Source organism: Salvelinus alpinus, chromosome 7 (genome assembly GCF_045679555.1).
Source record: "Salvelinus alpinus chromosome 7, SLU_Salpinus.1, whole genome shotgun sequence".
Classification (NCBI taxonomy): Eukaryota; Metazoa; Chordata; class Actinopteri; order Salmoniformes; family Salmonidae; genus Salvelinus; species Salvelinus alpinus.
In genome coordinates, this window is record NC_092092.1 from 34,197,244 (window position 1) to 34,269,332 (window position 72,089).

The window sequence follows — 72,089 nt, forward strand, 5'->3', positions numbered from 1 at the left end:
CAAATTAAACGGCCTCGTACTATGTTCTAGATCATACGATATGCATATTATTATTACTATTGGATAGAAAACACTCTGGAGTTTCTAAAACTGTTTGAATTATATCTGTGAGTAAAACAGAACTCATTTGGCAGCAAACTTCCAAACAGGAAGTGAAAATTCTGAAAATGGGTCTCTGTGTAAGGCCTTGCCTATTCAATTGCCTTTTATTTATGGATCTGTATGCACTTCGTACGCCTTCCACTAGATGTCAACAGGCAGTAGAATGTTGAATGGGGTGTCTAGCTTGATGTGAGAGCGAATGAGAGCTTTTGGAGTGACAGGTCTGCCATATTGGCAGTATTTTGCTGCGCACCAGAGAGCACCATATTGTTTTCTGCAATGCGTTAGGTAGACACGACGAAATGCTCCGTCTTGGACGTTATTGGATACATACGAGAAAAACATACTACAGATGGATTCTCAACTGAGTTTGACCAGTTTATTTGACTTTTATTATCAGTTTTTGAATTTTTCGTTCCATGCGCCAAACATTGATGGACACTTGAGCGCCACCATGCTAGCCAAAGTTGCTAATTCGACAGAAGAAATGGACATTCTAAAACAAAACAACGATTTATTGTGGAACTAGGACTCCTTGCACTGCATTCTGATGGAAGATCATCAAAGGTAAGAGAATATTTATGATGTTATTTCGTATTTTTGTGGAATATGTTGGCTCCAACATGGCGGAGAATGGCTGGGCGCTGTCTCAGATTATTGCATGCTGTACTTTGTACTAAAGTTATTTTTTTTAAATCTAACACAGCGGTTGCATTAAGAACCAGTGTATCTTTCATTTGCTGTACAACATGTATTTTTAGCAAAGTTTATGATGAGGTTTTTGGTTAGATAACGTGACTGTCCAAAATTCCTCCGGACAATTTGGTGCATTTTGGCGCCATATTCACAATGTAAAACCAGGATTTGTAGCTATAAATATGCACATTTTCGAACAAAACATAAATGTATTGTATAACATGATGTTATAAGCCTGTCATCTGATGAAGTTGTTCAAAGGTTAGTGATTAATTTTATCTCTATTTGTGGGTTTTGTGAAAGCTACCTTTGCGGTGGAAAAATGGCGGTGTGTTTTTGGATATTGTGGTGAGCTAACATAAATATACAGTGGGGAGAACAAGTATTTGATACACTGCCGATTTTGCAGGTTTTCCTACTTACAAAGCATGTAGAGGTCTGTAATTTTTATCATAGGTACACTTCAACTGTGAGAGACGGAATCTAAAACAAAAATCCAGAAAATCACATTGTATGATTTTTAAGTAATTCATTTGCATTTTATTGCATGACATAAGTATTTGATCACCTACCAACCAGTAAGAATTCCGGCTCTCACAGACCTGTTAGTTTTTCTTTAAGAAGCCCTCCTGTTCTCCACTCATTACCTGTATTAACTGCACCTGTTTGAACTCGTTACCTGTATAAAAGAAACCTGTCCACACACTCAATCAAACAGACTCCAACCTCTCCACAATGGCCAAGACCAGAGAGCTGTGTAAGGACATCAGGGATAAAATTGTAGACCTGCACAAGGCTGGGATGGGCTACAGGACAATAGGCAAGCAGCTTGGTGAGAAGGCAACAACTGTTGGCGCAATTATTAGAAAATAGAAGAAAATAGAAGAAGTTCAAGATGATGGTCAATCACCCTCGGTCTGGGGCTCCATGCAAGATCTCACCTCGTGGGGCATCAATGATCATGAGGAAGGTGAGGGATCAGCCCAGAACTACACGGCAGGACCTGGTCAATGACCTGAAGAGAGCTGGGACCACAGTCTCAAAGAAAACCATTAGTAACACACTACGCCGTCATGGATTAAAATCCTGCAGCGCACACAAGGTCCCCCTGCTCAAGCAGGCGCATGTCCAGGCCCGTCTGAAGTTTGCCAATGACCATCTGGATGATCCAGAGGAGGAATGGGAGAAGGTCATGTGGTCTGATGATTCAAAAATAGAGCTTTTTGGTCTAAACTCCACTCGCCGTGTTTGGAGGAAGAAGAAGGATGAGTACAACCCCAAGAACACCATCCCAACCGTGAAGCATGGAGGTGGAAACATCATTCTTTGGGGATGCTTTTCTGCAAAGGGGACAGGACGACTGCACCGTATTGAGGGGAGGATGGATGGGGCCATGTATTGCGAGATCTTAGCCAACAACCTCCTTCCCTCAGTAAGAGCATTGAAGATGGGTCGTGGCTGGGTCTTCCAGCATGACAACGACCCGAAACACACAGCCAGGGCAACTAAGGAGTGGCTCCGTAAGAAGCATCTCAAGGTCCTGGAGTGGCCTAGCCAGTCTCCAGACCTGAACCCAAAAGAAAATCTTTGGAGGGAGCTGAAAGTCCGTATTGTCCAGCGACAGCCCCGAAACCTGAAGGATCTGGAGAAGGTCTGTATGGAGGAGTGGGCCAAAATCCCTGCTGCAGTGTGTGCAAACCTGGTCAAGAACTATAGGAAACGTATGATCTCTGTAATTGCAAACAAAGGTTTCTGTACCAAATATTAAGTTCTGCTATTCTGATGTATCAAATACTTATGTCATGCAATAAAATGCAAATTAATTACTTAAAAATCATACAATGTGATTTTCTGGATTTTTGTTTTAGATTCCGTCTCTCACAGTTGAAGTGTACCTATGATAAAAATTACAGACCTCTACATGCTTTGTAAGTAGGAAAACCTGCAAAATTGGCAGTGTATCAAATACTTGTTCTCCCCACTGTATGTTGTGTTTTCGCTGTAAAACACTTAAAGAATCGGAAATATTGGCTGGATTCACAAGATGTTTATCTTTCATTTGCTGTACAAAATGTATTTTTCATAAATGTTTTATGATGAGTATTTATGTATTTCACGTTGCTCTCTGTAATTATTCTGGCTGTTTTGGTGCTATTTATGATCATGGCACCAATGTAAAACCAGGATTTGTAGCTATAAATATGCACATTTTCGAACAAAACATAAATGTATTGTATAACATGATGTTATAAGACTGTCATCTAATGAAGTTGTTCAAAGTTTAGTGATTGATTTTATCTCTATTTGTGGGTTTTGTGAAAGCTATGTGTCACACCCTGGCCTTAGTTATCTTTGTTTTCATTATTATTTTAGTTAGGTCAGGGTGTGACATGGTGTAGTATGTGTTTTTGTATTGTCTAGGGTGTTGTATGGTTTAGGGGGTTAAGTAGAGTAGATGGTTTAGTGTTCAGTGTAGGTGTCTAGGAAAGTCTATGGTTGCCTGAATTGGTTCTCAATTAGAGACAGCTGGTTATTGTTGTCTCTGATTGGGAGCCATATTTAAGGCAGCCATAGGCTTTAGCTGGTTGTGGGTAATTGTCTATGTGTAGTGTTTGTGTCAGCACTATTTATATGTATAGCGTCACGGTCGTCAGTTTGTTATTTTGTTAGTTTGTGTATAGTTGTTCGTTTCTTGGTTTTTCTCTCTTCTTTAATAAAAGAGGATGTATTTTGCACACGCTGCGCCTTGGTCCAATCTCTCTCAAGAAGACGATCGTGACAGAATTACCCACCAATCTAGGACCAAGCGGCGTGTCAAGCGGCAACAGGACCCACCTACACAGGATTCATGGACATGGGAGGAGATACTGGATGGTAAGGGACCTTGGGCACAACCAGGAGAATATCGCCTCCCTCGTGAAGAGCTGGAGGCAGTTAAAGCCGAGAGGAGGCGATATGAGGAGGCAGCACGGAAGCAAGGCTGGAAGCCCGTGAGTACAACCCAAAAATGTCTTGGGGGGGGCCTTAAAGGGAGTGTGGCGAAGTCAGGTAGGAGACCTGCACCTACTCCCTGTACTTACCGTGGAGAGCGAAAGTACGGGCAGATACCGTGTTGCAGTAGAGCGCATGGTGTCTCCTGTACGCGTGCATAGCGCGGTTCGGTACATTCCAGCTCCACGTATCGGCCGGGCTAAATTGAGCGTTGAGCCGGATGTCATGAAGCCGGCCCAACGCATCTGGCCACCAGTGCGTCTCCTCGGGCCGGCTTACATAGCACCAGCCTTACGTATGGTGTCCCCGGTTCGCCTACATAGCCCGGTGCGGGTTATTCCACCTCCCCGCACTGGTCGGGCGACGGGGAGCATACAACCAGGTAAGGTTGGACAGGCTCAGTGCTCAAGGGAGCCAGTACGCCTGCACGGTCCGGTATTTCCAGCGCCACCTCCCCGCTCCAGCCCAGTACCACCAGTGCCTACACCACGCACCAGGCTTCCTGTGCGTCTTCAGAGCCCTGTGCCTCCTCCACGCAATAGCTCTATGGTGCGTGTCTCCAGCCCTTTATCACCAGTGCCAACACCACGCACCAAGCCTCCTGTGTGTCCCCAGAGTCCTGTGCGTCCTGTTGCTGCTCCCCGCACTAGCCCTGAGATGCGTGTCCTCAGCCCGGTACCACCAGTTACGGCACCACGCACTAGGCCTAATGTGCGTCCCCAGGGTCCAGCATGCCCTGTTCCTTCTCCCCGCACTAGCCTGAAGGTGCGTGTCCTTAGCCCGGTACCTCCAGTTCCGGCACCACGCACCAGGCCTACAGTGCGTCTCAGCCGGCCAGAGTCTGCCGTCTGCCCAACGGCGCCTGAACTGCCCGTCTGCCCAACGGCGCCTGAACTGCCCGTCTGCCCAACGGCGCCTGAACTGCCCGTCTGCCCAACGGCGCCTGAACTGCCCGTCTGCCCAACGGCGCCTGTACTGCCCGTCTGCCCAACGCCGTCTGAACTGTCCGTCTGCCATGAGTCTTCAAAGCCGCCCGTCTGTACTGAGCCTGCAAAGCCGCCCGTCTGCCATGAGCCTTCAGAGCCGTCTGCCAGACAGGAGCCGCTAGAGCCTACCGCCAGACAGGAGCAGCCAGAGCCTTCCGCCAGACAGGATCAGCCAGAGCCTTCCGCCAGACAGGATCAGCCAGAGCCTTCCGCCAGACAGGATCAGCCAGAGCCTTCCGCCAGACAGGATCAGCCAGAGCCTTCCGCCAGACAGGATCAGCCAGAGCCTTCCGCCAGCCAGGATCAGCCAGATCCGTCAGCCAGCCAGGATCAGCCAGATCCGTCAGCCAGCCATGAGCAGCCAGATCCGTCAGCCAGCCATGAGCAGCCAGATCCGTCAGCCAGCCATGAGCAGCCAGATCCGTCAGCCAGCCATGAGCAGCCAGATCCGTCAGCCAGCCATGAGCAGCCAGAGCCGTCAGCCAGCCATGAGCAGCCAGATCCGTCAGCCATCCATGAGCAGCCAGATCCGTCAGCCATCCATGAGCAGCCAGATCAGTCAGCCAGCCATGAGCAGCCAGATCCGTCAGCCAGCCATGAGCAGCCAGATCCGTCAGCCAGCCATGAGCAGCCAGATCCGTCAGCCAGCCATGAGCAGCCAGATCCGTCAGCCAGCCATGAGCCGTCCAGCCAGGATCCGCCAGAGCCGTCCAGCCAGGATCCGCCAGAGCCGTCCAGCCAGGATCCGCCAGAGCCAGCCAGCCAGGATCCGCCATTCAGTCCGGTGCTGCCCCTTAGTCCGGTGCTGCCCCTTATCCCGGTGCTGCCCCTTATCCCGGTGCTGCCCCTTATCCCGGTGCTGCCCCTTATCCCGGTGCTGCCCCTTATCCCGGTGCTGCCCCTTAGTCCGGTGCTGCCCCTTAGTCCGGTGCCGCCACTTAGTCCGGTGCTGCCCCTTAATCCAGTGGGGTTAAGTTGGAGGGTGGTCATTTGGAGGAGGCTACGAAAGCGGGTAGTGACTATGATGGGGGGGGACCACGACCAGTACCAGAGCCGCCACCGTGGACAGACGCCCACCCAGACCCTCCCCTAGACTTTATGCTGGTGCGTCCGGAGTTCGCACCTTAAGGGGGGGGTTATGTCACACCCTGGCCTTAGTTATCTTTGTTTTCATTATTATTTTAGTTAGGTCAGGGTGTGACATGGTGTAGTATGTGTTTTTGTATTGTCTAGGGTGTTGTATGGTTTAGGGGGTTAAGTAGAGTAGATGGTTTAGTGTTCAGTGAAGGTGTCTAGGAAAGTCTATGGTTGCCTGAATTGGTTCTCAATTAGAGACAGCTGGTTATTGTTGTCTCTGATTGGGAGCCATATTTAAGGCAGCCATAGGCTTTAGCTGGTTGTGGGTAATTGTCTATGTGTAGTGTTTGTGTCAGCACTATTTATATGTATAGCGTCACGGTCGTCAGTTTGTTATTTTGTTAGTTTGTGTATAGTTGTTCGTTTCTTGGTTTTTCTCTCTTCTTTAATAAAAGAGGATGTATTTTGCACACGCTGCGCCTTGGTCCAATCTCTCTCAAGAAGACGATCGTGACACTATGTTTGCGGTGAAAAAATGGCGTTGTGTGTTTGGCTATTGTGGTGAGCTAACATAAATATATATTGTGTTTTCGCTGTAAAACATTTTAAAAATCGGAAATGTTGGCTGGATTCACAAGATGTTTATCTTTCATTTGCTGTATTGGACTTGTGATTTCATGAAATTATATTATATGATATCCCTGTGGCGCTAGGCTAGGCTATGCTAGTCAGCTTTTTTGATGAGGATGATCCCGGATCCGGGAGGGGGGGTCGGTCGAGGCTAACTCATGAAGCTGGTTGAGAGAATACCAAGAGTGCAAAGCTGTCATCAAGGCAAACGGTGGCTACTTTGAAGAATCAAATATAAAATCTCTTTTGATTTGTTTAACTTTTTAGGGATAGGGGGCAGCATTTTCACTTTGGATGAATAGCGTGCCCAGAGTGAACTTTCTCCTACTCTGTCCCAGATGCTAATATATGCATATTATTATTACTATTGAATAGAAAACTCTCTGAAGTTTCTAAAACTGTTTGAATGATGTCTGTGAGTATAACAGAACTCATATGGCAGGCAAAAACCTGAGAAAAAATCCAAACAGGAAGTGGGAATTCTGAGGCTGGTCGATTTTCAACTCATCGCCTATTGAAATCCCAGTTGGATATGGATCTGTTTGCACTTCCTACGGCTTCCACTAGATGTCAACAGTCTGTGGAACGTTGAATGAAGCTTCTACTGTGATGTGGGGCTGAATGAGAGGGAATATGATATCGACTTGCGTTCCATTACTTCTATAGATTCCGGTTGGAATGTTATTGAATATTTATGATAACAACATCCTAAAGATTGATTCTATACTTAGTTTGACAAGTTTATTCGACCTGTAATATAACTTTTTGAAGTTTTCGTCCGAAGTTCGCCTGGACCTGCACGAGCGTTTGGATATGTGTACTAAACATGCTAACAAAAGTAGCTACTTGGACATAAATACTGGACATTATCGAACAAAACAACAATTTATTGTGGAACTAGGATTCCTGGGAGTGCATTCTGATGAAGATCATCAAAGGTAAGGGAATATTTATAATGTAATTTTGTATTTCTCTTGACTCCAACATGGCGGAGAAATGTTGTTTCTATCTGAGCGTCGTCTCAAATTATTGCATGGTTTGCTTTTTCCGTAAAGTATTTTTGAAATCTGACACAGCGGTTGCATTAAGAACAAGAGTATCTTTAATTCTATGTAAAACATGTATCTTTCATCAAAGTTTATGAAGAGTATTTCTGTTATTTGATGTGGCTCTCTAGATTTCTCCGGATATTTTGGAGGCATTTCTGAACATGGCGCCAATGTAAACTGAGATTTTTGTATATAAATATGCACATTATCGAACAAAACATACATGTATTGTGTAACATGATGTCCTATGAGTGTCATCTGATGAAGATCATCAAAGGTTAGTGATTAATTTTATCTCTATTTGTGCTTTTTGTGACTCCTATTTTTGGCTGGGAAAATGGCTGTGTGTTTTTTGGACTTGGCGGTGATCTAACATAATCATATGTTGTGTTTTCGCTGTAAAGCATTTTTTACATCGGACACGATGGGTAGATTAACAAGATGTTTATCTTTCATTTGCTGTATTGGACTTGTTAATGTGTGAAAGTTACATATTTCAAAAAAAAAAAATTGAATTTCCCGCGCTGCCTTTTCAGCGGAATGTTGTGTCCTAGAAAGGTTAAAACTTTTTTGGTTACTACATGATTCCATACAGTATGTGTTATGTGTTATTTCATAGTTTTGATGTCTTCACTATTATTATACAATGTAGAAAATAGAAAAATAAAGAAAAACCCTGGAATGAGTAGGTGTGTCCAAACTTTTGTATGGTACTGTCTATAAATAAGGTATTTCTGTTTTTTTATTTTTAATCCATTTTCCCCAAAAATTCCAAAACCTGTTTTTTGCATTGTCATTATGGGGTATTGTGTATAGATTGATGAGGAAATTGTTTTATTCAAACCATTTTAGAATAAGGCTGTAACGTAATAAAATGTGGGAAAAGTCAAGGGGTCTGAATACTTTCCGAAGGCACTGTGTCTCCCTACCTATCTCATTTCAACTGTTGATCACCGGGTGTCTGAGACTATGTCAGTATGTTGATAGAAACATACCAGTGAGAGACACATGAGACACATGAGACACATGACCAACACTCACATAGGCAATTTGATTTAAAGAAAATATTTATTCACATTGATAATAGTACATTTAAATTGTGTGGGTATACGTGCATTCTTATGTATTTGTGTGTGCATCTTTGTTAATTGTTAGCATGCGTACATAGGTGTGTGTATGTGTGCGTGTGCGTGTGCGTGTGTGTGTGCGTGTGTGTGTGTGTGTGTGTGTGTGTGTGTGTGTGTGTGTGTGTGTGTGTGTGTGCGCGCATGTTCGCGTGTTCGCGAGTGTGTGTTTACATGATCACTTTTACAATTTCTCTTAAATACTTTTTTGTACAATTCCCTATCAGTTAGGAGAGGCAAAACAACCAACAAGAAAGAAAAACAAAAACCATTCCAAACATTCTAATCATTCCAAAGATAAAGGATAGACCTGGCAGATCAATTAGAAGGGAGTCTCAGGGACATTGAGGATCTGAGCTGAGAGCCCGTTGTGCCAGTTCTTCAGCTTGCGGAAGCGAGGTCCTTTCACCTCCGATTCAAACTTATCCCTGGGAGAAAGACAGAGAGATTAAGACGGAGGGTAAAGTGTGTGTGTGTGTGTGTGTGTGTGTGTGTGTGTGTGTGTGTGTGTGTGTGTGTGTGTGTGTGTGTGTGTGTGTGTGTGCGCGTGCGCGCCTCACCTCGACCTCTGCAGGGCCTCCTCATCTGGGTCTTGCACTGAGGACAGAGAAGGGAGAGAAGAGAGGGAGAAGAGAGGTGAGGATACATAAAACATGAAGAGGAGAAATCTCTGAAGTACAGAGACAGAGAAGACATGAGATGAAGAGGGAAGGAGAGAGTAGAGAGAGAATAAGAGCTAGACAGAACAAGAGCGAGAGAAAGAGGTCGTTGACTAGAGGTGTACTGACTGTATTCGGTGCCGGTGAGGTGGGCCAGCATCTTGAAGCTCTTGGACTGCAAGTTGGCAGCCCGTCTGGCCCACTCGGCAATCTCCTCGTCTCTATCATGTGTCTGGATCACAGCCTGGTAGACTGGAGACGCACTGTCAACCACCGGGTCCTTCATAGGCAGGGAACCACTGCAGGCAGGGGACATGGTGTCAGTAACTAGTCCATAGATGCGGTAAAGAGGTCAACGGAATGCAGACCATAGGGGATAGAAGAAGGATACAGGCTCGGTGCACATTGCACAGGACCAAGTTTGTTAAACCCTGGAGTTAGTCGTTCTCAATTCTCTACACATCGTCCCCCAGCTGGTTCAGAGCTATCACACCCACCGGATTCAACTTGTTCCTTTACCCAAAAATAAAAACGATGGTATTTTTCTTTATAGGACCTTTAATAAAGGTTTCATAAAGAACCCTAAAAAAGGGTTCTATATAGCCCCGAAAAGGGTTGTAACCACAGCGGAACCCTTTTTTGGTGTTATATAGAATAATTTTGTAATGGTTATTTACAGAACCTTTATGTGGAATGGTTCTATAAAGAACCTTTCTCAATCTTAATAAAGGTTCTTTGTGGAACCAAACAGTTTTTTAAAATTCTGGTTTAATAGCCAAATAATATTGTTAAAATTCGATAGTTTGTATTATTGTGTCATGTATTACATTTAGAACCTGATGAGCATGGTTCTTTATAGAACCTTCAAAAAAAGGTTTCATATAGCACCAAAAAGGGTTCTGCTATGGTTACAAGCCAAAGAACCCTTATTTGTCACTATATCGAACCATTTGTTTTTAGTGTGTAGGGTTAGGAGCATCATCTAGTGTTTTGGGGGGTTAGAACAGGAGGGGGAGACCAGTGATACTCAGAAAATTCCCTTTTATGTCATCAGAACAGAGTTAACCCCTAAAAACATTCTGAAACAGCTTAGTTAACCCCTGAAACACAGCAGTTCACCTCTGGATGCAAGAAACTGGACACACGGACAATGAGACAGTTACACAGAGAGAAAAATAGCTAGACACATGGATAGAGCCATGTGAAAAATACAAGAACCATATGATATATGCAAATGTATCATGTGATGATATCATATGAGACAGATGTGAGTTTGATACTGTTTATTAGACTTACAGCGTATACGCCGAACATGAGCCCAATATTAGTTTATTACACGTTATTTACATATCATATATGAGAGGAGAGTGAGTAGGCGGTGAGTAAAGGGTGAGTCGAGGGTGATACTTACGCCAGGGGGGAGCCAGCAGGTACATCATCACTGAGGTCACATGATCAGAGGGGGGCGAGGTGGGGGTTTGGGGGTGGATGACACAACACAGGGTGGTTGATTGGTTGGTGGGTTGTAGAGGAAGGAAGGAAGGAAGGAAGGAAGGAAGGAAGGAAGGAAGGAAGGAAGGAAGGAAGGAAGGAAGGAAGGAAGGAAGGAAGGATTAAAAAAAAAGAAAGAAAGATGGGATTGACACAGACGATAACTGGGACCCAGACAGAGTACCCGCCTCTTAACACAAAATGTATTCTCTGCATTGTGTGTGTGCTCTCCTACCCCTCATGGCCCTTGGACTGTGACTGTCCGGCTATAGCGTCCATGATGGCGTCCTGTGAGTACATGGAGATGGGGGTGTTGTACTGAGCGTGAACGATGGTGGCCTTGCCTCCCGGGCCGCGCACCTCGATGGGCTTATGGGTAGACAGAGCCGAGTCCTTCAGAGCTATGGGGTTAAAGCTGGGCACATACTCCTGACTGGAGAGCAATATGGCCGGTGGGTACAGGGTCATTTTGGGAGGGTTGGTTGGGTTTTGTGCGATGAAGGGGGCAGGTGGCAATGGGGATCCATATTTGGGTTCACAGGTTGTAAGGGAGTCAGACGACCGGGCGGAGATAATATAAAGAGGGGAGAGAGGGAGAAAAGAAAGAGAGAAAAAAAGGTGCAGGGATGGTGAGAGGTGCAACAGGAGTAGGGTTAAGAGTTATCACTTACCTTCCTCAATCTGCGGGCTCACACACTGCACAGCACTACAAGGTAATGCACACATATGATAAACACTACTAATGATTTAGCTAACTCCCTGTGTCTCACTCTAGTACATTTACAGTACCACTGATTACATTGTACCTGTCTGTCTCTCCAGTACACTACCACTACCTGTCTGTCTCTCTTGTACACTATATCTGATTGTATAGTACCTGTTTGTTTCTCTCATCACTCTCACACTATCACTGCTTACTTTGTACCTAGTCTCTATCTACAGTGGGGAGAACAAGTATTTGATACACTGCCGATTTTGCAGGTTTTCCTACTTACAAAGCATGTAGAGGTCTGTAATTTTTATCATAGGTACACTTCAACTGTGAGAGACGGAATCTAAAACAAAAATCCAGAAAATCACATTGTATGATTTTTAAGTAATTAATTTGCATTTTATTGCATGACATAAGTATTTGATACATCAGAAAAGCAGAACTTAATATTTGGTACAGAAACCTTTGTTTGCAATTACAGAGATCATACATTTCCTGTAGTTCTTGACCAGGTTTGCACACACTGCAGCAGGGATTTTGGCCCACTCCTCCATACAGACCTTCTCCAGGTCCTTCAGGTTTCGGGGCTGTCGCTGGGCAATACGGACTTTCAGCTCCCTCCAAAGATTTTCTATTGGGTTCAGGTCTGGAGACTGGCTAGACCACTCCAGGACCTTGAGATGCTTCTTACAGAGCCACTCCTTAGTTGCCCTGGCTGTGTGTTTTGGGTCGTTGTCATGCTGGAAGACCCAGCCACGACCCATCTTCAATGCTCTTATTGAGGGAAGGAGGTTGTTGGCCAAGATCTTGCGATACATGGCCCCATCCATCCTCCCCTCAATACGGTGCAGTCGTCCTGTCCCCTTTGCAGAAAAGTATCCCCAAAGAATGATGTTTCCACCTCCATGCTTCACGGTTGGGATGGTGTTCTTGGGGTTGTACTCATCCTTCTTCTTCCTCCAAACACAGCGAGTGGAGTTTAGACCAAAAAGCTCTATTTTTGTCTCATCAGACCACATGACCTTCTCCCATTCCTCCTCTGGATCATCCAGATGGTCATTGGCAAACTTCAGACGGGCCTGGACATGCGCTGGCTTGAGCAGGGGAACTTGCGTGCGCTGCAGGATTTTAATCCATGACGGCGTAGTGTTTTACTAATGGTTTTCTTTGAGACTGTGGTCTCAGCTCTCTTCAGGTCATTGACCAGGTCCTGCCGTGTAGTTCTGGGCTGATCCCTCACCTTTCTCATGATCATTGATGCCCCACGAGGTGAGATCTTGCATGGAGCCCCAGACCGAGGGTGATTGACCGTCATCTTGAACTTCTTCCATTTTCTAATAATTGCGCTAACAGTTGTTGCCTTCTCACCAAGCTGCTTGCCTATTGTCCTGTAGCCCATCCCAGCCGTGTGCAGGTCTACAATTTTATCCCTGATGTCCTTACACAGCTCTCTGGTCTTGGCCATTGTGGAGAGGTTGGAGTCTGTTTGATTGAGTGTGTGGACAGGTGTCTTTTATACAGGTAACGAGTTCAAACAGGTGCAGTTAATACAGGTAATAAGTGGAGAACAGGAGGGCTTCTTAAAGAAAAACTAACAGGTCTGTGAGAGCCGGAATTCTTACTGGTTGGTAGGTGATCAAATACTTAAGTCATGCAATAAAATGCAAATTAATTACTTAAAAATCATACAATGTGATTTTCTGGATTTTTGTTTTAGATTCCGTCTCTCACAGTTGAAGTGTACCTATGATAAAAATTACAGAACTCTACATGCTTTGTAAGTAGGAAAACCTGCAAAATCGGCAGTGTATCAAATACTTGTTCTCCCCACTGTACAATGTAAGCAGATTGAGGTGACTTCCCTTTTTCTACAAATGACCTACTTTATTATTTATTTGATTTGAAATACATTGTCTATAGTGTCACCTCAGGACTAGTATATTGAGCATAAGCCATGACTTCAAGAAAATTCACCTGATCACAAAGTGATCAAGAAATACAATGTCTCTGACACGTTTTACGGACTAGCAAGGAAAACCAAATCAACTCAAGCCACTACGAAACAGGCTGTAAGACACAAACACACTCTGCACTCCTAGTTAGTTATGATTCTTTATTAATGCACATATACTACCAATGTGTACATGCACACATCAACACACACACACACATATATGTGCAGTACCATACGGAATATACTGTGAACGCATGTCTACACAGCAAATTCTCCAGTGTTAAATAAAAACTATTTACACAGAGAATGTTAAATCAACACTGAAAGTGTGGAGTCTGTGGACTCACATACACACCGGAACAGTGATAAATTATCACATTGCTTAGGGCGCCCGAGTGGTGCAGCGGTCTAAGGCACTGCATCCCAGAGCGAAAGGTGTCACTACAATCCCTGGTTTGAATCCAGGCTGTATCACATCCGGCAGTGATTGGGAGTCCCATAGGGCGGCGCACAATTGGCCCAGGGTTGTCCGGGTTTGCCCGGAGTAGGCTGTCATTGGAAATATTAATTTGTTCTTAACTGACTTGCCTAGTTTAAAAAAAGCATTATTCAAATATTTCCCAGAGTGCCTTTCATGTAAATTGTAGAGTTTCCACCCTTAACTGTATTTGTTAGTAACAGAGACATTTCATTCATCTGTTTTTGGTCCTATGGACTTCACCAAGTGAGATCCTAAGTGATTATGTTATCATATTTTTTTAATCTATTGAACACAATACCATCCGTATTTCATAAGGCCTTATTTTGAGGCCCTATTTTTTCCCTAATACAGGGGCCTGAACTCATACACATCAATTTGAACCAAGACAACACCCATCATTATCATATTTCCTAGCATGCTCAGTTGATTTTTAGAATTGTTTCAATATCCGTGTTTGTGCATGAACCTTGACTGATTAAGAGTTATCTTGTACTGCAAGCGGAGTCTGCCACATACACACAGCAACCTGGCAGGATGATTCTGACAAAGATGAATCACTAGAGAATTGATCAATGCTCACACTATGGGCAAGATGCCATTCACGAAGTACAACGCAGCTAAGCATGCACACATACAACCTCTTAAACTTTGTTCATGCAAATTCTGCACATTCAGATGGTACTGACTTTCCAGCCGTGTTTGCAATAATCTGTAACAATATGAGAGAGAGAGAGAGAGAGAGAGAGAGAGAGAGAGAGAGAGAGAGAGAGAGAGAGAGAGAGAGAGAGAGAGAGAGAGAGAGTGAAGGAGAGAGCAGATATTACCAGAGTGATAGTAAGGTATAGGAGTTATAGGAGTCCTTCTGTGTGTTATAATTAAGCAATAAGTCACGAGGGGGTGTGGTATATGGCCAATATACCACGGCTATGGGCTGTTCCTGAGCATGACGCACCGTGGAATGCTTGGATACAGCCCTTGGTATATTGGTCATGTACCACAAACCCCGAGGTGCCTTATTACTATTATAAACTGGTTACCAACGTAATTAGAGCAGTAACAAGAAATGTTTTGACAAACCCACAGCTTTCAGCCAATCAGCATTCAGGGCTCGAACCACCCAGTTTATAATGGCAGTTGGGTGTCATCAACTGTGATATTTCCCAGGATTCCCTGTGACTCAGCAGACTAACTGACAGGAGCAGAAGCTCCACAATCACATGACACACACACACACACGTACACAGACACTCAGAGACATGCACAAGCGTACGCACAAACACTCAGACAGAAGAAGAAAAACAAGAGTACTTTATTGTTCATTTTCTTGGAGAGAACCGAAATGTCTTTTTACTTTCAGCCCAAACCCCCGACACACACACACACTACACAAATTGTTGAAGCTTATGTGTCATGTGCTGAATATAGAGATGGATCTATCCTGGGACTGTGTGTGTGTGTGTGTGTGTGTGTGTGTGTGTGTGTGTGTGTGTGTGTGTGTGTGTGTGTGTGTGTGTGTGTGTGTGTGTGTGTGTGTGTGTGTGTGTGTGTGTGTGTGTGTGTGTGTGTGTGTGTGTGTGTGTGTGTGTGTGTGTGTGTGTGTGTGCGTGCGTGCGTGCGTGCGTGCGTGCGTGCGTGTGCGTGTGCGATACTGTATGAGATGGAGGCTTGGGATACATTGTAACCCGAGTGGAGCATTCCAACGTGCCGAGAAGCAGCTGTTCCCGAGTTTGTGTATGTGTGAGCTTACAAAAAGAGGGTCGCCTGTATTGAACCAGGGATCTGCAGTGAGAATACGGCCGTGCTTACCGACACTTTACCGGACACGTTTACCATATGCTGATCAGCACAACCACCTAACTTCACCCCCCAGCCCAGCTGTTTAGCAAAGAAGTGACAGCGATGCTCCCTCAAAGGCCATCAACTCCTAACAGCTAAAGTACATGTCGTCAGCGGAATGACTGTAGTCGTCATCCACAGAGTGTGGTGCAGTGTTACCTGGAGACAGTCCAGGTGTGTGTCAGAGTGTGCACGGTACCACTTCGGGCGGCGAGTGTGCATGTGAGCCAGGAGAATGTGTTCCAGGAAAATCACGGAATGTTCTGAGTATTCTTGATCACTGTCCTGTTTAATGTGCACACAGGGGGGCAGGGATGTGTGATCCCCCCCACCGGCTCATACCCTAAGTTGTCCTAGAGTGGAGATAGCCGGGGGAGGGGACAGGAACAGAGTGAGGAGGGAAGTAGGCCCAGTGTTTAGGAGAGGAGGGAGTGTTTTGTTTCCTAGTTAGTTTGGATGTTTTGTTGTCGGAGGTGGTGATCGAGAACTCAGTGAGGCTCTGGTCAACAGAAGTGCAATATAAAGGGAACACGTGGCCAAAATAAGTGTACTATACAGGGAACTGGGTACCATTTCATTATGGCCCCAGGCTACCTACCCTAGGAATGGCACTCCGCTGTCTGCCCCCTCTCCTCCCAGCTTGGCGTCCCCTACCCCATCTCCTGCAACCTTGCCTTGCAGCAGGGCCATCTCTCTGAGAGTGTGTGCAGAGTACAGGCTGATGGGGGAGTTATACTGTCCCTTCGAGGACACTGCAGCGGCAGGGGAGGGGGGAAGGAGAGGAGAGGGTGTACGGAGGGCAGGGGTTGGCTCTACAGGCTTTTTAGACAATAGTCTCCCAAACTTCTTCACCTCCACCTCTTCTTCTTCTTCTACTTCTTTTTTAACATGCTCACCCTCCTTAATGACAAGAGAGGTAGAGTGAGGGACTCGGGAGTAAAATGGGGAGAAAAAGACAGGAAGAAATAAAGAGTGATGGATGGATTGGAATGAGGGAAAAGATAGATAGATAGATGGATGGATGGATGGATGGATGGATGGATGGATGGATGGATAGATGGATAGATAGAGGTGGTGTATCCTCTTCGCTATTTGTCCCAGGGGAGAACAACTGCCCTCTTTCATTGAAGCCACGGAAGTTCAAGACTGACCGCGTTAGCGTCCCCCCCGTTATGGTGAATGGAGAAATTACAGTCTTTGTGTACATCCAATCACGGTACCAATAATTGCTTCTAATACACCAGATGTATGTCCTTGAACCAATTCCTTGAGGTCTAAGAGCCGGGGCTGGGTTTTTACTAAGCTAACATATGGAATTGTTTTAAGACGGTAATAACAAGGATCATTTAGCTATTCGATTTGGAATTTTAACAGATATTTGATAAAACATAGAATTTGGCTTCACTGCTATTAGCCAATAGAAACACTTTGAATAACATATTAATACATGGCAAAACAGTCAAATAATTTATAAAAAGGAAGAATGTTTAGGAGTGTCTGTCCTAAAATTATTTTTTAAATGTTTAACCCATATTTAAGCATTTCTTTGCGCTAAAGTACTTCCATATGTACTTCCAATATTTTTTTAAACTGATACCGGGTTACCTTCAGACGAGTCTTGTGAGGCTTGTGGGCATCGTAGAGCAAAACATGTACGTGTTTGTGAGTCTCACCTTCCGATGGTGGGGTTCATAATAGTTTGTAGCCCAAACCATTATACAAACAGAAGTTGACACATCGGCGGTACTGACTTCAGACGAGTCCAAGGAAGCTGGTAGCTTTCGGACGCTACAGGCTTGCGCGAAGATCAATTTTCGGGATGTCTCCTGATCCTGTAGCTCTAACACTTTTCACCGCAGATGTGGAAGCCCGACATCAGCGGATGTGGTGGATTGAGACACAGCCCATGCAAAAAAAAACATATTTCTCGAGCTTAAACAGATGGATTTAATGGGAAGTTTTTTTATTATAATAGTTAGATTTCTGCAGGGGCACAGATATCGCCTCTAGGGGGTTTAAAATAACACAAAGAAGAAGTTATTAGGATAATGGAGTTGGTAATGGAAGCCTCCAGTACCCCAGTTGGCCTTCAACTTGAGTTACTCAATGAGAGGAAGCAGCACTGAGCTAGCGTGCGACGACACTTCCTGGAGTAACTCAAACGGCGCATGTTATGTCTCCATGAGATGGCATCTTAACCGACTTCATTTGGCTTCAACGCGCTATTGAGTCTTCACATAGGAATGAATGGTGTCACGTGATCGATGGCTTTGTCCATTCATCAACAGTCATTGACTTGGCCAGAGCTTGATCCTCTGCTCTTTAATATGGAAGCTACAGCTGCAGTAGAAACACTAGTGGGCGCCAACACACAGCCCTTCCAGTCTTCAATTGATCCCGTCTTCTTTTGTTCAAGGACACTCGCATAGACACTCAAATGCAGAAACTTTTTTGTGTGTGTGCGTGCATGTGTGTGTTTACCTTCTGGTGAGGAATAACTGACATGGGGGAGTCCATTCTGGGTGTTGCCATGGCAACAAGGGTAGGACGTTTCGACCTGGGTGCAGAGCCACAACAACAGACATTTACATTTGTAAGTAGTATTACATGTGTTATGTAGTTTTGCATGTTATATTCTAAGTATTTTAAGATCTAGTGTGTGTGTGTGTGTGTGTGTGTGTGTGTGTGTGTGTGTGTGTGTGTGTGTGTGTGTGTGTGTGTGTGTGTGTGTGTGTGTGTGTGTGTGTGTGTGTGTGTGTGTGTGTGTGTGTGTGTGTGTGTGTGTGTGTGTGTGTGTGCTTCTATACATGCATGCGTGTGTGCGTATGTTTACTTTTGCATGGTGAGGGCCAGTTTATTGGAGGCCATCTTAATCTTGTTCTGTGCCTCAAGGTGTGTCATGCCTTCTGTACTAAGGCCGTCTACCGATGTGATGATGTCACCCTGGACTAGACTGCCCCCTGCAGCCATACTGCCTGGAGTTATCTAGAGGGGGAGAGAGAAAGCAGAAGAAGAAGAGTTAGGAGGAGGGGAGGAAGGGAGCAAGACTGAGGGAAGGGAAGGAGAGAATGAAGAAGAAGAGGAGAGAGAGAGAGAGAATGAAGAAGAAGAGGAGAGAGAGAGAGAGAGAGAGAGAGAGAGAGAGAGAGAGAGAGAGAGAGAGAGAGAGAGAGAGAGAGAGAGAGAGAGAGAGAGAGAGAGAGAGAGAGAGAGAGAGAGAGAGAGAGAGAGAGAGAGAGAGAGAGAGAGAGAGAGAGAGAGAGAGAGAGAGAGAGAGAGAGAGCAAGCAAGCCCCACTGGGCAAAGAAGTCGATTCAACGTCTATTCCACGTTAGTTCAACATAATTTTCTTCAAATGACATGGAAACAACGTTGATTCAACCAGTGTGTGCCCAGTGGGGAGAGAGAGTAACAGAGGCAGGGTTATGTAAGAGAAACTGACATGGATACTTCTGCTCAAACACACACACACAATTTGAGATAAATAAGCTTTTTAGTGTATGGAAAATTTCAGAGATCTTTTATTTCAGCTCATGAAACATGGGACCAACACTTTACATGTTGCGTTTATATTTTTGTTCAGCATATAAGGTAGATATTCAGAGTGTGATAATCTAAAGTAGATAATCCTAGTGTCGGTCAGGTTATCTGCTGTCATCACACTAGGACACACCAGGATGGATCAACATGTATTAACACTATTACAGAATAGTTTCAGATCAACATCTTAACAGAACTCAACTGTCTATCTGTCATGTTCCACAGGATACACCTCAATGAGTCAAGATGCTCCACAAAAGAAACACAGCTTTCTAACGCACCAATCACAACAGCAGGAGTCAGATCAGTTGTCGAAGTCGACTGATGCTGACCGATACAGAAAATTGGTACGTCTGGTTTTCTACTGCTTGAGTATACTATACTCCTCTAAAAACAACAAAAACTAAAAACTGTTATCCAAAATAGTTTATTTGAAATGGGCACCATTTTCAAACGCAACTTTAAAGTGGTATGACTGGGCCGTGATAGAACAGCAACTAGAGAAAAGTAGCAGAAAACGCTGATCTGAACTAACGTCCTCATTTTAAAAAACACCACAGAGAAAAGCTTTGATAGAAACACCGAATGAGCAGTACAGACTGCTCAGACAGTTGTTGTAAAAGATGTCAAGCTGCATGCTTAGCAAGTACCACTTCCTCCTGATTCAACTCATACAGAGACTTAAATTCAGGACACACGCGACCGCCCTCCTATAGCGCTCCAACCCATTGCGCTATTGAAAAAGGCCTTCAATTGCCCAAGCCCTGACGCTTCAGGCTGAAGAGTGAATTTCACAAACCACCGTCTGCTACATTTGCAGAGTTAGATGGATGCACAACAGTCTCTGTACAACTCTTAGGGCAGAGTAAGTAGGTCTGGGTGTCACGCCCTGGCCATAGAGAGGCTTTTATTCTCTATTTTGGTTAGGCCAGGGTGTGACTAGGGTGGGCATTCTAGTTTCTTTATTTCTATGTTTTGTATTTCTATGTTTTGGCCGGGTGTAGTTCTCAATCAGGGACAGCTGTCTATCGTTGTCTCTGATTGGGAATCATACTTCGGCAGCCTTTTTTCCTTTGGTGTTTGTGGGTAGTTGACTTTGTTAGTGGCACTATAGCCCTAGTAAGCTTCACGGTCGTTTCTTGTTTTGTTGGCGACATTCTAAATAAAAGAAAATGTGCAATCACCACGCTGCACCTTGGTCCGGTCATTTCCACCTAGACGACGGCCGTGACACTGGAGGACTAGGGAGTACTGGGGGACTAGGGGGAACTAGGGAGTCAGGGGTAGAGTAGGGGCCGGGGTACAAGGCTGAGGTATGGGGTAGACTGAGGACTGGGCTTGGACTGGGATAGAGGATAGGCTTACAGGCAGCTCGTTAAAGAGATAAAAATAAAGAGTGCTGTTGATGCCTCCTGCATCCCTCTGTTTAACCTAACTGCCCCCAACTACCTGCTAGTGCCACTCAAACCCGCCTTCTCTATCTATCTCTTTTCGCTGTTCCCTCTCTCTTTTCCTCTTTCTCCTCAGTGACGCCTTCTGCCTTCATTCATTCATTTATTCAGCGTGCGTCCGCATCTGTGTGTGTGAGTAATTGTTCGGTTGTTTCAGGATGGCTTCACAGCAGCACCATTTTTCTCTCCTTAACAGCATCTGCTCCCTTAACATTTCACCACCCTGCTCTGCTCATGCTGAATCAGCTATACACACACCACACACACACACACGCACACACACACGCATGCATGCATCCATCAGAACCAACTTTCGGACAAATCACGGTCTTATTATCCATTCCTAAATATTCATTACTCTGCCATGGGACACAACCATGTATTCCGTCTCTCTGGAGAACATGGAAATAATGATGAACAGGCCTACATCTATCCTCCAGGCAAAATCACACGGCACTATCTACTAGACACTATCTGCGTTGAGACAATGACTTATCAATGACCCACGCCCAGCTCATTTAATCCCTGCCATTGTGTCGCTGAGTTGTCACAATACTTCAGAAAATGTACATTATCCCAGGGGCGTTGGAAGACACGATGTAAGTAACCTAATTCATGTCCCTCTAACTGCCCTGAATGCCTCTGCTGATCCTACAGCTATTGTATGCAGTAATCATGTGTCTATGAACCAGAGTTATACTGTTAGCACTGAGGAAGTCCACTGTGTGCAGCTCACCCTGCACTAACATAAATAACCTGAGCACCTCTGCTAAATAAAAACAATCAAGCATCCCAGAAAAGTGCTAAAAATAGCCCACGTTAGCATATCAAGATTCAAGAAATCAATAATTTGCTAGTAACAGATGACATTCATATTTTGACAATCTCTGAAACTCACTTAGTTAATACATTTGATGATATAGTGGTAGCAATACATTTATAAGATCTACAGAAAAGACAAAGGTGGAGGTGTGGCCGTTTATATTCAGACCCGCATTCCTGTAAAGCTTAGAGAGGATCTCATGTTAAATACTGTTGAAGTAATATGGCTACAGGTTAATTAATCTGCCTCACCTAAAACGCATTCAGGTGGGAAGCTGCTATAGACCACCAAGTGCTAACAGTCAGTATCTGGATAAAATGTGTGAAATGCTTGATAATGTACAGTGAGGGAAAAAAGTATTTGATCCCCTGCTGATTTTGTTCGTTTGCCCACTGACATTGAAATGATCAGTCTGTAATTTTAATGGTAGGTTTATTTGAACAGTGAGAGACAGAATATCAACAAAAAAATCCAGAAAAACGCATGTCAAAAATTTTATAAATTGATTTGCATTTTAATGAGGGAAATAAGTATTTGACCCCTCTGCAAAACATGACTTAGTACTTGGTGGCAAAACCCTTGTTGGCTATCACAGAGGTCAGACGTTTCTTGTAGTTGGCCACCAGGTTTGCACACATCTCAGGAGGGATTTTGTCCCACTCCTCTTTGCAGATCTTCTTCAAGTCATTAAGGTTTCGAGGCTGACGTTTGGCAACTCGAACCTTCAGCTCCCTCTACAGATTTTCTATGGGATTAAGGTCTGGAGACTGGCTAGGCCACTCCAGGACCTTAATGTGCTTTTTCTTGAGCCACTCCTTTGTTGCCTTGGCCGTGTGTTTTGGGTCATTGTCATGCTGGAATACCCATCCACGACCCATTTTCAATACCCTGGCTGAGGGAAGGAGGTTTTCACCCAAGATTTGACGGCACATGGCCCCGTCCATCGTCCCTTTGATGCGGTGAAGTTGTCCTGTCCCCTTAGCAGAAAAACACCCCCAAAGCATAATGTTTCCACCTCCATGTTTGACGGTGGGGATGGTTTCTTGGGGTCATAGGCAGCATTCCTCCTCCTCCAAACACGGCAAGTTGAGTTGATGCCAAAGAACTCAATTTTGGTCTCGTCTGACCACAACACGTTCACCCAGTTGTCCTCTGAATCATTCAGATGTTCATTGGCAAACTTCAGACGGGCATGTATATGTGCTTTCTTGAGCAGGGGACCTTGCGGGCGCTGCAGGATTTCAGTCCTTCACGGCGTAGTGTGTTACCAATTGTTTTCTTGGTGACTATGGTCCCAGCTGCCTTGAGATCATTGACAAGATCCTCCTGTGTAGTTCTGGGCTGATTCCTCACCATTCGCATGATCATTGCAACTCCATGAGGTGAGATCTTGCATGGAGCCCTAGGCCAAGGGAGTTTGACAATTATTTTGTGTTTCTTCCATTTGCGAATAATCGCACCAACTGTTGTCACCTTCTCACCAAGCTGCTTGGCAATGGTCTTGTAGCCCATTCCAGCCTTGTGTAGATCTACAATCTTGTCCCTGACATCCTTGGAGAGCTCTTTGGTCTTGGCCATGGTGGAGAGTTTGGAATCTGATTGATTGATTGCTTCTGTGGACAGGTGTCTTTTATACAGGTAAGAAACTGAGATTAGTAGCACTCCCTTTAAGAGTGTGCTCCTAATCTCAGCTCGTTACCTGTATGAAAGACACCTGGGAGCCAGAAATCTTTCTGATTGAGAGGGGGTCAAATACTTATTTCCCTCATTAAAATGCAAATCAATTTATAACATTTTTGACATGCGTTTTTCTGGATATTTTTGTTGTTATTCTCTCTCACTGTTCAAATAAACCTACCATTAAAATTATAGACTGATAATTTCTTTGTCAGTAGGCAAACGTACAAAATCAGCAGGGGATCAAATACTTTTTTCCCTCACTGTATATGATATCAACAGAGAAGTATATTTTCTGGGTGATTTTAAATATTGACTGGCTTTCATCACACTGCCCACTCAAGAGAAAGCTTCAAACTGTAACTAATGCCTGCAACCTGGTTCAGGTTGTCAGTCAACCGACCAGGGTAGTTACAAACAGCACAGGAATGAAATCATCAACATGTATTGATCACATCTTTACTAATGCTGCAGAAATTAGCTTGAAAGCAGTATCCAAATCCATCGGATGTAGTGACACAATATAGTAGCCATATCTAGTTAAACCAAAGGCTGGGCCTAATATAGTGTATAAGAGGTCATACAAGAAGTCTTATAGTGATTCCTATGTTGTTGATGTAAAGAATATGTGTTGGTCCGTGGGGTTTAAGGAGAAGCAACCAGACACATTTATGACACATTTATGAAATTACTAATAATTCCCAGTTACTAATAAGCATGCACCCATCAATAAAATGACTGTAAAAACTGTTAAATTCTTGGGGAATGATGAGGAATTGAAAAATTGTATGGTTGAGAGGGATGAGGCAAAATAAATGGCAAATAAGTCTGACTGCACAACTGATTGGCAAACGTACTGCAAATTGAGAAATCATGTGACTGAACTGAATAAAAAGAAGAAGAAACTACACTGTGAAACAAAGATATATGACATAAAGAATGATACTAAAAAGCTTTGGGGCACCTTAACTTAAATGTTGGTCAAAAAGGCAAACTCCACTCCATCATTCATTAAATCCGATGGCTCTTTCATCACAAAACTCACTAATATTGCCAACTACTTGAATGATTTTTTTCATTGGCAAGATTAGCAAACTTACGCATGACATGCCAGCAACAGAAAAAGTCATTCCCCTACCGAAGAATAGTAAAGCCGCCTTTACTGGCTCAAATAGCCAACCAATCAGCCTGGTTACCAACCCTTAGTAAAGTTTTGGGAAAAAATGTGTTTGACCAGATACAACAGACTTTCAGCACGCTTATAGGGAAGGACATTCAACAAGCACAGCACTTATACAAATGACTGATGATTGGCTGAGAGAAATTGATGATAAAAAGATTGTGCGGGCTGTTTTGTTAGACTTCATTGAGGCTTTAGGCATTATCGATCATAGTATGCTGCTGGATAAACCTATGTGTTATGGCTTTACACCCCCTGCTATATTGTGTATAAATAGTTACCTGTCTAACAGAACACAGTGGGTGTTCTTTAATGGAAGCCTATCCAACATAATCCAGGTAGAAACAGGAATTCCCCAGGGCAGCTGTCTAGGCCCCTTACTTTTTTCAATCTTTACTAATGACATGCCACTGGCTTTGAGTAAAGCCGGTGTGTCTATGTATGCGGATGACTCAACACAATACACGTCAGCTACTACAGCGATTGGTACAACTTAAAATAAAGTTATGGAAAGAATCATGCTCTAAAATAAATGTTTTAAAAAATGTTTCTTTGTTGTCTGCCTCTATTTCATGTTTCCTGCTCAACCCAGATTCTCAAAACCTGTAGCTTTTCCCCTTCATGACAGAAACACACAAACAGTCAAGGAGAAACTGGGAAACTGTGTGTGATCCTCTATTCACAACAAAACGTTATGCTCCAGAAGCCATCATGTTCATCAATATCAACACTAGAACAGCTCCACTTCAGGTTTCAGGGAAGGTAAAGTCTCAAAATGGGCTAGCACTCACTAGCTGACTATTTAGCTAGCTATGTACCTCACATCTGCTAAATCATTACAGTAATGAGGAGAGATCAGACTATCCAGAGATCACACTCTCTCCTCACACAGCATCAGGTAGCTGATGCAGACTACAGACAGAGTTGAGATGACTGGGAGTTCACAGCTCCAAAGCAGCCAGCAGGTCTGAGAAATGGGCCAACCATTATGTACCTTTGTTTGTCTTCAGACCTGACCGGAGATAGTAAGAGGACCAGAGATGGACAAAGAGGATGTCTTTAGAGACACACTTGGCATCTGAGAGGCCCAGCAGGACGCTTTAGGTAACACACAGCTTTCCACATGACCGCACCTCTCCTCCCCTCTCTCCCTCTCTGATGCCCTCTCCCTTCTCAACCTTCTTTCCTCCCCCTACTGCTATTTCCCATTTCCAGATCCACTGGAAATACGTCATTGTAACTGGCAGGTGCAACAACACACGACTACAGCAACAGGTCTAGATGGAAAGAGGAGGGGGGTGTGATAGAGAGGGCGAGAAGTGTATTTTAGAACTCTAGCTGGCAGGTCATCCCTCACCCCTCGTCATCTGTCATCAATCATTACGTCATTACATAAGAGCCACTTACACGCACGCACACACATTTAGCACGTGCGCACACACACACACAGCAACGAACCATAACCACTATTTGTCACACTCAAAGTTTGTTTCTCTAACACAGGAAAAGCGTAAAGTGCGTAGTGTCTTACCCTGGAGATGGTAAGTGGCATATTGAAGTCTTTTCCTCCATGTAGTCTGAAACCCCATGGCGCGGAGCCATTGAGAGTTACTGTGTACGTAGCCATCTTCAGCTTTGGATAAAACACACACACACACACTTCTTCCTCCTGAAAGCGCTTTCCTCCTTCACTCGCTGTCCTCTTTGTACTTGTTTCCTCTTGCACTCGTTTTCTGATTCCCCTCCTTCAGTCTCGTTCCTGAGTTCTCCCCCCTGTTATTTCCAGACGGTTGGGACAAACACCTGATAGGGGGAGGAAGGGCAGGCGCTGAAAAGCTTCTGATACACACACACACACACACAAACACAGGTGTGAAAAACACACATGTATGCACACTTACACACCTTCACACTCAAAACGAATTAAACCTAAAACCATACAACAGCTAGTCTAGTATACACCTAACACTGAAAACCTGAATAAAGCATTAAAATGTGTATAAAAGTGTTGTCAGAGAGGTCTTGCCTTAGTTGAGGGTAAGGGACAGACGGGACAAGAATAGCTGAGTGGAGCAGAGACGGAGACGGGAATGGATGGCACAGGGGCCTTATAAGACCTGTAATCCTACCCCCAGCATGCCTCACTCTGATCACCCTGCATTACTCACACATACAGATATAGACTCCTCTTAGCCCCACACATTCTCCCCTAGCTCTACCTCTATCTGTCCCTCGCATCAATCAATTCCTCTCTCTCTCTCTCTTTGTTTTTAATGTCTGTTTTGCTGTGATCTCACCTTCTCAATGTGTCACAATATCCTTTTGCATCACTTTTTCACTCCTTGACTCTCTCTTTCTATCACTCTCTCTTTCTATTTCTCTCTCTCTCTCTCTCTCTCTCTGTGTTATCTCTCCCAGCTCTCTAAAGGGGAAGCAACACATTACCGAAGTCTGATGTCTGATTCCCTAGAAGCACCTCTACCAGGAGACAGTCACCATGATCAACAAGATGATAAAGAATACGCTTTTTTAACACCTTTTGACAGCTCAGTATGTTAGGACATTCAACTATTACATTTCAAAATGTACATGTTGGATTACTGTACATGCTTTTTTGTGTACTTAGAAAGGTGAAAAGGGGTAGGTCTTGAAATGTGGGTATATCTTCCCATTCTTAATCAACTACTATGGCAGCTAGATGATTTTAAATATGTTTTACCATTATGATAGCATTGTGCCACCAGTAGGATTAGTAAGTAACACTAATGATCGTAACACCAATGACACATTGAGGGTTATTGAGGATTTTCATAAATTGAGGCCACAGATGCTCAACTCTAAGGTCATTAACCCTTTAAAAATGATTGCTCATAAGGTGATATGATTAATACTTTTGCTCACAATGTAAGTTACCTTCATTTAAACAGAGTAACACCAAGGACACTTATTATTTAGACAGACCAAATGAACAATAGGATCCTCAAATTGATGACATACTAAAAGGCTGTGATTAGCTAATAATATTCTTTAATATAGACCCTCCCCCAATTACAGTTTCCACTGGTGTGAATGCTCGAGGTCCTCCTATACCTTTGTAATGAATTATTTTAAGGCGGTAGCAGCAATTACATAAATCTTAGCGACACATATTTGCAATAAAAAAATACATCTGTATACAATATATGACATACTTAACTTTCTAGCATTCAAAATAATAGATAGATATCTCTAAATCTCTAAATATGTCACTACAACTCTGCTGATCACTAGTGGGACAAGCCAATTTGCTTGCCCTGAGCACTTTGGAATGACACTGTTTGACTTACCCGCCAGTGTCATGATTGGCTGTGATATTGTGTACACATACACAATGGAAAGTGCATACCTCTCTGCCCATGTCATGCTGTGGCAGAAAACATTACACACACAATGATGGTACACACACATTGAGAGAGAGAGAGAGAGAGAGAGAGAGAGAGAGAGAGAGAGAGAGAGAGAGAGAGAGAGAGAGAGAGAGAGAGAGAGAGAGAGAGAGAGAGAGAGAGAGAGAGAGAGAGAGAGAGAGAGAGAGAGAGAGAGAGAGAGAGAGAGAGAGAGAGAGACTTGCACTCAGGTTAATAAGGAGAGGAGAGACACATGCTAATCCTCATACTGACATGTACCGTTCACTGTGCCGATGATAAGATGTGTTTTCAAAGTCCTGATCCCACATCAGCAAATTTTTATTTTCTATCCAACTTCTCACAACACTCACATACACTGCTGATGGTAAATAGTCCATACCAACCAGATACCAACCAGATACCAACACACAGCTGCCAGTAATACATTTGTTTAGAAAAATACATAAAAACAACTAAAATAAACCATTTTACGCATCCATCACACATCTACAATAAACCCTCACATAATTTAGAACATCGATTTTGAGTAATATTTCAATGATATAACAGCTGAAAAGTTGCTATTTTCCTCAATACAAGACATAACAAATCAATCAGTTCATCGATACAAGACATTACACATCAATCAGCTCGTCAACGTTCAGAACCACAACAGAATCTGTATTGGCACACCAGAGAGATCATTACAACCATAGAGTCAACGCGCAGCAGAGAAATACACTGTCCCAAATACCACCCTGTTCCCTACATAGGGCTCTTGTTAAAAGTAGTACACTAGGGAATAGGGTGCCATTTAGAAAAATGGACGTTCAAAATGGACGTTCAGAAAGAACAGTGTTGCTTAAATGTTGTGGATTGTTATGTGTTGCATAAGGGCTACGCACACATGCAAACATAAATTGGGGCAGGGCTGTGTATGGTGTGCCGAAATGACAATTAACACAATTGAGTACACACACACCTTATCACATACACTCTCATACACTTACAATATCTTTATTATCTTATCAATATGGTGCTGTCTGGGGCACTGGGTTAGGACCATATACAGTAGAAACATCTCCCCTAACCTTTCTCTAACCACGCACGCACGCACGCACGCACGCACGCACGCACGCACGCACGCACGCACGCACGCACGCACGCACGCACGCACGCACGCACGCACGCACGCACGCACGCACGCACGCACGCACGCACGCACGCACGCACGCACGCACGCACGCACGCACGCACGCACGCACGCACGCACGCACGCACGCACGCACGCACGCACGCACGCACGCACACACACACACACACACACACACACACACACACACACACACACACACACACACACACACACACACACACACACACACACACACACACACACACACACACACACACACACACACACACACACACACACACACACACACACAGGTGACAGGTCTGAATGATGATAGGCAATAGACAATGACCCATTCTGCAATTCTCCCTTGAAATGTAGAACGGTAAAAAAAAGAAGAGTGTATGGTAAAAAACCCATAATCCCATAATAATACCAACACAATGTACTCTTAATCATGTACTCTTATAATAGTAGCAAAACGGTGTACTCTTCAGGGAGAACGGGAGAAATAGCCTATAGTAACTTTGTGTCAATGAATTCAGAAGGGAGGAGAGAGAAAGTGGAGGAGGAGGGAGAGAATGTGGAGGAGGAGGGAGAGAATGTGGAGGAGGAGGGAGAGAATGTGGAGGAGGAGGGAGAGAATGTGGAGGAGGAGGGAGAGAAAGTGGAGGAGGAGGGAGAGAAAGTGGAGGAGGAGGGAGAGAATGTGGAGAGGAAAACATTAACAATCCTCCATGTTTAAAAACATAAAAAGGAAAGTCACCGACTGAAACTGTTTTCAGATTATGTGTTTTCTACAGCTCAATGGAAAACGTCTGTAAATCCACAAATACAAAACACATACACACGTAACCGGTGTGAAATGGCTAGCTAGTTAGCAGTGCGTGCTACTAGTGTTTAAATCGGTGACGTCACTCGCTCTGAGACCTTGAAGTAGTTGTTTCCCTTGCTCTGCAAGGAGCAGCAGCTTTTGTGGAGCGATAGGTAACCATGCTTCTTGGGTGACTGTTGTTGATGTGTTCAGAGGGTCCCTGGTTTAAGCCCAAGTTGGGGCGAGGAGAGGGACGGAATCAATACTGTTACACACACAGACACTAGATACCGTGCTGGTAGTGTAGAGCCCTGTCGAGGAGAGAAGCGACACACAGACACACAGAGCTGTGTCACACATTGTCCAATTGCACAACATCCAGCGATTCTCTCACAACAGACCCCACACATTTAGGGGATTTACATAGAGGTGACGATGATGGCAGGGATCGCGTCGTTTAGGCATGTGGAAGGGACACGCCCGCTTACGCCTTTAGACTTTTCCTCTCTGACATCTTCCAGCTGCGACAGAGAGAGACAGTGTGGTGTCATTCTCACGGCATAATACTGTCAAACTGATTCATTGATTGATTGACTGGTTGATTGCTAAAGTGTTTAAACTATACAGTACAAGTATATACGTCTGCACTCACTAATGGGATAGGCCACTGGACAGAACTATCATTACAGGATTTGCACAGGGCATTGAGAAAACGTATTTGATTGGCCAGTATACTTACAGTAGCAGGAAGGATATTGGTCAAACCAATGACCTCAGATATGGAGATGTCCTCTGGCTCTGTCAGAGTCTGGAAAGGAAAGACATGGTCAGCACACACACACACGCACACGCACACACACACACACACACACACACACACACACACACACACACACACACACACACACACACACACACACACACACACACACACGCACACACACGCACACACGCACACACGCACGCACGCACGCACACACACGCACACACACACACACACACACACATGCAGAAGAACAAAGACCCTAACAGCGCAATGTGGGTCATGTGATAGATGCATGTAAATGTTAAGCATCACATGGGGATTACAAGCACCAGATTATAGAACAACTAATGGAGTATCGTGTGTGTGTGTGTGTGTATGTGTGGATTAAATATAGACATCTATAATAAAGAAACTGACATGTCCCATCTCCTAAATGGCGAGAGAAAGTAGTGGGGAGCTTTAGCTAAGTGGGCTATTGTGACTGTGAAACACACAGTAAATATATGTTCAATACCGAGACACACACACACATTCTCCCACTCACAGTGATGTATTGCAGGAAGAAGAAAGCAGGGGCAGAGTGGGACTGAGAGGCGGTTTTCTCAAACACCCCTGGGTCGCGACCTTTCACCTTCAGGGAGCAATGAGAGAAGGTAGGGTGGAGCTGGGTGACATCACTGGACACCTGACAACTGGCCGGACGAGAGGAGAGTTCCGCCTCCGTAAGGCCCTGAGACACAGACAGACAGAACCCCCCCCCACACACACACACACACAAACAAACAATTCAAAGATATACGTTCGATGTTGTACTCATTTATATGTACATTTTAGTCAGTTATCAGACAGTTAATGCATTCCTCTTAAAGCTAGGTAAGACTACAACATATCACAGTCATAGCAAGTAAAATGTGTCCTCGATAAAGCAACTACCAACAAAGTCAATGTTAATAAGAAATGTTTTCAGAAGTTTTCAGAAGATGGGCAGGGACTCAGCTGTTCTGATTTTAGGGGGAAGCTCATTCCACCATAGGGGTGCCAGGAAAGAGAACAGCTTTGACTGGGATGAGCGGGAGCTGGCCCCTCATAGGGGTGGGAGAGCCAAGAGGACTCTACGTTCCTAAAGTTTAAAGAGAGAGAGACAGGAAGACTCACTGATTCACTGTCGTACAAGGAGGAGAAGCGGCTCTTGCCAGGGTCAGATGTTGTACTGGTGAGGGTTGAACGACGGGTGGAGGACATGAATCTGCTGCTGCTATAACAATCTCTGGTAGGAACACACAGCAACACACCCATACATGGGATGTACCTACTGATTGCCAGCCTGGATATGAGAGAGAGAGAGAGAGAGAGAGAGAGAGAGAGAGAGAGAGAGAGAGAGAGAGAGAGAGAGAGAGAGAGAGAGAGAGAGAGAGAGAGAGAGAGAGAGAGAGAGAGAGAGAGAGAGAGAGAGAGAGAGAGAGAGAGAGAGAGAGAGAGAGAGAGAGAGAGAGAGAGAGAGAGAGAGAGAGAGAGAGAGAGAGAGAGAGAGAGAGAGAGAGAGAGAGGATTCATTGCATTGAGCCAGAGAACTGACGGTAGGTTTAAGGTTGTCTAATCTACAGTATAAAAACTCCATCTGACATCTATTTCTAATCATCGTAAAGACTATTAAAGGGTTAGAGATTAGAGGTCACTAGGAACAGAGTAGATACGCATATTAAACGCCCACACCAGTAGAAATCCACTTTTTCGAGCGGAAAGATGAAGTCCAGAGCTTACCCATGATGTTGCACAACGATTTAAATCAAAGCAAAATGTATTAGTTGCGTACGCAATCAGGCAGGTGTCAGAGCGTGTGCAGTGAAATGCTTCTGTTACTAGAGCATAACAATGTAATAAAATGTCAACAATTAAAAATAATGGTGGAAAATAGAACTGCGGGACCAATCGGATTAAGATTCCTAATACCACTGTAGCAGTAATCAAATGCTATCTATACCACAGGAGGGTTGGTGGTTCTTTAATTAATTGGGGAGGACGGGTTCGTGGTAATGGCTGGAGCAGAATATCTGGAATGGTATCAAATACATCAAACACATGGATTCCATGTGTTTGATGCCATTCCATTGCTCCCATTCTGGCCGTTATTATGAGCCGTCCTCCCCTCAGCAGCCTCCTGTGGTCTATACATAGTACACAAGAATAATTTACACAAGATCAACTAAGAATGATATATATAGAAGTATTTATATTAAAGTAAGCTATGTCAAGAATCCAGTGTACAGTATAAATAAATATGTGGTGTGTATAAACAGTGTAACTGTAATACAATATACAGTAGTAGAAATATTATGATGAGCTATATCGGGTATACAGTATTTAAATACACGTTGTGAAATGTGGCTCAAAAAGTCATTGTTTACATCAAAGTATGATCCGAACTGCCCGCTTCGTGTAGATCCGTCTGAATGCGGTGTCTTTTCATATGATATGACATACACATTACTTTCAGCCTACGTTTCGTTTCAGCGCTGGTTTTTATTTGAATGTTACGACCACAAGTGTGGCGTTGTTCATTAATCAGAAACAGCTGCAAAGTTATTCCCCTTTGTGACTGAGATGAGCCAAACAGCCTTGTGTTTACTTGGCAGCCTGAGCCATGGAGCAATTAACATGCAAACTTAGTGACTGAAATATTCATCATTTTTTTCAGTGGCAAGTGACGAGACTATAACTTGCTAAATAGACCCAGAAAAAACTATAACTAAACGCAAAGGATTTTATATTTCAGTTGACTAAAACGAGACGAGACAAAATGATCTCTGTGACTAAAGGCCTGTTCCCACTACGAGATATGACTATTGTAAAGTGGTTGTTCCACTGGATATCATAAGGTGAATGCACCAATTTGTAAGTCGCTCTGGATAAGAGCGTCTGCTAAATGACTTAAATGTAAAATGTAAATGTAAGGAGAGTGAGGAGCGAGGTTAAAACCTGTTTGGGATAGGGGGCAGCATTTTCACTTTTGCATGAAATGCGTGCCTAGAGTAAACTGCCTGCTACTCTGTCCCAGATGCTAATATATGCATATTATTAGTATTATTGGATAAAAAACACTCTGAAGTTCTAAAACTGTTTGAATGATGTCTGTGAGTATAACAGAACTCATATGGCAGGCAAAACCCTTAGAAAAATCCAACCAGGAAGTGGGAAATCTGAGGTTTGTAGTTTTTCAAAGCTTGGCCTACCGAATAAACAGTGTCTATGGGGTTAAGTTGCACTTCCAAAAGGTTTCCACTAGATGTCAACCATCTTTAGAAACTTGTTTCAGACTTTTGCTATAAAGGAGGGGCTCATGAGACCGGTTTGAGTCAGTGGTCTGGCAGAGTGTTTCAGGCTCGTGACGCGCGCTCCCGACAGTTACCTCTCATTCCAGTGCTTTGCTACAGACGATGAAATTCTCCGGTTGGAATATTATTGATGATTTATGTTAAAAACATCCTAAAGATTGATTCCATACATCGTTTGATATGTTTCTACGACCTGTAACGGAACTTTTTGAGTTTTTGTCTGGACCTAGTGCTCATGAAGATGGATTACTGGGCTGAAAACGCTAACAACTAGTGGCTATTTGGACATAAATTATGGACTTTATTGAACTTTATGGAACAAATCAGTCATTTATTGTCAAACTGGGATTCCTGGGAGTGCATTCTGATGAAGATCATCAAAGGTAAGTGAATATTTATCATGTTATTTCTAACTTCTGTTGACTCCAACATGGCGGAAATGTATTTGGCTGGATTGGGCTCTGAGCGCCGTACTCAGATTATGCTTTTTCCGTAGATTTAAAAAAAATCTGACACAGCGGTTGCATTAAGGAGAAGTCTATCTTTAATTCTGTGTATAACACTTGTATATTTCATCAAAGTTTATTATGAGTATTTCTGGGATTTCTGTGGCTATCTGCAAGATCAGCCGGATGTTTTGGAATCAAAACATAATGCGCCAATGCACGTAATGCGCCAATGTAAACTGAGATTTTGGGATATAAATATGCACATTATCGAACAAAACATACATGTATTGTGTAACATGATGTCCTATGAGTGTCATCTGATGAAGATCATCAAAGGTTAGTGATTCATTTTATCTATATTTCTGCTTTTTGTGACTCCTATCTTTGGCTGGAAAATGGCTGTGTGTTTTTTTGACTTGGCTCTGAACTAACATAATCATATGTTGTGCTTTCGCTGTAAAGCCTTTTTGAAATCGGACACGATGGGTAGGTTAACAAGATGTTTATCTTTCATTTGCTGTATTGGACTTGGTAATGTGTGAAAGTTACTTATTTCTAAAAAATATTTTTGAATTTCCCACGCTGCCTTTTCAGCGGAATGTTGCCGAGGGGTTCCGCTAGCGGAACGCCTACGCTAGAAAGGTTAAAGAGAATTCTACATTTTAATTCACATCCTTGCTTTACCTTTCATTGTGGCTGACAATGCGACATTCTTGGTTCGCAGCTCAAGTTGACCGTAAATATCAGAGTAGCCACTAGCCAGTAAGCACAAACTATTAACATTGACAGAAACTTTTTCCCAAAACATATTACACTCTTGAACCATATTCATATTACACTGAATGATGCAACAATTCACAAGCATGTATGTGCAGACAATGAAAGGGTTTATTTTCTTGTCTGTAGGCTACATTCATTACATTTTAGCTTCAAAACAAAAGCACAGAGTTGCTATAACGGCATGTCTTCATCGAGTGACTTTAGCCTATTAAAAATTAACAATGAACCCTTTCATAAGAATATAAAAGATGGTCACTAGTTACCATAGCCACAAAGTCATAAACTCCGGCAATTTCTAAAATGTATCTTCTTAAAATGTGATTTTAATGTGAATTTAAACCTAACCCTAACCTTAACCCTAACCTTAACCACACTGCTAACCTTATGCCTAACCCTAACCTTAAATTAAGACCAAAAAGCTAAAATATTTTTAATACATTTTTATGATATAGACCATTTTGACTTTGTGGCTGTGGTAACTAGTGGAAACAAATATATATATATATTTTTTTATTTCACCTTTATTTAACAAGGTAGGCAAGTTGAGAATAAGTTCTCATTTACAACTGCGACCTGGCCAAGATAAAGCAAAGCAGTTCGACACATATAACAACACAGAGTTACACATGGAGTAAAACAAACATACAGTTAATAATACAGTAGAAAATAAGTCTATATACAATGTGAGCAAATATAGGATCCATAACTAAATCAAAATCTGCATTTTGAAAGAGTGTTTTTATCATTTTATTAACAAGATGTGTTTATTTGTTAATTAGGCAACTGTGCAGTCTACAATACATACTGTAGCAAAAAATGGGAAAGTGCCAAATTCCTTACATAAGGGAGAGCAGGCCATGTCTGTACTACAGAATGCGGGGAAAGTGGGAGACCAGGGTTCAAATCCCTGTTGGGGAGGGGGGAGTAGGCTGTCCTTGTAAATAAGAATTTGTTCTTAACTGTGTTATTTCATAGTTGTTTGCGTGTGATTGGGGGTGTATTCATTCTGCCGATTCCGTTGAAAAACGTTTCTTAAATGGAAGCAAACAGAACCAAACGGGGAAAACATACCTGAATTTTTCCAATAGAAACTCTAATTTGCAATTGTTGGACTAAGTTGTGACAGAAAATAATCACTGGCATCTGGTGATGGTAGCATAGGGCTAACGTGTGCCACGTTGTCTGATGGGACCAGCTACAATGTAGTGTTCTATATAGTGACACTACATCAGGGATTTTAATTGTCTGATGCTTAAAGTTAACCTTTAACTTAAACTTTTTCTAAAGTTCGCAATTATGGCCCCATGGGGTATGTGTCTCTTTTAAAGGTTAGAGGCCACCTTGGACTCACTGAGTCATTACTGACACACACATAAGGTTACTACGGTAACACAGGGAACAAACATGGGTCAGACAGAAGATGCTCGGTCAGCTACTTAATCTAGGTTAATTAATTGATAGTAGTGACATCAACATATGAATGTGTTTAAAGATTATATGTATCTGTGTATTTGAGGTGGGTGATGGTGATGTATGTACCTGTATTTGGGCTGTGTTATGGCGTATATAATGGGGTTGTGGATGGCAGAGGCTTTAGCGATGGCAGCAGGAACAGAGTTCACATGCGGAGTCAAGTCAGCATGTCAGCATACCTGGAAAGAGAGAGAAATAGGAGGATAGAAAAAGATGAACTCAGAGAACACTAGGTGAAAACAGAGCTGACTTTCTTATACAGTATCACTGTCCCTCAGCTGGCACATCCATACAGTTGAGAGAGGGGGGGGGGGGGGGGTACTATGATCAGACACAAACACCACCCTACCCTGCGAAGGCGGTGAGAGTGGCACAGGAGTATGGGGCCCAGGAGATGACATAGAGCAGGATGACAATGAGAGCGATCTTGGCCGTCTTCCACTCACTCCTCATCTTATGCATGCTCGTCACTGAGTCCCCGGTGCCCTCGTTTATCTTACGCGCAGCCCTGCAACACAGACAAACACACACATTTACATAATGACCATTACTGACAGTGGTCATCGGTGAAAAGAAAGTATCAGCGGAAAGTATGGATCAATCAATAACATACAAGAGCATCAACATCAACACTAATACACTGAGTAGCCGTGTGTGTGTGTGTGTGTGTGTGTGTGTGTGTGTGTGTGTGTGTGTGTGTGTGTGTGTGTGTGTGTGTGTGTGTGTGTGTGTGTGTGTGTGTGTGTGTGTGTGTGTGTGTGTGTGTGTGTGTGCTCACCGTGTGGCGCTGCGTATAGCAGTGAAGATGCATACATAACAGTAGATGATGATGAAGAGGGGGATGAAGAAGACGAAGATGAATAGCAACATGGTGTAAGAGCGGGCGGATGGCGTGAATGTCATGTAGTCCCACGAACACGACGTCATCAAACCCTCTGGGTCATACGCACCTGACAGGTCACACATACACACACACTTAGATATACACACACTGATACGTTGTGTATCCCTCAGAGCGATTGTGCGTGTGTTTGTGTGCACATCTCGGGCGCGTGTGCGCGTGCATGTGTGTGTGTCTGTCTTGTGTGCGTACTCACTCCAGCCAAAGAAGGGCGGTAGAGACCAGGCCAAAGAGTAGAGCCAGGCAGCAGCCATGACGTAGAGGGCCCTACGTCGTGACATCACACCCATGGACGCCAGCGGCTGCGTAATGACGAAGTAGCGGTCCACGGTTATCACCAGCAGAGTCATCATACTGGTCACCCCAAACAATGCTCCACACAATGCATTCAGCTCACACGCTGGGGGGAGGTGAAAGAAAGAGAGAGGGGGGGGGGGGTTGGAGATAGGGGGAGAGAAAGAGGGATAGAGAGAGAGATAAATTGGATCGACGTGTACGACAGCGTGTTCCAGTTCCCGTCAATATCCACCAACTTCGCACAGCCAGTTAAGAGGAGTGGGACAACATTCCACAATCAATAGCCTGATCAACTCTATGTGAATGACATGTGTTGCGCTGCATGAGCCAAATGGTGATTACATTTCTGATCCACTCACCTAACTTTTTTTTAAGGTATCTGTGACCAACATAGTCATATCTGTATTCACAGTCATGTGAAATCCATAGATTATGGCCTAATTAATTTGTTTAAATTTACTGATTTCCTTTTATGAACTGGAACTCAGTAAAATCATTGAAGTTAAATGCCTACACCAGCTAAAATATTTTTTTAACTGGAACACGATGCCCAGAGCTTACCCATGATGTTGTACAACAATTTAAGTCAATAAGTCATCATTTTGGTCAAAGTATGATAGATATTTTTGGGCTTGAAGTGGGAAATCCAAAGTGGGAATTTAGCGTGTAAGTTCTTTCTGAATTACGTGTCAGTTATAGAGCTGGCTTTAGTTCATTTGGAACCTCCTACCTACAAACATGTTAGAGCTAACACGTGTGGGCTCCTTACTTCCTGTTTTCAACATTTTGCTACTGTGGCTTACTGCGGTCTGCAATGCACTACAACTGTTGGGAGATGTTGGATGGGCTGACGCCAGTGAAACGGTGAGTAAGAAAAGAGCTATATTCTGATGAGTGGATGACGTGGATAGATGAAATGTCGACACAGCTGGGACACCTCGTTGTTTCTGGAGACGTGCATGGCGGCTCTACAGTAAGAGTATAGATAGCTAGCAAGTAGCAGCTCCTCGCTAACTATACAAGTTTGGCTAGCTAGTGAAGTAAATCCATATGAAGAACATTCATATATAGCTACTGCGTCGCCTGACAGGCTGACTACACAGCTCACGTCACGTGGGCATTGCGTTGCAAAATACATTTTGAAATCTATATTATTCAATTATTGCACCCACACTGCTCGCGAGCGTCTGCGTTGCCAAGGGCTAAAATAGAAGTCAGTTCTATCTCTTACGCAGATCGCGCCGCAACTGGGAAACGTTCATGGCAGGAATTGTTGTCACCTTACCTTGCTACATAACTTCTGTGTGATAAGAACCAACAAACATCATCACCAATCAGCTTACACCACTGTGCACACACCTGTCGTTAATATGACAACTAATGTAGCCATATCAGCAATCACTTTTAACTTGCTGTTTGGACAGTCAGTATTCCAAAACGGATTTAAAAAACAAAACTGATTTGAGCATTTAGGCTTACAAGGCTTTAGAGGGCCCTACGCACTTCCTGATGAAACCAGTGACGGTATAGTTGTCAATGTTATTCCCAGAGGCGACCCGGAACATATCCCAGTCCACTTGCTCAAAACAATCTCGTAGCATGGATTCCAATTGTTCAGACCATGGTTACACAAACCTTACCGTCAGTGCTTCCTGCTTTAATTTCTGCCTAGAGGCGGGGAGGAATACAATGGAGGAATGATATGATTCGCTGAAGGGAGGGCCTTGTAGCCATCTCGGACTGGACAATATTATATATTTTTTTCATTGAAACTTTAGGCAAGTCGGTTAAGAACAACATCTTATTTACAATGAAGGCCTACACCGGCCAAACCCGGACGAACGCTGGGCCAATTGTACGCCGTCCTATGGGACTCCCAATCGCGGCCGGTTGTGATACAGCCTGGAATCAAACCAGGGTGTCTGTAGTGACACATCAAGCACTGAGATGTAGTGCCTTTGACCACTGAGCCACTCGGGAGCCCAGTAATAACAGGGCTCAGTACAGTAACAGTTATCAAGGTGACCTGTTGCCTACCCCAGAAACATCCCTCTATCATAGTCATAATGCATGAGGACAGCACAAACACACACACATGCATGCATTCACACACAAACAAATGCACTCACACAGAGCTGTAACAGGGCAAAGAGAGGTGTGTTAGAACCATCTACATCTCACCCCCTTGTATTCACAATAATCTGTCAGCACAGCACCCAGCATCATGGGAATGTATGTGTGTTTAAATATCTCAAACATATATACTATACTCTACAAGTACATACAATTTCCAGATTGGGCTCTGCTACTTTTGAAGTTATGGTCCATTTTTATGAGCACCACCAACACAGTGAATGGATTCAAAGGGAACTCCCTCTGCTGGTGATTTGCTGAATGTGCAATCCTAAATGTGAACTGGGTTATTTATTGAACTTTTATTTTGACAGGAAGTCATGTTGAGACCAAGGTATCTTTTCCAAAGGAGCCCTGTAATCACAAAGATACACGTAATACAGTTTTTTACAACCACTTTGGCACTAATTTCAGAACCTTGTGGTCATTTTTCAAAACGGTCATCACAGGCTGTCCAATGTTCAAAACATTGCATTGGGCGTTCATATCTTTAAAGAAACCTTGCACTTGCAGAATCATTGGTTCAAATAACTAATTTATCATGAAATACCACATTCATTTAGATCACCCACACACAAGATACCGATAGTTTCACTGTGTAGTTGTTCGTACTATCATTAAATATTGTAATAGAAAATGTGATGCATGTTTCATTATGGTACTACACATAAATACGTAAGAGGACTTGTAGAGAAAATACTACAGACACAGTGGAATCATTGAACAAAATCTGAAATGTATTGATGAAATACAATAAAATCACAACATAGGTTTCTTTGAATCAAATCAAAAATAATTAGCTACAAAAAAGAAAAAAAATACAGTAAACTGTCAACTGCAGTGTTCCTCACCTGGCTTACTGTAAAAAGCAAAACAAAGGTTTGATTACTTCTATATTTCCATCAACCCTGTCTTGTGGATTTGGCCACAGGTTCTCATCCACATCACAATGGATGTTTTCATTAGCCAAACATCTTGGGAAGAATCTTCGGGCATGGCGAATCCAGGCCTGACACTGGTCTGCCGTGATGTCATTGCGTGTGTCATCCATGGCCTGGAGAAGGGTGGCTTGTTCATGAGGGCGCCTATCGTATACCTTCCACCTCCATGTGGATAAAAAATCCTCAATTGGGTTAAGGAAAGGAGAGTATGGGGCTAAGTACAGGGGGGTAAATTGTGGATGGGCCTGAAACCATGCTTGCATGGTGGAACCTGACATTATCCCACACAATGACATAGGTCACGTCATCAGCTCTACAGACCTGATTTAGCTCATCAAGGAAGGTTACAAGGAGAGCAGCATTATATGATCCAATACGAGGTCTGCGTCCCACCACACCATCCTCCGATATAGCCGCACACATGGTGATGTTTGCCCCACATTGTCCAGGTACTTGGATGGTTGCCCGCTGGCCAATGAAATTCCGACCTCTCCTCCTTGTCTTGGCCAGGTTGAAGCCTGCCTCATCCAAAAAGAGGAATTTGTGATGGTTTTCGTCAGCATCCAGCTCCATCACCCTCTAAAAATACATTTTGGAAAGAAAATGACTGATTACAATGATGTAGAATTTGGGGGGAATTTTTCACAACAGGCATCTTGAAACTGAACATACTCAGTCCTCAGTCTGCATTTCTTTCAAAAGGCACAAGGTACAGCTGTTTTTGAGACACCTGTCGCCTTTTCAGCATACGTGCAATAGTCGGCAAACCTATGGCTTCCACATTGTTGAACATGTCGTCATTGTCTAAGATGTGCTGCCTAATTTCTGTAAGGTGAATATCATTTCTGGCCCGAACCAAATTGACCGCAGCCCACTCTTGTTGGTCAGTCAGAATTTTGCCTCTGCCTCCCCTATTTGGCCTAGTCTCAATTCTGCAGGGAAAATTACAGTAAGAACACATTTAGTAACATCACCTACTCTGTGGTACACATTGGCATGCAGTATACAGTCATTTGACAATTGAGAGTAGCCTAATGTTTAGTGCACGCTGAAGACTTACCGGTTCTCACTGCGGAAGGTTCTGATGATTGAGGCCACGGTTGATATTCTGAGGTTTGGTTGAATTATCGTAGCTGCCTCAGTCATTGTCATGCCATGATTTACGACATGGTCTACAACTACTGCTCGGATTCCATTGGATACTCTTTGCAGTTGCTGCCGCTCTCTTGGTCCGTGGCCTTGTCCTCCACCACGTTGCCCCACATCTCTCAAACGAGGCCCACGACCACCTCTCAGAAGGGGTGCTCGTCCCCTGCCTTTCCTTTCACCACCACGTCTTCCTCCTCCCACTGCTTGACCTCTATTGTGACCTGGATCACCTGCCGGGCTCCATGTTATCGCTATGTTGTTGTAGGTGGATACCACTCATTTCACTATATACTCGGACCACAATGTGAGATCAATCAGTAACGAGTTGGCAGTATTGGAAAAGCAAATACAAGGGCAGGCATACATACACTCTACACTCCACTTTATTAGGTACACCTGCGTGTTAATGCAAATAGCCTGCTCCTTCAAACAGCGAATCATGTTGCTGCCTGCAACTCAATACATAAAGTATAAAGAGTAGAGAGCTTTTGTTGTTGTTCGACCAAAGATTAGAATGGGCAAGATGTGTAATCTAATTAACTTTGACCGTGGTATGATTGTTGGTGCCACACATGGTGGTTCCAGCATCTCAGCAACAGCTGGCCTCCTGGGATTTTTACACACTACAGTCTCTAGAGTTTACGGAGGATTGTGCGATAAACAAAACACATTCAGTGAGCGACAGTTCTATGGGCAAAAACACCTGGTTAATGAGAGAGGTCAGAGGAGAATGTCCAGACTCATTCAAGCTAACAGAAAGGCCACAAATGCTCAAATAACAGTCGTTTAAAACAGTTGTGTGCAGATGGGCATCTCTTAACGTACAACACCGTGAATAATTCAGGCTGTTGTGGAGGCAAAAGGGGTTCCTACCCAGTAGCAGATTAGGTGTACCTAATAAAGTGTACAGTAATGTCAAATCTGAAAACATGGTCTGGAAAAGTGGTACATGGGACCATAGAAACAGTGTCTGATAAAGAATGATGATGAAATATTACATCCATAGATAATGTAGTCCAATTGGTTCATGTTCCACGGTAACTGGTGTCAATGGATCTCGTTATCCTGAAACTTTCATGATCTGAACATGGAATATTGTTAGTCAGTTTCCATAAAACTATGCATTAAGAGGAATGCAACAGCTACTTATCATTTTGAGCAGTTGTATCAATTGATAGTTAGATCATTGTAAAGAAATGAATAGACAGTCATCTCAGATGTAATGCGTGAATTGCATTTTGAAATGGTAATACTTTGATGTTAAGTTGTGTCCTTTTGAACAGGTGATTTTAGTTCAGTGACCAAATGGTCTTAGCTTTATGTGTACTGTATCCAAGCAATTGAAAAATGTGCATTTTTTGTGTCTAGAGTTTTGAAAAATGACATCAAGGTTCTGAAATTAGTGCCAAAGTGATTGTAAAAAAAACTGTAAATACAAATATGAAATGCAACAGAATTATGAAACAGTCTAAATTGCCCTAGAGGTACTAACACAAATCAAATCAAAATAAAAATGTATTTATCACATGTGCCGAAAACAACTGGTGTAGACTTTACAGTGAAATGCTTGCTTACGAAAAAATAGCAACTAACACAAGACGAATACAAGATCAATGTGAAGCGGTATGAGGTACATGAAGTAGATGTACATGAAGGCAGGGTAAAGTGATTAGGCATCCGGATGGATAATAATACTAAATTAAAGAACAGAGTAGCATCAGCAAATGATAAGTGTGTGTGCATGTATGTTTGTGTTGTGTTGTTTCGGTATGCGTGTGTGTGTTATGTGTGTGCGCGTACGTAGTGTTTGAATGTGTGAGGAATTTGTGTGGGAGTAACAGTGTAGTGTGTGTGAGTGACTGTGTATATGGTGTGTATATAAAGTCTAGTAAGTGTGGGTAGTCAGTGAAAAATAGTCATTTGGGAGTTCTGCTTCGCTGGACAGCTCATGGCTGGGTTTCCCTTTGTAATCCGTTATCGTCTGCAAGCCCTGCCACATCTGATGAGCGTTGTAGCCGGTGTTTTAGGATTCTCCCTTCCTCCTTTTGTCACGCCCTGACCATAGAGAGCCCTTGGTTCTCTATGGTGTTGTAGGTCAGTGCGTGACTAGGGTGGTGTTCTAGTTTTCCTATTTCTATGTTGGTGTGCTTGGTATGGTTCCCAATTAGAGGCAGCTGATTATCGTTGTCTCTAATTGGGGATCATATTTAAGTTCTCCATTGTTCCCACCTGGGTTGTGGGATATTGTTTGTGTTTGTGCTGGTTGCACCAAGTAAGTCACGTTTTGTTGCGTGTTTATTGTATGAAAGTTTCACTTAAATAAAAGATGTGGAACTCAACACACGCTGCGCCTTGGTCCGACCTTTCAACAATCGTGACACCTTTATTGTCTTTTTGCGTGTTTGATGTCTCGGAGGTCGTAGCGGGATTTCTTTTAATGCGTCCATTTCCGTGTCCCATTCATTAGTAAGCGGTAGCTCTAGTCTTTAGCCCAGCATGGATGCTGCCTGTGGTTTTTGGTTGGGATACATTCTTGTAGTCACTGTGGGGACGACATCGTCTATGCACTTATTGATGAACCCCGTGGCTGTTGTGGTAAACTCAAAAATGTTATCGGCTAAATCCTGGTCCTTGATGATCTTCTTGGCCTTTCTGTGACCCCTGGTGCTGTAGATGTCCTGGAGGACATGCAGTGTGACCACGGTGATGCATTGGGCTGACCGCACCACCCTCTGGAGAGCCCTGCGGTTGCAGACGGTGCAATTGCCATACCAGGCGATGATACCGCCCGACAGGATGCTCTCAATCTGTAGAAGTTCATGAGGGTCTTAGTGGCAAGCCAAATTTCATCAGCCTCCTGAGGTTGAAGAGGCGCTGTTGAGTATTCTTGACGAAACTGTCTGCGTGAATGAACAATTTCAGGTCATCAGCTGCCGATGTGGATGGCTCTCTACTATTTCCTGAAATCCACGATCAGCTCCTTCATTTTGTTGATGTTATTTTCCTGGCACCACTCCACCAGGGATCTCACCTCCTCCCTGTAGGCTCTATTGTCGTATTTGGTAATCAGGCCTACCACTGTTGTGTCAACAGGAAACATGATGATTGAGTTGGGGACATACATGGGTGAACAGGGAGTACAGGAGTGGACTGAGCACACACCCCTGTGGGGCCCCCCGTGTTGAGGATCCACGTGGTTGAGGTGTTGTTGCCTACCTTCACCACCTGGGGTCAGCCCGTCAGGAAGTCCAGAACCCAGTTGCATAGGGTGGGGTTCAGAACCGAGGCCTCGAGCTTAGTGATGATTTGAGACGATTCAATCGCTGATTATTTGTTTTTACAACTTCTACGATGGTAGTCTCAGACTGCATAGATAGACAGTATGAGTCTTCAGACAAGGAGCATCCAGCATTGTGAAAAATTGCAGTACTTACTCTTATGTTCTAACATGCATCCAATGATGTCCGAGGAAAACAATGCCTCTTCTAGTCGGCTTATAGCATGACGTTCATCAAAGAAACACAATACAACTGATTAGTGATTTAATTCAGAAGGAGGAGTAGAGAGGCCTGTTATTTAGCATCAATACACTGTCATCCCCAGAGAAAGGGAAAGAGAAAGAGAGAAAAAGAAAGATTGATAAAGATAGAGAGAGAGGACTCCAAACAAAGTAATGGTCGAAACTCCACGAATAGATGGACTTCATTAGTTGACATTAAACCTCTAATAAGTAATTTGCCCTTCTCTTCTAAGGTGTTACCTTCATAATCCTATTTCTATGGTTACCCTTTTCTCCAAAGATCCACCGGTTGTGCATGCTGTTGATGAAGAAGATGGGGGTCTGAGTCACACACATGAGGAAGCCTGTTAACGCCAGGTTAATAATGAACATGTTGGCCGGAGTACGCAAACTCTTACTCCTAGAGAGAGAGAGGGAGGGAGGTACTGGGGTGAGAGAAGGGTGGAGGAGAGAGAGGAGGGGAAAGAGATAGTGAGGAGAGTGGAGGTAGAGGAGACAGGGATGGGGAGAGAAAGAGGGAAGGAGAGGGAGGAATGAGAAGGGGATTAGTAATTGTACATGCACATTTACATTATTCTCTTTTTTCTCTTTGTCAATTTCTGATAAATGACTTGAACCAGTTGCCCGGACGAATAGAATGGGACAGTACGTTCGGCGTGAGCACACAAAAGTTAACTTCCTCCGATAGACCCTAAGGTCCAGAATGGGGTGCAGTCTGTAGCCCTTGGTAACTGTGGATAGGACCCCAGGCGAGATTGAGCACCAGTTGTCTACTCTCTTAGCGAGCAGCCCACGGGGGAGGCTGACTCTTGCTCACCAGTGGAGCATTGGCTCCCACTAGTGGTGGCAGAGTGAGTTGCTCTTTCATAGTATTTTTGCTCTGTGCCATTGGCAAGACGCCTGGTTGCTACAGAGATGTTTTATTTAAAGAGACATTGTAGTGACACTGGAAACTGGTTACGGCAATTTGTCTCCCTGCCTCAGCTGAAAAATAAAAGCGGAGGGGAAAGCCGTGGTATGGAGGGCACTCGGAGGTAGAGTGGACTCCCTCAGACTTCCTTGAGAGCGAACGCATATTTGTATTTATTAAGGATCCCCATTAGCTGCTGCCACTCTTCCTTGGATCCAGCAACATTAAGGCAGTTATATCAAATTTAAAATATTACATGGCAAACGTATAAAAAAAAAGTATAAATCATTTCAAATTCCTTATATTAAGCAAACCAGATGGCGCCATTTTCTTGGCACACTCCAACACTCAGACATCATTTACAAACAAAGCATTTGTGTTTAGTGAGTCCGCCAGATCAGAGGCAGTAGATTACCAGGGATGTTCTCTTGATAAGTGCGTGAATTTGACCATTTTCCTGTCCTGCTAACCATTTAAAGTGTAACGAGTACTTTTGGGTGTCAGGGAAAATGTATGGAGTAAAAAGTACATACTTTTCATTAGGAATGAAGTAAAAGTTGTCAACAAAAAAATAATAACGTAAAGTACAGATACAAAAAAAAATGACTTAAGTAGTACTTGAAAGTATTTTTACTTAAGTACTTTACACCACTGCGTGAAGGATATACTGATTTCTCGGGAACCCGATCATTTGCGTGAAGAAAAGATGGTGAAAAAGGGGACGAGGTCGGGCTTCCTTCTGGGAGTTTGTAGGGGAGCGAATAATCTCCCACTTCCATCCGTTCTATTGGCCAACGTGCAATCATTGGAAAATAAAATCGATGACCTACGATCAAGATCATCCTTCCAACGGGACATTAAAAACTGTAATATCTGATGTTTCACTGAGTCGTGGCTGAAAGACAACATGGACAATATAGAGCTGCCGGGATTTTCCATGCACCGGCAGGACAGAGAAGCTACGTATGGTAAGACGAGGGGTGGGGATGTGTGTCTATTTGTCAATAACAGCTGGTGCGCAATGTCGAATTTTAAAGAAGTCTCAAGGTTTTGCTTGCCTGAGGTAGAGAACCTTATGATAAGCTGTAGACCAAACTATCTATCAAGAGAGTTCTCATCTATATTATTCGTAGCCGTCTATTTACCACCACAAACCGATGCTGGCACTAAGACCGCACTCAACCAACTCTATAAGGCCATAAGCAAACAAGAAAATGCTCATCCAGAAGCGGCGCTCCTAGTGGACGGGGACTTTAATGCAGGCAAACTTAAATCCGTTTTACCTCATTTCTACCAGCATGTCACATATGCAACCAGAGGGAAAAAAACTCTAGACCACCTTTACTCCACACACAGAGACATACAAAGCTCTCCCTCGTCCTCCATTTGGCAAATCTGACCATAAATATATCCTCCTGATTCCTGCTTACAAGCAAAAGCTAAAGAAGTAAGTACCAATGACTCGCTCAATACGGAAGTGGTCAGATGACGCGGCTGCTATGCTACTGGACTGTTTTGTTCCGGGATTCATCCAATGGCATTGAGGAGTATACCACCTCAGTCATCGGCTTCATCAATAAGTGCATCAACGACGTCATCCCCACAGTGACCGTACGTACATATTCCAACCAGAAGCCACGGATTACAGGCAACATCCGCATCGAGCTGAAGGCTAGAGCGGGACACTAATCCGGACACTTATATGAAATTCCACTATGCCCTCAGACGAACCATCAAACAAGCAAAGCTTAAATACAGGATTAAGATTAAATCCTACCACACCGGCTCTGACACCTGTCGGATGTGGCAGGGCTTGAAAACTATTACAGACTACAAAGGGAAACACAAACGCGAGCTACCCAGTAACGCGAGCCTACCAGACGAGCTAAATGCCTTTCATGCTCGCTTCGGGGCAAGCAACACTGAAGCATGCACGAGAGCACCAGCTGTTCTGGACGACTGTGTGATAACGCTCTCGGTAGCCGATGTGAGCTAGACATTTAAACAGGTCAACATTCACAAAGCAGCGGGGCCAGACGGATTACCAGGACGTGTACTCAAAGCATGTGTGGACAAACTGGCAAGTGTCTTCACTGACATTTTCAACCTTTCCCTGACCGAGTCTGTCATACCTATATGTTTCAAGCAGACCACCATATTCCCTGTGCCCAAGGAAGCGAAGGTAACCTGCCTAAATGATTACCGCACCGTAGCACTCACATTGGTAGCCATGAAGTGCTTTGAAAGGCTGGTCATGCCTCACATCTACACCATCATGCCAGAAATCCTAGACCAACTCCAATTTGCATACCGACTCAACAGATCCACAGATGACGCAATCTCAATCGCACTCCACACTGCCCTTTCACACCTGGACAAAAGAAACACCTATGTGAGAATGCTATTCATTGACTACAGCTCAGCGTTCAACACCATAGTGCCCACGAAGTTCATAACTAAGCTAAGGACCCTGTGACTAAACACCTCCCTCTGCACCTGGATCCTGGACTTCCTGAAAGGCCGCCCCCAGGTGGTAAGGGTAGGCAACAACACGTCTGCCATGCTGATCCTCAACACTGGGGCCTCTCAGGGGTGTGTACTTAGTCCCCTCCTGTACTCCCTGTTCACCTACGACTGCGTGGCCAAACACGACTCCAACACCATCATTAAGTTTGCTGACGACGCAACAATGGTAGGCCTAATCACCAACAACGATGAGACAGCCTATAGGGAAGAGGCCAGAGACCTGGCAGTGTGGTGCCAGGACAACAACCTCTCCCTCAATGTGAGCAAGACAAAGGAGCTGATCGTGGACTTCAGGAGAAGGTGGGGCGAACGGGCCCCCTTAACATTGACAGGGCTGTAGTGGAGCGGGTCGAGAGGTGTCCACATCACCAACAAACTATCATTGTCCAAACACATCAAGACAGACGTGAAGAAGGCATGACAACACCTTTTCCTCCTCAGGAGACTGAAAAGATTTGGCATGGGTCCCCAGATCCTCAAAAAGCTCTACAGCTGCACCATCGAGAGCATCCTGACAGGTTACATCACCGCCTGGTATGGCAACTCCTCGGCATCTGACCGTAAGGCGCTACAGAGGGTAGTGTGTAAGGCGCAGTACATCACTGGGGCCAAGCTTCCTGCCATCCAGGACTTATATTCTAGGCGGTGTCAGAGGAAAGCCCAAAAAATTGTCAGAGACTCCAGTCACCCAGGTCATAGACTGTTTTCTCTGCTACGGCAAGGCAAGTGGTACCGGAGCTGCAGGTCTAGGAACAAAAGGCTCCTTAACAGCTTCTACCCCCAAGCCATAAGACTGCTGAACAATTAATGAAATGGCCACTGAACTAGTTACATTGATAGCTTCCTTCATTTGTTTTGTACATTGCTGCTACTTGCTGTTATTATCTAAGCATAGTCACTTCACCCCTACCTACATATACAAATTACATGACTAACCTGTACTCCCGCATATTGGCTCGGTACCGGTACCCCCTGTATATAGCCTTGTTATTGTTATTTTATTATGTTACTTTTTTTGTTACGTATATTTGGTAAATATTTTCTTGTGTGTGCTGTTGGTTCAGGTCTATCGCCTTGCGGAGTCTCTGTAGGACTCTGGGTCATCCCCAGCCTCTTGTGTATGCTCGATACCCAGGCAGTCCATGCAGGCTGAATGCGTGTCGTTGCCCGACAGGGAAGCCCTGCATGTGAACCCGTGTGCAGGAACCATTTTCTTTTCCCCTGAGGGATGGTTGGCTTCCACCATGATACCTAAAAGATAGCTAAAGCCGAAAACAAAGTGAAAACGTAGACTTGTGGGCTGCCAGCCAAGATCACCTTTATTGGTCAATTGCATATGAGGTCCAAACCAAAATTTGACTTCCGCTTTTAACCCAACCCCTCAGACAGTGCCGTGAAAAAGTATTTGCCCCGTTTCTGATTTTCTCTACTTTAGCCTATTTTTGATACTGAATGTTGGTAAGATGGCACCAACAGATATGGGACTTCTGCTTCTTGCTCCAAAGCAACAGAAATGTTTGTGTTACTACATACACCCGGTAACTCACCAGCATACCCCCAGGGAAATTGAGCTTATTGCGGAGGCTGCTCCAAAACACAGCCAGCGGACAAGAGGTATTCAGAGTGGACTTTTAATCCGACTCAGGAGGCATACACACCATCCACTGCTTCATAGTATATTAATCACGAATGTTCAGTCACAGGATAATAAAGTAGACAAGCTCCGGCCGAGGATCTGCTTCCAGAGAGACATCAGAGATTGTAACATTTCACAGAAACATGGCTCTCTTGAGATATACTGTCCCCATCCATACAGCTATCTGGAATCTCAGTACATAACGCAGACAGGAATAAACAACTCTCTGGGAAGAAGAAAGGCGGGGGTGTATGTTTCATGATTAACTACTCATGGTGTGACTGTGATAACATACAGAAACTCAAGTCCTTTTGTTCACCTGACCTAGAATACCTCACAATCAAATGCCGACCGTATTACCTCCCAAGGGAATTCTCTTCGGTTATAGTAACAGCCGTGTATATTTCCCCTCAAGCCGATACCACGACGGCCCTCAAAGAATTACACTGGACTTTACGCCCTCCCTTCGGCAAATCTGATCACTACTCCATTTAGGTAGAAACTAAAACAGGAAATACCCCTGTTAAAGTATTTCCAAAGCTGGTCTGACCAATTGGAATCCATGCTTCAAGATTGTTTTGATCATGTGGACTGGGATACATTCCAGGTACCCTCTGAGAATAACATTGACGAATACACGGATACGGTGACTGAGTTCATCAGGAAGTGTATAGGCGTTCCCACTGTGACTATTAAAAACTAGAAAAAACAGAAACCGTGGCTAGATGGCAGCATTCACGCAAAACTGAAAGTGCTAACCACCGCATTTAACAATGGCAAGGTGACTGTGAATATGGCCGAATACAAACAGTGTAGTTTTTCCCTCCATAAAGCAATGAAACAGGCAATACGTCAGTACAGAGACAAAGTGGAGTCGCAATTCAACGGCTCAGACATGAGACATACGTGGCAGGGTCTACAGACAATCACGGTCTACAAAGGGAAAACCAGCCACGTCGCGGACATCTTGCTTCCGGCAAGCTAAACACCTTCTTTGCCCGCTTTGAGGATAACACAGTGCCACCGACGCGGCCGCTAACAAGGACTGTTGGCTCTCCTTCTCCGTGGCCGAAGTGAGTAGGACATTTAAGAGTGTTAACCCTGGCAAGGTTGCCGGCCCAGACGGCATCCCTAGTCGCGTCCTCAGATCATGCGCAAGTGTTTACGGACATCCTCAATCTCTTTAGCTGCAATGACTGCAACCAAATGCTTCCTGTAGTTGTTGATCAGTCTCTCACATCACTGTGGGGGAATTTTGGCTCACTCTTTCATGCAGAACTGCTTTAAATCAGCGACATTTGTGAGTTTTCAAGCATGAACTGCTCGTTTCAAGTCCTGCCACAACATCTCAGTTGGGACTTTGACCAGGCCAATCCAAAACTATCCATTTTCATGTAGACTTGATTGTGTGTTTGATCTGATAACATTCAATATCAAAAATTAGAAAGGGAGCAAAGACTTTTTCACGGCACTGTGTACATGACGTTTTTGGAGAGGTGCGGATGCTGCCACACTGGGCACCCAGGGAGCTGTTGTCGTGGGGGGTTAATTGCCTTGCTCAAGGGCACAACGGCAGGCAATTGCATATAGGATTTGATACCAGAAACCCTATGGTTGCCAGCTCACTTTCAGACAGATTTTTCATGTCAGACCCGAGATTCGAACTAGCAATCCGCCAGCTTGCCTCTCTAAATGCTAGGTTACCTGCCGCCCATGGATGGTTAACACAGTGCTAGCCTGGAAAAGCTAACCTCTCAACAATGTGCAAGTTCTCCCACTTAAAAAGATGAGAGAGGCCTGTAATTTTCATCATAGGTACACTTCAACTATGACAGACAAAATGAGGGGAGAAAATCCAGAAAATCACATTGTAGGATTTTTAATGAATTTATTTGCAAATTATGGTGGAAAATAAGTATTTGGTCACCTACAAACAAGCAAGATTCCTGGCTCTCACAGACCTGTAACTTCTTTAAGAGGCTCCTCTGTCCTCCTCTCGTTACCTGTATTAATGGCACCTGTTTGAACTTGTTATCAGTATAAAAGTCACCTGTCCACAACCTCTTTTTTAGACCTGAGGAAAGAGTGCCTCCTACTGGCCCTCCAACACCACTTCCAGCAGCATCTGGTCTCCCATCCAGAGACTGACCAGGACCAACCCTGCTTAGCTTCTGTTAGAGGAATTTTAATTCCTATGTATTCATTAACCAATTCAAATAAAACACTAAAACACTCAAAAATAGTCAGTGACGTTTATTCTCGAGAGCTCTGATCAAAATAACATGTACATCACACATAGCGTCATAGCGTCCTAAATGTCCCTCCTCCTCTCTGGCAAGGACAAAGCTGCTGTTAAATTCCATTCCAACACATACATATTGCTTATCTTATGCTACCACATGTCACACCATCTGCTGCAAGCCTAACGGTTTCTCCCCGCCCTGGGTGGGGAGACTTACTTCCTGTTATTAGTTTCACAGTGGTCACAAGTTGTTTGTCACAATTTGTCTGTTTACCTCTTTCAGCTAGGGGGCACTATTTTTATGTTTGGAAAAATAACGTTCCCAAGGTAAACGGACTATTTGTAACGGCTTTCTTCCTGGGATGAAGGAGAGGACCAACATGCAGCGCGGTTAGTGTTCAACATGTTTAATTAGACGGTAAACTGTGAACACTTACAACAATACAAAAACAACAAACGTGAAAGCCGAGACAGTCCTATCTGGTGCAGAACACAAACACAGAGACAGGAAACAATCACCCACAAAACCCAACACCAAACAAGCCTCCTATATATGATTCTCAATCAGGGACAACGATTACCAGCTGCCTCTGATTGAGAACCATATTAGGCTGGACACAGAAACAGACAAACTAGACACACAACATAGAATTCCCACCCAGCTCACGTCCTGACCAACACTAAACAAGCAAAACACATAATAACTCTGGTCAGGACGTTACACTATTTCTCAGGCCCAGATGCTAGAATATGCATATAATTGACAGATTATGATATAAAACACTCTAAAATTTCCAAAACTGTAAAAATATTGTCTGTGAGTATAACAGAACTGATTTTGCAGGCGAAAACCTGAGGAAATCCAACCCTGAAGTGCCTTTTATTTGGAAAAATCCCAGTTTCATTGCCTGCCCATCCTCCATTTAAAGGGGTATCAACCAGATTCCTTTTCCAATGGCTTCCTCAGGCTGTGACCAGGCTTTAGACATAGTTTCAAGCTTTTATTTTGAAAAATGAGCGAGATTTATCAAAACGCGTCAGGTGTCCTTTGATTAGTTCCTGCGTGGGAGAGTTGTAGCTCGACATTTTCTTTCTCTGTAGTATTGAATAGTTTACCGTCCGGTTGAAATATTATCGATTATGTATGTTAAAAACAACCCGAGGATTGATTATAAAAAACGTTTGACATGTTTCTACGAACATTACGAATACTTTTGGGAATCTTTGTCTGCCCTTCAGGACCGGCACGAGCCTGTGGTTTTCTGAACATAACGCGCAAACCAAATGGAGGTTTTTGGTTATAAAAATAATCTTAATCGAACAAAAATAACATTTATTGTGTAACTGGGAGTCTCGTGAGTGCAAACATCCGGAGATCATCAAAGGTAAGCGATTAATTGTATTGCTTTTCTGACTTTCGTGACCAAGCTAATTTGCGGCTAGCTGTTCTTACTGTTTTGTCTAGTGATTGATAAACTCACAAACGCTTGGATTGCTTTCGCTGTAAAGCATATTTTCAAAATCTGACACGATAGGTTGATTAACAACAAGCTAAGCTGTGTTTTGGTATATTTCACTTGTGATTTCATGATTATAAATATTTGTAGTATTTTTTTTTAATTTGGCGCTCTGCAATTCAGCGGTTGTTTACGAAAATGATCCGTGCGTCAAGAAGTTAACACTTCCTCTTTGCCTATGTAGAAACATTATTTATCAGACAGGGTAGAATTCTGTTAATTGTTACAATCCTGTATTAAATGTATACATTATTTAGTCATTATTCATAAAAATCCTATAACAGCTTCAGAAGCAATGTGGGATGGAGGGTGGTAAGCTGCTGGCAAATGATGATGTTGGAGTGATGATTCGAAGGTTGGGACGGCGCGATACCATCCGAGTAGGGGCAGTGTGGGAAGTGTTGGATGAGAGCGAGAGGGAAAAGGATACAAATTTCAATATTTGTAGGAGCTCATCTTTTCAGCTGCTGCTGCTTAATTTGGAACTCCGGAACTTATTATCAATTCAGAATTGAATTGAGAATATTTCAATTATTGAATTTGAAATGAATTTGAATTGAAGTAGTAAACAGAATTACAATTCAGTGAAATTCCCAATGTTAGGGCAGAGACACAATCATCTCGTCATTATCTCCAGTATCTCATTGTAGTAGTAGTAGTAATGGTATAGTACACTATAAAACCAAGTATTTAGGATCTGAATACATAACGTAAAACTTTTTAAACTCGTCAAGGCATTTAGAATTTCAATGAAAATGCGTCAGTGTTCAGATTGTAAACAGAACATGTTTATTCACTGCAACACATTAACACTTTTATTTAGCACAAATCGTTTGGGAGTGTTGTTTGAACACTGTAGGGTGTAAAGCTGTATTTTAATATTCCCCAGCATGCCTTTTGAATCAATGTGAGAGACAGGTAGCCTAGTGGTTAGCGTGTTGGGCCAGTAACCGAAAGGTTGCTGGATCGAATCCCTGAGCTTGCAAGGTAAAAATCCTTGAGTAATTAACCTATTTTCAACACAATTGGCTGGAAAGCCTTAATGCTTCAGGAAGCCTGGCTTCCATGCATAGCCAACAAACTGATAAATACATTATTTCAGACAGGTCTAAGGAAACATGATATGAAGAAAATGTAGTCTATTTCAGAAGAACAGAATAGCATACTCTGAATTGTTAGGCACTGATCTGGCTATGTCATATGGCTGTGGGCTACACTAGTTCATTTAGCAGACAAGATTTGCTTAGAATTCCATGGAATTCTTTTATATTTTATAGTATGAAGAATACAATTGAACTGAATAAAAGAGAAAGGACTCTTTCTCCAAATGCACATGCGGCTATTCTGTGTTGAGCGGTGAACAAAGAAACAGTTATTTATGTAACTTTAGTTGTGATACAATCATTGGATTATATGCTTGGATTTTTTATACATTATAAGGCTGCATGATGTGACTAATGATGATTTGAAAAAAGTTGCATGAAAGGCCTAAGCTCTGCTTTCTTTTTTGCGCAGGCTGTACACACTTCATCAGGCTCTCATTCACATTTTGACAAGCCCTTGATAATGCCTCAAATGTCCCACGGTATCCCCTTTGTGTGGCCATAATGCCCCCTAAAAACAATTCATGCCTTTTGCGGGCAGTGGCTGTTGTGCCCTTGGGCTGAATATAATAATTATAATTCCCTTCTCCCGGCTACATGATCCAAAGCACCTCTCACTCAAGTGGCTCTCCTTCACATGATTGGCTCTTTCTCACAGGCTACAAGTGAAGACATACACATATTGGAGCATATTGAAGATATTAGAAGAACTGTCCACATTTACTTTTCATCAGCCAACAAGATGAGTAGGCCTAACGAACAGCAAAAGCACTAGCCTATGTCAATCTACTATCCCCCATAGTACAAAAGTTTACCCATTCTATTCTGTGCAAGAAATAAATATTCCAAACAAGTCTGGGGCAGTCGTGGGATGGGATAGATCCCAAATTAATAAAACCACTAGCTTCAAAATATATGTTTTAAGCAATGTGGCTGACACAACTGTTCAGAACGTTTAGCTTAAAATGTTGACAAACTATTACTCTATTTCATCACATTATAAGTGTAGCAATGCGCACATGGCTGTAGGCTATAAGCGCGAACGTTCCATTAGCAGGAAAACACCGATCTCAAAAGTGACCGCAAATCCGACTATCCATGTCATGCTATAATTAGAAATTAAATTAGCCACATGCGCCGAATACAACAGGTTACAGGTTACCATAAAATGTTTACTTACAAGCCCCTAATCAACAATGCAGTTCAAGAAATAGAGTTAAGAAAATATTTACTAAATAAACTAAAGAGTAACACAATAAAATAACAATAATGAGGCTATATACAGCGGATACTGGTACCGAGTCAATGTGCGGGGGTACAGGTTAGTCGAGGTAATTTGTACATGTAGGTAGGGGTAAAGTGACTGAAAGTGTATTTTATGGTGAAAATGATCTTCCCCAAATTTGAAACTCACGTGCTGCGTATGTATGCCAGTTAGGCTCTACACCCCTTGTAAAGCGGATTAATGTGCTTAATTGTAAGAAGTTATTTGGCCACTTTAGTTGTGATACAAACCTTATCAAAACATAGTCCTATGGGCAAGGCTACATGAGGTGTGGGACTATGATTAAAAAAAGTCACACAAAAAAGGCATGTGTTTCTTGCCTTACTGCACACAAGCTAGGCATCATTCACAAGTGATAATATACAGTTGAAGTCGGAAGTTAACATACACCTGAGCCAAATACATTTAAACTCAGTTTTTCACAATTCCTGATATTTAATCCTAGTAAACATTCCCTGTCTTACGTCAGTTAGGATCACCACTTTATTTTAAGAATGTGAAATGTCAGAAAAATAGTAGAGAGAATGATTTATTTCAGATTTTATTTCTTTCATCACATTCCTAGTGGGTCAGAAGTTTACATACACTCAATTAGTATTTGGTAGCATTGCCTTTAAATGAACTTGGGTCAAACATTTCGGGTAGGCTTCCACAAGCTTCCCACAATAATTTGGGTGAATTTTGGCACATTCCTCCTGACTGAGCTGGTGTAACTGAATCAGGTTTGTAGACCTCCTTGCTCGCACACGCTTTTTCAGTTCAGCCCACACATTTTCTATAGGATTGAGGTCAGAGCTTTGTGTTGGCCACTCCAATACCTTGACTTTGTTGGCCTTAAGCCATTTTGCCACAACTTTGGAAGTATGCTTGGGGTTATTGTCCATTTGGAAGACCCATTTGCCACCAAGCTTTAACTTCCTGACTGAAGTCTTGAGATGTTGCTTCAATATATCCACATAATTTTCCGTCCTCATGATGCCATCTATTTTGTGAAGTGCACCAGTCCCTCCTGCAGCAAAGCACACCCACAACATGATTCTGCCACCCCCGTGCTTCACGGTTGGGATGGTGTTCCTCGGCTTGCAAGCATCCCTCTTTTTCCTCCAAACATAACGATGGTCATTATGGCCAAACAGTTCTATTTTTGTTCCATCAGACCAGAGGACAATGGTCCTACCCAGCAGAGGCTGAGGGGTAATCTCAGAGCTAACAGCACTAACAGGGTAAAACTGTGTTTACAGCAGTTACAGGCACCAAATCGTACCTAAATACTGTGGGTTGGTACAGAGAAGGACTGCTACCAACAGTCAGCCAAGATGGCTGTTCGTGCCTGTCCTTCCTGCTGGATCCAAACCCTGTAGATGAGTTGCCCAGCTGGCACAAGTGTATAAGGTTGGCTCTGTATGCGCGCCCAGAGGTTGGCATGGTGTGTGAACATGAATCTTAAGAGATTTAGGGCCACCTTCCATGATATAATAGGCAGGGAGATAACCTGTGTTTGTGTGCTTGTTTGTGTCTACAAGTGATTGAGACACAGTCATGCATGAATTTGGATTATATGTAATATGTTGTATCAGATTGATTTCACTCTGTTTCAACGTAACAGAACGTGTTTGAGTATGAAGTGAGTTAGACCGACTGGATTCTAACAGGGAGTAGAGGGAGGCGGAAGGGATAAAGGAGGGAGAAAGGAGATTGGAGATGTAAGGAGGAGAAAGGGGGAAGGGAGGAGGGCAGTGGAGAATTGAGGGGACCTGTCTTTTCACCACTCTAAACGCTCAGAGGGATTTCTGCTAGATGTTCTGTTCCTTATCTGACCCTCTGAGCTGTTCTACTAGAGTGTGTGTGTGTTACACATTGAAAGCCACAGAAATAATTCAGACACTAACCTTTTCCTCCATCCATTCACCATAAATCCCCCTGGACATAAGAGAAGAGTGGCTGGTTCAGGGAGATACATTGGGGAAAAGAGAGATAGCTCTGTGTCTCTGTTCATAAAATGTGCTACACTCTCAGAAATGAAGGTATAGATTTGTTCCTTCAGGGGTACAAATGCTTGTCACTGTAGTGGTACCCTGTAAGGTACGTTCTTTGTACTTTAAATTATAAGTACATTATTGTACCTGTGCATTTCGTACCTTAAAGTGGCACTCCAGTCTCCTTTTCACCTCATTTAACACCTGATTTACTTAACAAAAGGCACATCTCAATAGGTGATCCAAGTAGGTCATGACATGACATCCCTCTTTTGTTCTCTATTGCTCCTCTAGGGTTCGTCAAGCAAGGTGGAGCCCTACGACATCACAACTTCCCATCAGACCAACTCCTTGAATGCCCTACTCCTTGAAGTTAGCAGCTGTCAAAAAAAAAAAAAAACTATTTGCTGAAACCTATTTAGTGTGTGTACTTTACTGTATTTATACTTGGGATATCACTTTTCAACAGGAAAAAAAAGTTACAAAATCACTGGAGGACATCTTTGAATAAAGATCCAAGTAGACCTTGGGGGACAAGATAGTACAGGTACAAAAGAGTACCTTTAGTTTGCTCTTTTTAAGTGGCAGAAATTCTCCTTGAAAACGTTTTGGGGGTGTTGTTTTAACACTGTAAGGTGTAAAGCCTTATTTAGATATTTCCCAGGGAGCCTTTCAAGTGAATTTTAGAGTTACCAGTACCACCCGTGTTTGCTAGTGACAGAGACATGGTTGTTACCTTCAATGGCTTCCAATCCTGTAGCCTTCAGCAAGTGTGGGTGGCAGGTAGCCTACTGGTTAAGAGCATCGGACCAGTGACTAAAAGGCCTCTGGTTTGAATCCCAAGCCGACTGATTGAAAAACATCTGTGGTTGTGCCCTTGAGCAAGGCACATAACCCTAATTGCTAATGATGGCTGATGCATGGCCGTGACCCCACTCACTGAGTGGGATATGAAGAAAAAAAACGAATATCCAATTCACATGCATGTAATACACACTTGTACATGTGTGAAATAGGACTGATGTAAACATCCAATGATATTATAAGTGAGTGCCTAAGTGAATATTGTCATTGAAATTAAACTCTGTGACAATATATTATATAAATCATAAGGCCACACTTTAACAGCCGAGTTTTATAGTAACACAGTGGTCTGAAACTCCTGGTTTGCAGGCCATATCAGGCAAGTCACATTATGCTGGCTTGGAAAATAATACAGTGCCTTTGGAAAGTATTTAGACCCCTTGACTTTTTACACATTTTGTTATGTTACAGCCTTATTCTAAAATGGATTAAATGAAAGCAATACTCAGCAATCTACACACAATACCCTATAATGATAAAGCGAAAACAGGTTTTTAGAATTTAAAAAAAGTTTAAAAAATAAACAGAAACCTCAGGGAGGTTACTAAGAACCCGATAGTCACTCTGACAGATCTCCAAAGTTCCTCTGTGGAGATGTTAGAACCTTCCAGAAGGACAACCATCTCTGTAGCACTCCACCAATCAGGCCTTTATGGTAGAGTGGCCAGACAGAAGCCACTCCTCTGTGAAAGGCACATGACAGCCTGCTTGGAGTTTGCCAAAAGGCACCTAAAGACTCTCACAATGAGAAACAACATTCTCTGGTCTGATGAAACCAAGATTGAACTCTTTGGCCAGAATGCCAAGCGTCACAGTCTGGAGGAAACCTGGCACCATCGCTACGGTGAAGCATGGTGGTGGCAGCATCATGCTGTGGGGATGTTTTTCAGCGGCATGGACTAGGAGACTAGTCAGGATCAAGGGAAAGATGAACAGAGCAAAGTACAGAGAGATCTTTAACGAAAACCTGCTACAGAGCGCTCAGGACCTGAGACCTCAGGAAGTTTCACCTTCCAACAGGACAACGACCCTAAGCACACAGCCAAGACAACGCAGTAGTGGCTTCAGGACAAGTCTCTGAATGTCCTTGAGTGGCCCAGCCAGAGCCTAGACTTGAACCCAGTTGAACATCTCTGGAGAGGCTTTAGGACAAGTCTCTGAATATACTTGAGTGGCCCAGCCAGAGCCTAGACTTGAACCCAGTCGAACATCTCTGGAGAAACCTGAAAATAGCTTTGCAGTGATGCTCCCCATCCAACCTGACAGAGCTTGAGAGGATCTGTAGAGAAGAATGGGAGAAACTCCCCAAATACCGGTGTGCCAAGCTTGTGGCATCATACCCAATAAGACTCCAGGCTGAAATCACTGCTAAAGGTGCTTCAACAAAGTACTGAGTGAAGGGTCTGAATACTAAGGTAAATGTGAAAAAAATTCTAAAAACAGTTTTTGCTTTGTCATTATAGGGTATTGTGTGTAGATTCATATTTTTTTGGAATCAATTTTAGAATAAATCTGTAACCTAACAAAATGTGGAAAAAGTCAAGGCATCTGAATACTTTCCGAAGGCACTGTATGTAATTGGAATCCGGACAGTTCAGAAAGTCAAAAATGTGAGCTTTAAATCACCTGTAACCTACATTTAAAAGGACTGCCAAGATAGGAAGAAACTATAAATGAGACTTCCTAAACCATCTAATCTGGAACAACCATCTCAGTAACATAGTCCAACTACAAACAGATTGGATTAGCTTTGAAAAATGTGTTATTTATCTTTGTGTAGCATAAGATCAATCAATCAATCAATGTGCATATGCAAAAACGCATGTTGAATCTACCTGTGTCATAGCATGCTGGGAAATATGATAATGATCGGTGTGATGTTTGAGTGTAATGGTTGTACCTTTATAATCAAAATATTGGGGACAAAAATGTACCATTATACTAAATTATAGCCTTTTTGTGAGAGTGTAGACAGCACGTGCGTGTGTGTGTACGGGCGTGCCTGCGCATGTATGTATGTATGTGTGTGTGTGTGTGTAACCTGATTGTGACTGTACTATAGATCTCTACAAACAGTCACAATGGTCGTCGATGGTCTCCCCATTGACGACCATTGGTGAGCAGGCAAGAGTGGTGAGCAGGCAAGAGATGAGACTGGAGGTAAGGTCTTTGCCAGCGTCCTATTGATGGGCATGGTAGTGTAGATAAGCTTCTGGCCCCTGATCAAAGATACTGGTCGTTCACACACAAACAAACACACACACAGAGCACTGATTACATTATCAATGGTGTTTATGATTAGCCTGGTGGAACTAATCTGATCTATTCATTCACCTTTCTTTTCACGTCAGGTATCATGATATGTGAAGAGAAATTATAATGGGAAACGTAGCAATCAGGCTGGTTAGACCAGGCTAGATTATGAAGGTAAATTGGAACAAAACTCGAAACTGTTTTGACCTTTGACCAGGTCAAATGTCACCAACCTGATTCAAGTGTCCTCCCTGTTCCATTTATAGGAATGCTCACAGCGAAGGCATGTCTGCGTGATGCTGAGGGTTCACTTGCTGGTCTTCTCTATGTTGCATGTTTGGCTGCAAACTGGACATCTCTCGAACAACTGCAGCAGGCAATACTCATAAACAATATACACTGCTCAAAAAAATAAAGGGAACACTTAAACAACACAATGTAACTCCAAGTCAATCACACTTCTGTGAAATCAAACTGTCCACTTAGGAAGCAACACTGATTGACAATAAATTTCACATGCTGTTGTGCAAATGGAATAGACAAAAGGTGGAAATTATAGGCAATTAGCAAGACACCCCCAATAAAGGAGTGATTCTGCAGGTGGTGACCACAGACCACTTCTCAGTTCCTATGCTTCCTGGCTGATGTTTTGGTCACTTTTGAATGCTGGCGGTGCTCTCACTCTAGTGGTAGCATGAGACGGAGTCTACAACCCACACAAGTGGCTCAGGTAGTGCAGCTCATCCAGGATGGCACATCAATGCGAGCTGTGACAAGAAGGTTTGCTGTGTCTGTCAGCGTAGTGTCCAGCGCATGGAGGCGCTACCAGGAGACAGGCCAGTACATCAGGAGACGTGGAGAAGGCCGTAGGAGGGCAACAACCCAGCAGCAGGAGCGCTACCTCCGCCTTTGTGCAAGGAGGAGCACTGCCAGAGCCCTGCAAAATGACCTCCAGCAGGCCGCAGAACGATCCGGCCAGGAATGAACCCAGCGGACCTGGACTCCGTTCGACATGCCATTACCCATCAGGGGAAGATAGTGGGACAACACAGCACGGCGCTACAGGAAATAGCGATTTCAGTCCAGAACTTCTCTGCTAGCTTGGCGAGTATCCAGGATCAGCTCAGTTTGCCGGCGGATTCTCCACCACCTGTTTCACCCCTCTCACCTGCCGCTTCTGGAGCGGTTTCCTTCCGTGAGCCCAAGGTACCGACGCCTGATAAATACGAAAGGGGATTTGGGAAGATGCCGTTCATTTCTTATGCAGTGTGGGTTAGTGTTTGATCTGCAGCCCCACTCTTACGCCACAGACAAGGCTAGGATAGCTTTTGTTATTGAACTGCTGCGTGGTAGAGCTTTGGAATGGGCTTCAGCTGTTTGGGAACAGCAGGACACCTGCATGGCGTCATACCAGGAGTTCACGGCAGAGATGAGAAAGCTTTTTGACCATCCAGTCCGAGGTAAGGATGCAGCTAAGCGGTTGTTCTCTCTTCGCCAAGGAGCTCGTTACGTGGCAGACTTTGTGATTGAGTTCCGGACATTGGCTGTGGAGAGTGGGTGGAATGAGGAGGCACTACAAGCGGCTTTTTACCAGGGGTTGTGGGAGCAACTCAAGGATGAGCTGATCTCCTATCCGGAGCCTTGTGACCTGGACAGTTTGGTCGCATTATCTATTAGGGTGGATAACAGAGTTCGAGAGAGAAGGAGGGAGAAGCAGTGGGTCCGGTCCAATCAATCAGCTACTCGGTTACCATTCGGGTCAGGAGGTGGACCAGAAGGTGTTAATCATGTTTCCTCACACGGGATTAGTGGAGGAGTCCTGCCGCCAGATACTGAACCTATGCAAGTGGGGCGGCACAGGTTAACTAAGGACGAGCGCCAACGTAGACGTGAGACCAACAGCTGCCTCTACTGTGGTAGCTCGGGACATTACATCTTCGTTTGTCCTCAGCGCCCGTTAAACTGCTCGGCTCGTTAAGTTTGCGAGCCAGTTTCAACCTCTCAAGAGCCCTGTCAGACCTCGTTTTCCTGCAACCCTCATAAATAAGAATCAGAGTTTAGCGATTAACGCTTTCATCGATTCAGGTGCCGATGACAGCTTCATTGATGCCGACTTAGTGGAACAGCTGGGGCTTTCCAAGGAGCAATTACCGGAAGCCATTGAAGCAACCACTCTGAACGGCAGTAGTCTGGCACGGATCACTATGAGGACTGAACCGGTTAAGATGTTGTTGTCGGGGAATCATTCAGAGGTTATTTCTTTTTTCATTTTGCCTTCCCCCCATGTTCCTCTGGTTCTTGGATACCCCTGGCTAAGAGAACACAATCCCTCGTTCGATTGGGTGACTGGAAAGGTAACTAGTTGGAGCATTGAGTGCCATGCTAACTGCCTCAGGACTGCCTGTTCTCATGCTGTCCCCAGTCGGGTCAGTGAGTCTGCTCCTCCTGATTTGTCCCTGGTTCCTGAAACATATCACGAGTTGGGTGAGGTGTTCAGTAAGCAGAAGGCTCAGTCACTTCCTCCCCACCGACCTTATGATTGTACGATTAATCTGTTCCCTGGAGCTGCCTTTCCCAAGGGACGGTTATACAGTATCTCTCGACCTGAGCGGGAAGCCCTGGAGACCTACATAAAGGAGTCTCTTGCTGCAGGTCTCATTCGTCCCTCGTCATCACCCCTGGGAGCTGGATTTTTTTTGTGAGTAAGAAGGATGGCTGTCTTCGACCGTGTATTGATTATCGGGGGTTGAATGATATTACGGTCAAGAACAAGTACCCCCTGCCCTTGATGAGCTCCGCTTTCGATTCTTTACAGGGTGCTACTGTGTTTACGAAGCTTGATCTACGCAATGCGTATCATCTGGTTCGGATCAAAGAGGGGGACGAGTGGTTGACTGGGTTCAATACACCTATGGGACATTTCGAGTACCAGGTGATGCCGTTTGGACTTTCCAACGCTCCAGCAGTGTTCCAAAGTTTGGTGAATGACGTGCTGAGGGATATGATCGGTCTGTTTGTGTTCGTTTACTTGGATGACATCCTGATTTTCTCCAAGGAGCTTTCCAGCCACATCCAGCATGTTAAGCAGGTCCTGCAGCGGTTATTGGAGAACCGTCTGTTTGTGAAGGCAGAGAAGTGTGATTTTCACGCCCACACTACATCCTTCCTCGGGTACATCATCTCCAGGGGTGAGATCAAGATGGACCAAGAGAAGGTTCGGGCGGTTCGGGATTGGGCCCGGCCCGGTACGAGATTGCAGCTCCAGAGATTCCTGGGATTTGCGAACTTCTATCGGAGGTTTATCCGTGATTACAGCCGGGTGGCCGCCCCTTTAACTGCTCTGACGTCTTGCACCAGAATTTTCTATTGGACTCCTGAGGCAGACCGAGCATTTCTGAACTTGAAGAGCCGATTCACCAACGCCCCGATTCTCTCTCAACCTGACACTTCCCGTCAGTTTGTTGTTGAGGTGGACGCATCTGATGTGGGGGTGGGCGCCATCCTGTCCCAGCGTAGCTCCACTGACGGTAAACTCCATCCCTGCGCCTTCTACTCTTGTCGTCTTTCACCAGCTGAGAGAAACTACGATGTGGGTAACCGGGAGCTTCTCGCTGTGAAGCTTGCCTTGGAGGAGTGGCGTCACTGGTTGGAGGGAGCGGAGCAACCGTTTGTGGTCTGGACTGACCACAAGAATCTGGCTTACGTGCAATCGGCTAAACGTCTCAACTCCCGTCAGGCCAGGTGGGCTTTGTTTTTTGGACGCTTCAATTTTTCCCTGACGTTCCGACCTGGGTCGAAGAACGGCAAGGCGGACGCCTTGTCCCGGATGTTCTCCAAGACGGAGGAGAGTGGGGCCAAGACTGAGACGATTATTCCCCAGAACCTTGTCGTGGGAGCCGTTACATGGAGGATTGAGGAGGATGTGATGGCGGTTCTTCGGACGCAGCCCGGCCCCGGTAACGGTCCACCCGGTCGGTTGTTCGTGCCTGAGTCGGTCCGTTCTGATGTCCTTCAGTGGTCCCACGCCAGCAAGATAGCTTGTCACCCTGGCGTTGCCCGGACTATGGCGCTACTGCGCAGACGATTTTGGTGGCCTGCCATGGGAGAAGATACCCGTAGGTTTGTTGCCGCTTGTCCTGTTTGTGCGCAGAATAAAAGTACCAATCGGTCCAGCTCTGGGCTTCTTCACCCCCTACCTATTCCCAGGCGACCTTGGTCGCATCTGGCCCTGGACTTTGTCACGGGGTTGCCCTCTTCTGTTGGGAACACGGTCATTCTGACCATTGTGGACAGATTCAGTAAGTTCGCTCACTTTGTCCCCATCTCCAAGCTTCCATCTGCCACTGAGACGTCCGAGATCCTTGTTAGGGAGGTTTTCAGGGTCCACGGATTGCCCAGTGACATTGTTTCTGACCGTGGTCCTCAGTTTACCTCTGCTGTCTGGAGATCTTTCTGTTTGGCCATTGGAGCTACAGTCAGTCTCACATCTGGTTTTCACCCCCAATCTAATGGTCAGGCGGAGAGAGCCAACCAGAAGATGGAGTCCACGCTGCGCTGTCTTGTCTCCTCTGATCCCACCTCTTGGTCCTCTCAGTTACCCTGGGTCGAGAATGCCCATAATACTCTCCCTTCATCTGCAACTGGGATGTCTCCCTTCCAGTGCCTGTATGGTTACCAACCTCCCTTGTTTCCTTCTCAGGAGAGGGATCTCTCGGTTCCCTCTGTCCAGGCCCACATTCGTCGTTGCCACCGGACCTGGCATCGGGCCAGGAAGGCCCTCCTTAGAGTTTCGGACCGGTATCAGATCCAGGCGAATCGTCGCCGTATTCCTGCTCCCGCTTATACTGTCGGAGATAAGGTTTGGTTGGCTACACGGGATCTTCCTCTACGGATTGAGTCGAAGAAACTGTCACAGAAGTTCATTGGTCCGTTTGTGGTAGAGAGAATCATTAATCCTGTTGTGGTTCGACTCAAGTTGCCTGCAACGCTTAGAGTACACCCCACCTTTCATGTCTCCTGCCTCAAGCCGGTTCTCCTCAGTCCTCTGTTGCCCCCTCCTCCTCGTCCTCCTCCCCCTCGGATGATCGGAGGTGGTCCTGCCTACACGGTGCGCCGCATCATGGACTCCAGACGGCGGGGTCGAGGGTTCCAGTATCTTGTGGATTGGGAAGGATATGGTCCAGAGGAGAGGAGTTGGATTCCTCGGCGTCAGATCCTTGATGCTGACCTGCTTCGTGACTTCTACCGCCTTCACCCTGGCGCTCCGGGTAGTACGCCCGGTGGCGTTCGTCGGAGGGGGGGTACTGTCACGAATCCCGCTTCCTGAGTCTGTTTTTGCCTGTGTTCTGTCCTGGAGTGTTTTTACCGGTGTCCTGGAACGCACCCTGTCTGGTTGCCGGGCGACGTAGCTACTTGGAGGATCTCTGAGTACCCGCACCTGTATCCCATCAGCTATCTGCACACCTGGTCCTGATCATCACCCCTCCACTTCATAAGCGCTGACCTGACATCCATTCCCTGCCGGATCGTTAGCCATGAACAGTATGTTGTGCCAGCGTATCAGCCTCCAGTTTGATAGAGTTTGTTTTGTTGTTTTGTACGTCTTGCTTGCCTTGAACTTACCTCCGTTTGTTCTGTCTACAGTCATTCACCCGGAACACTCATCCCATCCCTACCTGGTCGTCGGTGACTTCAGTTACTTCCTTGGATCTGCTTACTCAATTCCATCAACTCACCTCCGCTGCCCGCTCCGCTACTTGGATTTTTCTATCACTACATTTAAACTTGTAAATAAATACTCACCTTCGTCTTACTCTCCTTGTCCTGGTCTGCTTCTGGGTTCTACTTTAGAGAACCGTGACACAAGCAGTGGCATCATAACTGCAGCGTGTGCAACATCTGTAAAAGATTTCCTCAAACAGGGGATAATACATGCAGCACAGCACATTAATATAAGAAATACAACTATTAGGGTCAAAAATCCAGTAACCATCAATGCAGTGTACTCACCAAACCAGCCACCCAGCCAGGAGAACAGCCCCCCCTCCTCCACACCGGCAAGACCCTTCATCTCCACAGATAACTTTTCCAACCCGCTCAGAGCTTTTGAAATGCTCCCATCCGGACTGGTATTGTTAGGGATAAACGTGCAACATTGTTCTCCAAACATTGGACAAACACCTCCCTGGTTGGCCAGAATCATGTCTAGTGCTAGCCTATTTTGTCTAGCGGTTCGAGAGGTGGCATCCAATTGTTCAGCCATCCCCGTAAGTGCGGTGTGGGTGTAGTTAACAAATCTTTGTTGATTATAGTAGATATAATTGATCCTGGCAGTTTGCTTAGCATCAACAATAGCTGTACCTCCCCTAACCCTAACCCAAATCATCCCCTAACCCAGACGATGATGGGCCAATTGTGCGCTGCCTCATGGGTCTCCCGGTCGTGGCCGGCTGTGAATATTGTAGTATTTACTGCAGTATACTGGAGTATAAATACTGTGTAAAAAAAACAGTAGTGTGTGTATATATACACTATATTAATTACTGTAGTGTTTTTGCGGACTGTGGTATACCGTCGTTTTTACTGTTGTCGTTTTGGCGACATTACTGTAGAATTTACTAAAGTGTTTTTGTTGCATTATCTTTGACATAGAAGTGATACTAAAATACTAAAAGAGCAAATGTTCCATAACCTGTAGTTAGGTAGGTCTGAGTTCTGAACAGAGAGTTCAGCGCCTCTGCTCTGTTCTTTAACCATAGGGAACACAATACACCGTCAATACTTGGCATGTAGGTTTCTCACTTACAGGTGGCAAAAATTGGGATATGGGGGCAGGGTACTGTATATATAGTATGCCCTGACTCCTGACACTTGTTAAATCAAACTTTATTAGAATTGCGTTTCAAAAATCTTGATACATTTTAGAGCATGTGAACGCTGCGTGTAACACATCCGGTATCAGGATAAATAAAAAGCAAGGTCTGCTAACTTTCTTTAATTATGTTTAATTACCGCAAACAATGAATGGCAAATGCAATTTTCGTATATACGGGTTCGCTGTATCACTTCGCAGGGTAAACAGGGAACTGGTAGGAAGTACGTAAACAGCTGTTCTTATACCGTGATGACGTAGTTCCAACGCGCCTGTTGGCCTATCACAGTAGAGGCTGAGCACGGTTTAGACTCTTGCTCCGCCTTTGGGGGCACCCGGACTTGTCCAAGCCCCTTAGTGCTTTCCTTTGTCCACATCTGGTTGCTGGGTAGATTAGATCCGTCTTGTGTCTGTCGATTCTACACTGAAACAGTTCCTAATATGGTATTGTCTAGTAATCTACCCTCCCTGGTTGGCCTAGAGAGATGCACCCCTCCCCTCTCCAGACTGACCACAGCTTTTATGGCCTGTGTTGGTCACTCCTTACACACCTACACACACACCCATCTGTATTGTTTGTGTGTGTGTGTAACAAAACAATATTCATCTTCAAACAATATGCTAACAGGCTATAGTGCATAAACATAAATCCTAACAAGCACACATTTTGAAACAAAAATAAAACACATATTGCTGGGGAAATTCACAGGGACCACCACCTTTTTGCTTTAAGCGCCTTTATCATTGGCAAAGTGCTAAACTATAACCAAAGCAAGATAATGATGATTGTGAGCACTTATGAATGCATTTTTCATACAAGCTCAATAAAAAACACAAACATTAAAAGGTAGAAGATACAACATAAAAATAATAAGGTAAGAGGAACAGCAGGCTTTAGCATAATTATTCATCAAATTTTACATCCCGTAAAATAATGTTTCTCTTCTGATCTGCCCTGGAAGGTTCAGTGCTACTCCTTACCTCCTCCCACCTCTTCCTTTATTTCCTCCTTTATGTCTTCCTCTTTTATGTCCTCGCTCTCTCTTTCCCTCTGCTCTCCTCTTTCCTCAATGACTAGCTTTGCCATTTTCTCCTCGACATGCTCTGTCGCCTCGACGCTCTTGACACTCTTTCTCACTCTCTCGCGCAGGACTGGGAAATCATTTGGGAATATCATTAACATCTCACTATTATCCTGCACCATGATTGTCCCAGTAGTATAATACACATTTATAGTGCCTGCCTTCGTTTTCAGTTGCTTGAAATATTCCTTCGATCTTTTTTCCCACTGTTTTCCTTCAGGATAGTGTTTCAGTATTTCGTCTTCCCATGTAGAACAATTTGTTGTGGAGAAAATGAGGTCGCATGGAAGATTTTCGCTTTCATCACGAAATAAAGTCTCTCGATTATTTTTCAAAATCTTTTTTTTTTCTATTTTTTTTCTATTTTCATTTGTCATCCCCTCAGGGTAGGGGATGAGGGGGGGCAAATTGTTCAGTTGTTCACCCTCTGCCATTTCTCGACATGGCAACTAGATTTCCTTTGATTGTTCGCTTACTACCACCTGTAATAAAGATGAATGTTTATGTATTTATTATCTAGGTCACTCATTAACAACATATTCTCTTTTACAAAAAAGCCAAGTCTATAATCTGTACTCACTCTGGAGCTATGTGTCCGCTTTCTGATCTCGCCTCTCTGTCTGTAGAAGATCTGTGTTCGTTCAGTTCTGTAACCTTTTCCTCTTCCTTTAACAACCTCGGTGTAGCAGGAGATATATTACTGTGTCCTCTCTTGGAAATTGTCTGTAAGGATAACTGAAAAGATGACCGCGAAAGAAGTGGAACTGGTGATATTTCCGCTGGTCACCCCCGTATATACAGTAGGTTAATTTAAGGTGACGTGCCAGATAGAAAGATATGCCTTTCTGACGTTGAGGTCTCGACTGAATGAAAACGATACTAATCTGAATTATGTGAGTGAACCCAGATGAAACTTCAGGGATGAATGTTGATTGACTGGATATACTTGAAAAGACCATGGTAATCAATGATCAGGTTACATTGCTACATTACCATCTAACTATTTCTCTCTCTATCTCTCGCTCTCTCTCTCTCCCTCTCTGTGTCCGTTCAGGAGAGTTTGGAGAGGAAGTTTGGAAAGCAGGGAGGACCGATCCCTGTTGTTCCCACCGCTGACTTCCAGGCCAGAGTCGCTGTGAACACACACACACACACACACACACACACACACACACACACACACACACACACACACACACACACACACACACACACACACACACACACACACACACACACACACATACACATACACATACACAAACACACACACACACACACACATACACACACACACACACACACACACAAATTATGGAAATGATGTAGTGTGTTGGCAGTTTGATAACACATCTTTCCTTCCTCTCTCCACTCCAGGGTGCTTCTGAGAAGGACATTGTTCACTCTGGGCTGGCCTACACCATGGAGAGATCTGCCAGGGTAAGAGTGTGAGCGTGCGTACACGTGTGTGTGTGTCTGCGTGCGTGTGTGTGTGTCTGTGTGTGTTTGTGAGGTTAGTGCCGATGAGTCAGATCCTATAATTAAATCATATGTTCTCTATGAGACAGACTGTGATAATGACAATGCCCCGCCCTGGCCCGGGGCACCTCTCAATCACACCACCATGTGTCTGTGTATGTTTGTGTCAGTGTGTGTGACTGGTTTTGCCAGTGTAACTGGTATCTAACTAGTGTTTGTGTGTTTTGTCCCCCTGCAGCAAATCATGCGTACGGCCAGTAAGTACAACCTGGGTCTGGACCTGCGGACAGCTGCGTACGTCAACGCCATCGAGAAGGTGTTCAAGGTCTACAACGAGGCCGGCATCACCGTCACATAATCACCCTATCAAAGTCTGACCCCTCCTATACTGCCCTGCTATTGGTTCCCCCGCTTCTGTTCCATGAGACGGCTTGAAACTGGCTAACTAATACGGCAAGGCGCTAACCAGTGAAGGCTCCTCTGAGGAGGAAGGCGAGGACCATCCTACTCAGTGAATTTCTGAAAATTACATTTAAAGAGTTATCCTTTTTAGATAAAACTATACTAAATATATTCACGTCACCAAATACCTGATTAAAACAGAAGTCTCAATAGCACCTTCTAGGGTAGCACCACGGTATAGCCGGAGGACAGCTATTTTCCTTCCTCCTCTGCTTACATTGAATTCAATACAAAACCTATGTGGCTCGTGCTCCTCACCCCCTTTCATAGACCTACAGTACATGGTAATTATGATGAATTCCGGAGGACGTCCTTCAACTAATCAAAGCTATTGCTGAATGAGCTGACATG

General features: G+C 44.1%; 2 protein-coding genes and 1 pseudogene across 5 annotated transcripts in view; 1 reads left to right on the forward strand and 2 right to left on the reverse strand.

Moving 5' to 3' along the window:
- Positions 1-8,580: 8,580 nt before the first annotated feature.
- Positions 8,581-26,607, reverse strand: ldb3b (LIM domain binding 3b). 4 transcript variants are annotated; one of them, XM_071409939.1, is made up of 10 exons: positions 26,486-26,607; positions 25,991-26,298; positions 18,622-18,773; positions 18,270-18,345; positions 14,639-14,661; positions 11,041-11,238; positions 10,726-10,755; positions 9,444-9,613; positions 9,216-9,252; positions 8,581-9,083 (listed from the first exon to the last, which is right to left on the reverse strand). In XM_071409939.1, exons 2-10 carry the CDS (start codon positions 26,084-26,086, stop codon positions 8,978-8,980), a joined length of 888 nt encoding a protein of 295 aa, XP_071266040.1. In that variant the 5' UTR covers positions 26,087-26,298; positions 26,486-26,607; the 3' UTR covers positions 8,581-8,977. The 4 variants fall into 4 exon arrangements, with proteins under 4 accessions (XP_071266040.1, XP_071266042.1, XP_071266039.1 ...); XM_071409941.1 differs by having other exon boundaries at positions 25,991-26,262; positions 26,486-26,598; XM_071409938.1 differs by lacking the exons at positions 10,726-10,755; positions 11,041-11,238; positions 14,639-14,661 and adding an exon at positions 16,387-16,688 and having other exon boundaries at positions 25,991-26,262; positions 26,486-26,598.
- Positions 26,608-30,210: 3,603 nt separating this feature from the next.
- LOC139581868 (melanopsin-A-like) lies at positions 30,211-45,954 on the reverse strand (annotated as a pseudogene).
- A 24,846-nt stretch (positions 45,955-70,800) lies between these two features.
- Positions 70,801-72,089, forward strand: part of LOC139581869 (glutamate dehydrogenase, mitochondrial-like) — a gene marked incomplete at its 5' end in the record, with an annotated part of 2,261 nt that continues 972 nt past the window's right edge. Inside the window, 3 exons of the mRNA XM_071412086.1 lie at positions 70,801-70,932; positions 71,175-71,237; positions 71,515-72,089. The exon at positions 71,515-72,089 is cut by the window's right edge and continues 972 nt beyond it. Of these exons, the coding sequence (XP_071268187.1) occupies positions 70,801-70,932; positions 71,175-71,237; positions 71,515-71,634 (315 nt within the window). The remainder of the gene's footprint in view (positions 70,933-71,174; positions 71,238-71,514) is intronic.

Bases quoted from the DNA above. Each gene is read 5' to 3' on its own strand.
- ldb3b (XM_071409938.1), bottom strand. From the start codon at position 26,086: ATGGCTACGTACACAGTAACTCTCAATGGCTCCGCGCCATGGGGTTTC. The intron at 18,774-25,990 runs GTAAGACACTAC...CTCCCCCTCTAG, and splicing joins TGCCACTTACCATCTCCAGG to ATAACTCCAGGCAGTATGGC. The intron at 16,689-18,269 runs GTAAACACACAC...CTTGTCATTAAG, and splicing joins CAGTTATTCCTCACCAGAAG to GAGGGTGAGCATGTTAAAAA.